Source organism: Miscanthus floridulus, chromosome 1 (genome assembly GCF_019320115.1).
Source record: "Miscanthus floridulus cultivar M001 chromosome 1, ASM1932011v1, whole genome shotgun sequence".
Lineage (NCBI taxonomy): Eukaryota > Viridiplantae > Streptophyta > Magnoliopsida > Poales > Poaceae > Miscanthus > Miscanthus floridulus.
This window is the reverse complement of record NC_089580.1, coordinates 48,387,934-48,448,905: the sequence shown is the minus strand read 5'-3', so window position 1 is coordinate 48,448,905 and position 60,972 is coordinate 48,387,934. Positions and strand designations below refer to the sequence as shown.

The 60,972-nt window shown below is 46.2% G+C and overlaps 4 protein-coding genes and 1 pseudogene across 22 annotated transcripts; 1 reads left to right on the top strand and 4 right to left on the bottom strand.

The window, feature by feature from the left end:
• Positions 1–766: 766 nt before the first annotated feature.
• Positions 767–1,084, bottom strand: LOC136456371 (uncharacterized). The gene has a single exon (XM_066456209.1). It carries the CDS (start codon positions 1,082–1,084, stop codon positions 767–769), a length of 318 nt encoding a protein of 105 aa, XP_066312306.1.
• Positions 1,085–2,322: 1,238 nt separating this feature from the next.
• On the bottom strand, positions 2,323–8,509 carry LOC136456361 (lysine-specific demethylase JMJ29-like; annotated as a pseudogene).
• Positions 8,510–11,886: 3,377 nt separating this feature from the next.
• Positions 11,887–33,819, bottom strand: LOC136483008 (uncharacterized). The gene is made up of 2 exons (XM_066480141.1): positions 33,644–33,819; positions 11,887–11,962 (listed from the first exon to the last, which is right to left on the bottom strand). The coding sequence occupies exons 1-2, from the start codon at positions 33,817–33,819 to the stop codon at positions 11,887–11,889; spliced, it is 252 nt and encodes an 83-aa protein (XP_066336238.1).
• Positions 33,820–35,449: 1,630 nt separating this feature from the next.
• On the top strand, positions 35,450–41,173 carry LOC136513210 (uncharacterized). 19 transcript variants are annotated; one of them, XM_066507235.1, is made up of 5 exons: positions 35,450–36,502; positions 36,896–39,154; positions 40,322–40,503; positions 40,767–40,984; positions 41,115–41,173. In XM_066507235.1, the coding sequence occupies exons 2-5, from the start codon at positions 39,059–39,061 to the stop codon at positions 41,129–41,131; spliced, it is 513 nt and encodes a 170-aa protein (XP_066363332.1). In that variant the 5' UTR covers positions 35,450–36,502; positions 36,896–39,058; the 3' UTR covers positions 41,132–41,173. The 19 variants fall into 19 exon arrangements, 1 of the variants encoding a protein (XP_066363332.1); XR_010773439.1 differs by having other exon boundaries at positions 35,450–35,806; positions 35,903–35,972; positions 36,270–36,502; positions 36,896–41,173; XR_010773433.1 differs by having other exon boundaries at positions 35,450–35,972; positions 36,270–36,331; positions 36,426–36,502; positions 36,896–41,173.
• Positions 41,174–43,785: 2,612 nt separating this feature from the next.
• LOC136482997 (uncharacterized) lies at positions 43,786–48,388 on the bottom strand. The gene is made up of 2 exons (XM_066480135.1): positions 48,213–48,388; positions 43,786–43,889 (listed from the first exon to the last, which is right to left on the bottom strand). Exons 1-2 carry the CDS (start codon positions 48,386–48,388, stop codon positions 43,814–43,816), a joined length of 252 nt encoding a protein of 83 aa, XP_066336232.1. The 3' UTR covers positions 43,786–43,813.
• Between the last annotated feature and the right edge of the window lie 12,584 nt (positions 48,389–60,972).

The following is a 60,972-nucleotide window of genomic DNA, read 5'->3' as shown; positions in this document are numbered from 1 at the left end:
CGCAGAAAGCTCATAACGGATAGTTTTTCAGGCTGCCTTATAAATAGAAGCTCCACTCGTGAGTGGAGTAACTTTTGCTCATTCCAACAGCTGAGAAACACGTTTGTGAGTGCCAAGAAGAGCAAGTTCCTAGTGAGGTGTTTGTGATTTGAGAATCCAAGAGAGTAGCCTCACTAGCAAATCAAGAGTAGCAAAGTGTGCATCCATCGTCTCATTAGGCTTCGCGTGGTCAAGTGAGAGTTCGTGCTTGTTACTCTTGGTGATCGCCATCACCTAGACGGCTTGGTGGTGATTGGGAGTTTGGTGTTCACCCGGCGGAGCTTGTGGGTGACCCAACTCAAAGTTGTGAGCGGCTTTGGGTGATTCGCCGCGACGGAGTGTCGAAGAATCAACCCGTAAAGAGCACTTGATCCTTGCGCGGATCAAGGGGGAGCTACACCCTTGCGCGGGTGCTCCAACGAGGACTAGTGGAGAGTGGCGACTCTTCGATACCTCGGCAAAACATCGCCGCGTTCCTTTCTCTCCCTATTTACTTTGAGCACTTACCTTGAGTATTTACTTTAAGCAATTCAATACTTGTTTTACATCCATAGAATTGCTTGCTTGAGTAAGGTTGGAACATAGGTGGTGAGTTCGTTGTGCATTAGTTTGATAGAAATACTTTTCTAGGCACAAGGGGTTAATTGGGCTATCCGTAGGATTTGTTTATTGCAAGAGAATTTCGAATTAGCCCAATTCACCCCCCCTCTTGGGCATCTTGATCCTTTCAGCTGCCACCGCCGCGCTTGCTACGATGGTTGTTAGGCGGCTTGGAGTGCCCACCAGCGCCCGTGTCGAAGGACACAGGGGCAGGGCTAGGAGTGGTGGAGGCAGCGAGCGCAGTGGCAGGTGCGTCCTTGCGGGTCTCCATGGTGAGTTCCTCGAGGATGAGGTCATCACAAGACTCCAGGAAGGTGGGGAATGGTCGAGCTCGACGAAGGAGCATCCCAACATGGCTGAAGCGCACGTTGAGGCCGCGGATCACGTTGAGGACGAGCGTGCGGTCGGTGACGACCTCGCTAAGGGCCGTGAGATCATCGGCCATCTTTTTCAGCTTGCGGCAGTAGTCGATGACAGAGAGGTCGCCCTGGATGAGGTTGCGAAACCGTGTCTCGAGGTGGATGGAGCGAGCCTCACGGTTGCCAAGGAACTACGACTCGACGACGAGCCAAGCATGGCGAGCGGTGGAGCCCTGGGCGGAGATGATCTCGCCAAGGTCGTCGGTGAGCGTGGCGACGATCCAGGACTTGACGACGCAGTCCATCCGGGCCCAATCAGGAGGAATTGGGGCTGGAGGTTCCTCTCGAATGTGATCCTGGAGGGAGAACTTGCCGAGGATGAGAAGGAACTGATCACGCCAGCGGTTGAAGTTACCGGAATCGACGTCGAGGATGGTGGTGACGTGGTTCCGGATGTTGCTGACTGCAACAGCCTGAGCATGGAGCTGCAGAAGGGCAACGGCCTCGTGATGCAGCATGGCAGCCCGAAGATCGGGTGGCGGCGCTGAAGGGCCTCCAGGTGCGGCGCCAGAGGGTTCCGGAGCAACGGCAGCAGCAGCGGCCGCCCGCTCCTTGGCAGCGCGCGCCAGTGCCTCGCTAGCGCGCTGGGCGGTGGCGTCGCGATCCTTAGCAGCGGCGGCAGCGTTGTTGGCCTTCTCCGCGGCGAGGCGTTGGGCGACGACGTCTTCCTGGATGGTGGCAGAGGAGGTGGCCAGATCATCCCCAACCCTGGGGGTTGCTGGAGGGGTGGAGGGCATGGTGGCGCAGCACGGTGTGTACCGGCACGCGGAGGGGCGCAGCACGACGAGGGGCCGGCGCGCGTGGAGTGGGCAGCAGAAGAGGAGACCTAAACCTAGGCGGCTGATACCATGAGAGCGAATAGGTCTCGGGAATTGATTGATAGATTAGCAGCAGTACAGGGTACAATATATAGGCAAGGATCAATAGGATTTATAGAAACACCCAATCAACGGTGATCCTTGCCTTATCAATGTAATCTATCTATCTTAACCCCTAAGGTAGCCAGCCTAACAGGCTAAGCGCCAGGCCCAAGGCTAGCCCATTAGGGCGCCTATTCTAACACATCCTGCTGGGACAAACACTGCATCACCAAGCTGCTGTTCGAATATCCAAGGCTCAATTCCTGCATAGGCAGTGATAAGAGCCAGGAAGTGAGCCAAATAATTTAAGTTAAAAACGCATCAACATTAACTGACCATATTCTTCCTTAAGCTTTTGCTTGTGCTCTTGTGTTAGATAAAAGCACTGATCATGTATAGCATGAGTAACCTGCCAACATACAAGGTTATGCAACACGAAAATCATATGTCAAATGATGTGCCATGGACAAATAGTGAGTACAACAAGGCACCTGCTTCACCAGTTCATAATTGCAATGCATAAACTCCTCTGCATGTTTCATCAGATAATCATGCAGCTTGCCAACATCTTCCCGTCGGAAAATATCCCACAGTGCACCACCTTCTGGTTTGCTTCCCTCTACAAATGGGAGATCTTCATCTTCTGACTCAAGAGATATAGCAATATGTTTTGTATCATTCCCCTTGCATGTCTTCTTATTTCTTTTTCCTATTGCATTGGAAGAATTACAGGCACAACGTTTACTGCATTTTCGGCCACTAAGTTGGGCACATATTCCTTCTGCAGAATTAGTAGGTGTTCCACCAGCTAAATCTGCATGCGAAGCTTGTCTTAATTTATTCGCTTCCTCGGTGGACAAGATCTCCTTTATTTTCTTTACTGCAGCAATCCTTTTTTATTTGAGCTTTATTTCATCAGTATGTGTGAGGATATGGACCTGATAAAGGCAGTAGAAATCAGCGAGTGGAAGACCATTAAAAAAAGGCAAAAAGCTTAGCAAAAAGGAAAGGATAAGTAAAGAAAGGTTCACCTATGGGGAAAAAAGAACAGGTAAATGAGATCCTTAGATCATTTGGGGATAGCCATTGACAGGAAGATGACCGGACAAAGTCGGCATGGAGGAAGACTAGAGTAGTTTGGGGGAATTGGATTCTTCTTCTTCATTGCTTGATTGAAAGGAGACACCATCCCATCCTTATATATATGAGAGGAGACTTGACCCCTAAGAAACTAATCCTAGAAATAAGTGACCTGATCTAATCTAATCTTTTTCCTAATCCTTATCCCTTGCCATGAGAGGTATGTGGGCTGGCCCTCCGGCCACCCATAACATGAAGCGATGGCAGCATTGTAGCAAATCGGTCCTGATAATTAAGATTAATGATTACTACATCTGACTTATAGTCCAAGCCATGGTCAACCACATGAGGAAATGATATTATAACTAGTGTTAAGCCATTGGCAATAAGAGGTCTAGTTTCTCGTACAAAACCTAAAACCATGATGAGATATTTGTAACTCAAACTAGCATTGCTGATCTATAAGACTATTACTACAGCGGTGTTAAATCCTTGACGATAAATGTGTTTTTTGTAGTACTTTAAGACAACTGAAAAAATCAAACCTATAGATAAGCTAGTCAGAACAGGCAATGGCATATAGAAATACATAGGCAGTTTTTGATAACTACTCCTATGTCGAGAACTGAGCTGGTGCTCAGTTGGTCAGCTGAGCGTGCACTCAGGCTGCCCACCCGGGTTCTAGTGCTGATACTCGCCCGGTTGCCTCACCTAGGGGATTTATTCCCCGTTAATAATTCCAGTTGTCTCGCATGGATGAACTCTCACTCATGTACTCTTAGCCCTAGATATAGGTTGTAGACCTAGCTTAGGTACTAGGGGTGTGAGTGTGTTAGCGTGTGTGGTGTGTGTTGGTGCGTTCCAGTTGTCTCGCATGGATGAACTCTCACTCATGTACTCTTAGCCTTAGATATAGGTTGTAGACCTAGCTTAGGTACTAGGGGTGTGAGTGTGTTAGCGTGTGTGGTGTGTGTTGGTGCGTGAGTTCAGATACAACAACTTGTACTCGAAGGTTGAGTCAATAAAAAACTACTCCTATATCAGTTCAATGTGGGTGTATATACGATGGCCATACCAAATTTTAAAGACCATGTAAGGATAATCATACCTATTACTTTGGATTATAATTTCTAATGGAAACATGGCATCAGAATAATCATCGTAGGAACATGATGAAGCACAATAATAACTATTTAGTTACCGCATCAGACATGTTGCAATGAATCTTCGTAACAGAATCACCAATTTCCAACTCTTGGCCAATTCCATAAGTAATATGAATCTTTGGACTAAGATCTGGTCTTTTAACATCTTTGGGCAGCTTCACTGCCAGATTAAGAGGACCACATTTTGGATCTGCATATTCACGAAATGGCAACGCAGATATAAACTCGGTACAATGTCGTGGCAACCGCTCCTCAATATAGCTATGTGATGGCCAATCTTTAAGCTTAAGAAGCAGAGGCAAACCCATTGGGCCAACCAGCCGACGGGAATACCCCTTAAAAAACATGTGAATATTTACATCAACCTGCATTTTGAGTACATAAAAGTGACAATGATGTTATAAACTTTGTTTCAAAAAAAATGATTAGGTAAGAAATGTTGCAATATAGGACATATATTTTTAAGAAATGGCAACCAAACATCTTATGGGTCTACAAGGCCATAAAGTTAAATATGGTAAAACCAGAAAAACGATACATATATGTACATAAAAAAGCGAACTGGTATTAATAGAAACTATAGGCTAACTGCATTTGAAGTTTTAATAAGGGATATTAAATGAACAATATTAGGAAGATTACAAGACATAATACTAGTTGTTAAAAAATATATTTCATAATTTGGATAGAGATTAACAGTCAATGATTTTATAAGTCACTTTATGCATGTGGTAGTCACCATTCCTCGGCACCAGTTCCAGTTTAGAACAATGATTAAACGTTAAGGACAGTCCCAATGAAAGGAACTGATGCAGTTTCCATAGCACAAGAAATTATCTATAGAAACTACCTTCTACAGTGGAGGTGTTTTTGTGTAATAATTATTTTCTCTTTCTCTCTCCCAACTCTATCTTTTTTCTCCAATGGGAGTGTGGCACGAGCCCCCTGAAAACTGGTGGTTTCTCCCCAATGGCGATTTCATGGTTTCTTGGTACATTGGGTCAAGAGAAGACCTGATTTCTTCGCGATGAAACCATTTCTAGGATTTTTGCTCTCTTTCTTCATAAATTACGTTGCCATATCAGCATTTTACCTACGTGGCAAGTCATTTAATGAGAATAGAAACCATCATCAATACACTATTGGGACTGCCCTAATAACAAACAATGAGGATATCACAGACCTCACGCCATGTCAGGCATTCAAGAGCGATAAATGAGAGTCTTTCGTCTTTATTTTTGTTTCTCTTTTCTCGTAACGCACGCCACATAACCATTGGTTCCCAGCTCAACCCAGGAGTCAAAGCAAGTGAATCACGAACAATAACAGGCTGACCCTTCAACCAGTGCTCCTGGAAATGATCTAGACTTCCATTTTGAACATCTCTAGCAGTTGGACAATATATGTAGTTATCACAGGAATTCTGTCTACAAGATGATTTCCTAGATGTTATGTCATTCATGTCACTAGATTCAGTGAAACAGGAACATTTTGAACTGTCCAACTCCAGCTTTGTTCCATTGTTGATCACGGAATTGGATTTCTCTAGTAACTCAGCAGTAAACTTCTCTTCAAACAAGCACTTAAGTTCAAGAAGAGAACTACCACAACCACCAAATGCATTTGGTGGGCAAGGTATGCTTCCATTGCTATTTGCCCTCCACCCTCTCAATCTAGGATTGTTGTCCTCAGCAGAAACTGCGCTACCTATCAGCATGCCACTCTGTCCATCAGATTGTTCTTGACTTGCAACTTTACCATGACTACTTCCCTGCTGCGAATCTTCCTTGCCTCCATGATCAGTTAGACTAGTAGCTTTGTCACTATTAACACCACCACCAGGAGCATGCCCTCCACGAAGCTCCTGGCTGCAGCTGAGGCAGAGATCATAGGAACAATTGTTACAGCTTCTGTGGAAGTCAGCAATAGAAGTCCTGCAGTTGTTGCTGTTACAAAGATAGCAATGAATTAGACACCTCAAGAAACAAATAATTTGCACGCAGCAATGTACTTAAACCCAAACCAACCAGCATATCCGTGCATCGCGTCTAATTGTAGCTAGAGGAACCTTCACTTTGTTAGCCCACAGGATACCACTTGTTAGCCCACAGGATCACCGGCTCAGGTGAGTTGACCACTCACCAGTCTTGCCGAGCACCCACTAGTGTTGCCGAGCACCCACTAGCTAAGCCAACCACGAACAAGCGTTGTCCGAATACACACACTATGCCTAGAGGTAGAAGAAGAGGGAGAACAGAGCATACACACAGTACAAGCACCAGCGTTGACCGGAGCCCTATATAGGAGATGGCAAATCTGAACTCTCTTTGTTGAGTTGCAGTGGCAAACTATATATACAACTCTATCCATCTAGTCATAGTACAACTGCCCTACTGCAACAGTGACTAGGTAACACAACAGGACTGACTTCTGCGCCTGTCCCTGCATGTGGCTACAGTCCGGCAGGTGAGCCGTTCGGCGCCTGCCTCTACAGCGGCTATAGTACCACAGCAGGGAGCATTTTCGGCGCCGCCTTCCCTTACTGTGTGTTCATACAAGGAAGCAGTAGATTATCTAACAATTCTTCCCCTAATCCTACTGCTATCCCCTGTACCCTCTCCATACCGATCATCTCCTTCAGCTCAGTGAGTCGAAGACGTCCGAGCGGCTTGGTGAGGACGTCCGCGAGTTGCCAACCAATTTCGACGAACTCGATGGCGATCTGCCCTCCATCGACACAGTCCCTGAGGAAGTGGAACTTTACGTCGCTGTGTTTGCTCCGGTCGTGCAGAATCGGATTCTTCGCGAGGGCGATGGGGGCTGGTTGTCCACCATCAGTGCTGGTGGGTGAGCTTCCGCACCGGTCAGCTCGCCCAGCAACCGGTGCAGCCACACAACTTGGCACGTCGCTGTGGCCGCTGCTACGTACTCTGCCTCGCACATAGATAGCGCCACCACCTTCTGTTTCAACGACAGCCATGAAATTAGAGCCAACCCGAGGAAGACGAGCACTCCAGAGGTGCTCCGTCGTCCGTCGATGTCCCCCGCCATGTCTGCATCGCTGAACATAGTGAGTTGTAGCCTACTTCCGACTGTCTTGGGAAGATGATCCCCTGATCCACCGTACCCTTGACGTAGCGCAGTAGCCTCTTCACCGCAGCTCAGTGATCCTCTCTAGGATCCTCTATGAAGCGACTGACGTAGCCCACGGCGAACGCAATGTCCGGCCTCTTGTGGACTAGGTAGCGTAGACCGCCGACGATGCTCCGGTAGAGTGTTACATCCACCTTCACCATGGTGCTGGCCTTCGTCAGCTTCAGCCGCTCCTCCATCGGAGTCACGCATGGCTTGCACTCAGCCATGCTGCTCCGTTCCAACAGCTTCGAGGCATATGCGCTCTGACCGGGCATGAGTTCCTCCTTCCCCTGTCTTATGATGCCGAGGTAGTAGGAGAGTGCGCCAAGACCGCTCATTCGAAAACGAGCCGCCATCTCACGCTTGAAGCTGTTGATGTCCTCCGTGCACGCGCCGGTGATGATCAAGTCATCCACGTACACGCCAACGACGAGTTCCTCCTTCCCCCGTCGCCACGTGTAGAGCGCATGCTCGGTTGCGCACCGCTGGAACCCAAGCTCGCCTAGTGTGGCGTCAAGCTTGGCGTTCCATGCTCATGGGGCTTGTCGCAGCCCGTAGAGCGCCTTGCGCAGTCGACGCACCCTGTGCTCCTCTCCCTTGATGGTGAAACCTAGAGGTTGCCTGATGAAGACCGTCTCCGCCAGCTCGCCGTTGAGGAAGGCTGATTTAACGTCCAAGTGATGGACACGCCAATCCTTTGCTGCTGCCAAGGTAGTAGCAAATGGACTGACTCCATGCACGCTACTAGCGCAAAGGCTTCCTCAAAGTCGATGCCCTCACACTGAACAAAGCTTCGGGCGACGAGGAGCACCTTGTGCTTGACAATGGCGCTGAGCTCGTCTCGCTTGACCTTATACACCCACTTCAGGTTGATCGAACGGCATCCTAGAGGTGGATCGACGAGCTGCCTTGTCTCTTTTTCTTCGATTGATTTCATCTCCTCCAGCATCGCCCATCACCAGTTTCCATCGCGCTCGGCCAGCGTGAATGTGTGTGGTTCCTCTACGCTGACAAGCAATAACTCTTGATCATTGAGCAGCCGACCAGCCAGGCCTGAGGGCCCTGTGTCACCGACGATGTTGTCTAGCCTACGGAACCGCACCTCCTCACCTTCGTGGAAGGCATCCACGAACTCAGTGATGTCACTTGGAGGTGAGGCGAACTCAAACAGTGTTGACAGAGTTTCCTGTTCCGCCAGAGTGCTCGACATAGCACCTGGAGTGCTCGGCACTCTAGTTGCAGTGCTCGACACTTCTTCTGGATAGCTCGTCACTACTCCTACAGTGCTCGGCCCACTGTAGGAGTGCTCAGCCTCAGTCTAGTAATGGTAGGCACCACTGCAAGACCTCTTGGCTCCGCTATGGGATTACTCGACACCCATCCTGGAGTGGTCGCCACCACTGCAGAACCTCCCAGCACCACTCCTGGCGTGCTCAGCATCCCTCCCGAAGTGCTCAGCACTACCCTAGGAGTGCTTGGCTCTGCCGCTGGAGTGCTCGGCACTTGTTCTCTAGCGTCTCCACCACCGTGGATGACCAGGTCCTCGACGATGAAGGTGCTGGTGAAGCCGCCAGCTTCCCCCGTGCTCAGACTATTCCAGTCCCAAGCCGCCTTCTCGTCGAACATGACATCACGCGAGACAAGTACCTTGTCTCCACATGAGCCGTAGAGCCGGTACGCCTTGGTACCCTCCGTGTAGCCTAGGAACACCTATGCTCCAGCTTGGTGAGGATCAGCTTCGTCTTCCTAACGTGGCCAATGCAGCCGAATGTCTGGAGGAAGGACACGCTCGGCTTACGTCCATACTAAGCTTCGAACGAGTCTTGCCTGTTAGGGCCTTAGTCGGAGCACGGTTGAGGATGAACACCACAGTGGTCACCGCTTCACCCCAGAACCTTGTCGGTATGCCTTTGGCCTTCATCATGGATCGAGCCATGCCAACCACCGTCTGGTTCTACTTCTCCATCATGCCATTCTGTTGTGGCGAGTATGGCGCGGTGTGGTGTCGCACCACACCCTGATCCGCGTAGTACGCAACGAACTCCACCAAAGTGAATTCACCATCGCGATCAGTCCTCAGCACGTGGAGCTTCTTGCTGCTCTCGGCCTCCGCGTGCATCTTGAACTTCTTGATCGCCGCCATCGCTTCGTCCTTGCTCGTTAGGAGTTGCAGCCACATGTAGCGACTGCAATCATCCACGAGCAGGAGGAAGTACCACCGACCACCGTTTGTGGCTGGTGTGATCAGCCCACAGAGGTCGCTGTGGACGAGCTCGAGAGCGTCCTTCACGCGATACTTGGCCACCTTTGGGAATGGTAGCCTCCTCTACTTCCTGGTCAGGCAGCTGTCACATAGCTCGCCTCTGTGCTTGATGTGGGGTAGCCCTCAGACCATATTCTCCAGCCAACCAAGCGCGTCGAAGCTGAGATGTCTAAACTGGGCATGCCACAGCCACGGCTTCTCGGTGTGCCTTGTCGCTAGGCACACTGGCTGCTCTACCTTCAGGTTGAGCAGGTACAACCAGTTCTAGGACCTCTTCACCTTGGTGAGAAGTCGCTGCTCTTGATCCCTGATCCTAAGGACTCCGTCCTTGATCAGTACCTTGCTACCGCGCTCATCTAGCTGACCAATGCTGATGATGCTAGAACGCAGCTATGGGATGTAATATACATCCGTTAGCGCGCAGTGCTCCCCGTTCTAGCATGTGAAGATGATGGTGCCGCGCCCTTAGATTGCCACCCTTGAGCTGTCACTAAACTTCATCGTATCAGTAACATCATCGTCGAGCTCAGAGAAGGCTGCCTTGGAGCCTGTCATGTGGTTGCTGGCAATAGAGTCCAGATACCACCGCTGCTCCTGGTCGGCGCCCACACGTCTGAGGTGGACTTAGGCGCGTGGTTCGTCGAGGTTGACAGCCTTCAGGGCCTTCCTAGGTCCTTCCACCATCGTCACATCTTCCTTCCCCTCGGCCTCGATGTCATGCAGTGCACAGAATGTCGCCATCAGGATAGTGGCCTCATCATCATTATCAGCTTGCGTTAGATGAGCCTCAGCCTTCTTCTCCTGCTTGCGATTTGGGCACTCCCGTGCCTAATGGCCCGTCTTCCCGCAGCGCCGACAGGTGTTGGGGTCGACCTGCTTCTTCTTCTCTAAAGAAGCCTTGCCACGGCGCTTGCCATCGCCACTGTGGTTGGAGGAGGCTACCTTCCCGGAGTTCCTCCGAGCAGCCCACTCCTCTTCTGTCAGCAGTAGTTTGCCGCTGTCCTTCGTTGCTGTCGCCTGCTCCAGGCGCTCGTCCACCGCCCGTAGACGGTCTATCACATCCTCAATGGTAAGGGTGGACAAGTCCAGCATCATCTCTATAGAGAGAGCGATCTGGATGTACTTTGCCGGCTCGGAGTGGAGGTACTTGGAGACCGCCTCCTCTTTGTCGATGGTGACGCCGTGGCTCTTCAGCTTGCCGATGAGCGTCTGCAGGCAGAGGGAGAAGTCCTCCATCGTTTTACCATCCTTGAACTTGAGGTTGGCGTACTCCTACTTCAGAAGCTGGGCCGTCGCCTTCTTTGCGCGGTCGAAACCGACGCGCATCGCCGCAATAGCCACCCATGCCTCCTTAGCCGAGCTCTTCACCCCCAATGGCTCCCTGTACTCCATCGGTACAGCAACAATGATAGCCTCCAACGCTGACATATCATCTTCCTCATTGTCGGTGCCCTTGTCAATAACATTCCAGAGCCGTCGGGCTCTGAGCTTGACCTTCATGGTCACCGACCACTCTTCATAGTTATTGCGAGTCAGCGTCGGCCAACTGGTGCCGCTAACCTCCCGCACCGTGAGAACAACGACCTCCGGTCGTGGCTGGGCAGCCACAGTAGTACCACTGCTGTCGCCCATCTCCGAACCGTTCGTTATCGCCAGCGGTTAGTCCGGCGATGGCGCTTGTACGGCTCCGATACCACTTGTTAGTCTACATGATACCACTTGTTAGCCCACAGGATCACCAGCTCAGGTGAGTTGACCACTCACCAGTGTTGCCGAGCACCCGCTAGTGTTGCCGAGCACCTACTAGCTAAGCCGACCACGAACAAGCGTTGTCCGAACACACACACTATGGCTAGAGGTAGAAGAAGAAGGAGAACAGAGCATACACACACAGTACAAGCACCAGCGTTGGCCGGAGCCCTGTATAGGAGATGGCAAATCTAAACAGAGCATACACACACAGTACAAGCACACCGTTTCACCATCTCCTATATATAGTTTGCCACAACAACTCAACAAAGAGAGTTCAGATTTGCCATCTCCTATACAGAGCTCCGGCCAACGCTGGTGCTTCAACCGTGTGTGTTCTATTCTCCCTTTTTCTTCTACCTCTGACCATAGTGTGTGGTCGGACAACGTCTGTCGTGCTCGGCAAGACTGGTGAGTGGTCGACTCACCTGAGCCGGTGATCCAGTGGGCTAACAGACATGACATGATTGGTATCGACTGTCATCATATGATAAAAAGTGTACCACATTGACTTAAACATAAGTGTGAGCATGTGCATCAACTTACCCTAATATGACAGGAGAAATCGGCCCACCTTAAGCTTTCTGTTGCTTCTTCTCAAGAATTTTCTTCCAGCGCTTTTGATCAAGCACCAATGTCATGTCTTGCCAGCTGAGATAAATGGTTTCATATGTCAATCAACTTGTATTGGGCAAGGAGAAACACGGAATGCTAATAAATGGGATTCCATAAATACAGTCATACAGCCATAACATCGAGACAGATTTTATAAAAAAAATACCATTCGTTCACAATGAGGAAAAGGACAATAGTTCATGCATCTCAAATGCTAAGGATAACACTAGAACAGTTGAAAATAAAGAATGACAAACGACTCATTCAATAAGAAAGTAAGAATGAAAAGGATGGATGACCCCAAAATCTTAGCAAATTCAGATTGATGAAAATAACATTTGAATCCCAACACATAAGACTCAGAGCATATGCCTAAATTTGATGGGTGCCATAAAACTTGCGAGCGTTAGATTGAAATCCAGAACAGATTATCCAAACAATCTATAAACATGGCAGCTCCGTGGCAGAAGATTATGTAAAACCATGCAAAATTTATAGATATGCTACTGGTGAAAAATAATTTATAGTGAAATCGTGAGAACCATTTTTTCTAATTTCTCCATTTAAACATTAAAAAGTTAATACGGTAGTTCTATTGGTTAATCTACTAATATTCTGGTTTTCATTTTAACAATAACAGTTAAGTTAGGAGGAATACAGGTGTTCGGCATATTGGAGTATCAGTATGCAAGCTTCCTAAACGTCCGTGCACCGCAGCAAACATTTATATATTTGATTGAACAGTGTCAAGAGTCCAATGATACCAAACTCCAGTAATGCAGCCAGCACTGCAAGAAAGACTCATGGTCAAGTTTGCCATTGACCTATACTAACAACAGTTCTGGGTGGTTTTGCATAACTGGCCATGTGATTTTCGAATCAATGTGCAAATGAGTGACTGATTGCAGGCTTGTAGATTTTGTGAAAACAAACGTAATGAGTTCCTCCTCTGTATAGATTCCCTCTCATAGTTTCGCAGGTCTCCTTGCGTGTTTTGGCTTGGGTAAAGCCTCCCTTTTGTACAGTGCCTCCTTTTTTTCTAATAAATCTCTACAGTGGGCGCCTCCCCTACTGTATTTTACGCTAAAAAAACAAGACAAAATATCTATTCTCTTCCGTTCCAATTGAAAGTCATTTTTTGCTTCAGCTGCATTAATAAAGGAGGAAACTAAAAACGGCCTTGGTTTGTTCATTTCTTCCTAAACTTTAAGCTCATTTTTAAGAGCCTACACAACATTTAATATTTAGTAGTCAAATATGCCACTGTAATTGTTGACAGATCATAATGAACAAGTTTTTCAGTGTGCGCCTCAATGCAACACATAATGAACAAGTTTTTCAGTGTGCGCCTCAATGCAACACATAATGAACAAGTTTTGTTAGATACTGATAAATATAATTGGTGGTCGGCAGTCATCATAAAGCAAAGCCTGATCGTACTTCTTCCATCCATAAATGTAACCATTTATAGGATTTTTAGGACAGATTAAGGAGAGGAAATGACCATGATACCCCAGGCCTCAATCAAGTGATCAACACCTTCCTCTTCAGGTAACCAATGCTGGTTGGTAAGTACACAGAGCGCCAACAAATACATACTGGAAAATGTCGTCATAGTTCACTTACAACGATTAATCACCTTTGCCACTTACTTCACTGTCTGTCGCACTGACAATAAATGGCCAGTACACAATGTGGAAGAGATCTGCTTGTTTCTATTTGTGGGACAAACACTATGGTTCGGCAGAACATAAATGGTCTGCACAACCTGTGGGGATATCAATCTAGAGCAGGCTGGCAATGTGGACAAACATGACGCATAGTAGACCGCAAATTACCAAAGCTCTCACTGAACATCGTTAACTTGGAATTAAGCCCATCTCTGTTGCCTCCCTCAACATATAGGCAAAAATTGTTGGACACCACCCAATCGCGAAATTTGCTGAAGGACATGGCCAAAACCTAGTCTAGCTGGTGGACAATATTCCTCTTTGGCAATTTGCATGAGCATGCAAGAGGCAATGAATATGCATTTAGATAATCCTGGTGAATAGACCCTCAGTTTAGTGGGGTCCACGAGCTAGACTTGGTCTTTTTTGCTTGATTCCCACCCTTAGGCCTAAGCACACTGTGATTCTACTATCATGATTGGAATCCGACAAATTTGATGACTGATCTGGCAATCCCAAGGCTGATTGCAGTAGTGACTGGGCTGGTCTAGTGTTCGGCCCAACAGAGATCATCAGCCAGCACATCCTCGCCAAGGATGTCACATACTTCATGCAATTATATACCTTTCTACAGACTGTGGAGGTGTACTATCAACCCAAGCAGAAAGATTCAGCCCACCGCTGCTTCCACAGTCCACAAAAGCGTCAAATGAGAGCATTTGCTATAGAAGTGGTGTCCCACAAAGTAGTGCGCCTCGTAAAGTGTAATACGCACACACATCAACAGAATCAATTTTCAAATTCCACAGAAGTGGACATCGTACAGACTTCACACTATAAAAGGAGGGGGAACGTGTGCCTACCAGCTGGTGCTTTAACGAAGAGGAGGGGCAGGAGGGAGAGGTGGCACCCCACCCATAAATTTCTATCTTGCATCCACCACTGACTTTCGGGCAGTCAAGTGAGGTCATGGAAGGAGACACAGCCAGAGCTGGTGAAACTAGTATTGCATAAACCGCATAAAACACATTGGTAGCTCCCCTTCGACAATTAATGACTAGGATTGGTGGGTTTGTGGCCATTTTTCGCTATGCATTGCAGGGAGGGCAAGTTCTGATTGCCCTTTCTTTGAGTTTCCAGGGCATGGTGACCCTGAGGGGACCACCGGCACGAGCTGCTAACAGACCCCTATGGGATGCAGGCTTGAAAAGCCAAAAGGAGCTTCATATGGCAGTACTTGGTAACAAAGAGGTGCAAGGAAAGACAGCCAAGAAGAGATATATTGGAAGACACATAGGCTACTCGATCTGGCCATGCCTGATGCTTCATAACCAACTAGATGACGGTTCTCACCATCTCCATTCATATTTGTCAAGATAAAAGATGTACAAAACCAATTTACCTTAGAAAAAAAAAATTAGATTTTAACCAAACCTCCATAATTTGTTTAAGAAAAAATAAATGTACAAACAAAATGGTGATGTACAATTTCAGTGTGTTGTTGTGCACATCTGAGATGGAATTACATGTTGGGGAGTACACCGTACATCTATCATGTCAAGATTTTTTTGAACTTTGGGAGGGTGCTGCACTACATAGACCACCATATTCATATTGTCAATTGGAGCCTTGCAGGGATCATTGATCAAAAGCCAAAAAAAAGTGATTTGGATTGGCAACTGTTGATTATATTTATCTAGCAGCTTACTCACGGAAAAAAGTATGAAGCAGATCTTCATAATTTCTCTATCCCTCAAGGGCCACAGAATGAGACATCTTGTGCTTAATAGGCATAAATATCTAAAGCACTTGACCATGTCTTAATCCTTTACAAGCACTGTGTTGCTCTGCCACATCGACTTTGTTACTTTCTTTTTTCACACATATTTAATTTAGCTCAAATTAACAATAGGGCCCCACCCCACTGTAGCACCCGGTTTTAAGAACAAAACCAGATACACGCCATATGTGAGTCCAGAAAGTCAAATCTCACATATAGTTACAAATAAGGGTAATATCAATAAACAATGCTCAAAATATAACATACTTAGTATAAAGAATATAACCTTAGATAGCAAACGGCGGAAAGACAACTTCGATCTTCGAGTGAAGACTCCAATTCCACAGGGACAACTGACTGGTTGATCACAAGGCTAATTCCTCCAAACTCTAGCAATCTGGTACCCATCCGGGATTTTTTTCAAATATGTGAAAAATAAAGCAAGCGTAAGTACATGTCGTACTCAACAAATATATCATGGAGTTCATTAGGCTCAAAAGGCTAACACTGGTTTAACTGCGATTAGCTTTTAATAAGTCATCTTTTAGCAATTGGGTGGCAACAAGTTTATTCACAAGTCCATATAAACACATGATTAGATAAACATGAATAATGAATAGCATAAACAGTAATCATTAGTGAGCATCTTTATCATCAGTATCATCAGTGTTCATCATCTATTCCGTAAGGGTTCCAAGGCCGCTCGTGACTGTGAGCACGGCTGATATACCAGTTTTACACTCTGCAGAGGTTGTACACTTTCACTGTGAGTTGTGATTCACCCTTTCGCCCGAGGTGATCAGCCTCTTGACCCACTACCAAGGAAGGTCGGCAGGGTTCACTATGAAGCCTTTCAAAGGTTCGTCTAATAAGTTAGGGCCATTAGATTCACTCGGTAAACAGATGTAGGAACTCCTGTCGAATGGCACAATTCCATCACGGCTATACACATAAGAGTAGATGTTGTCCTATACCCGATTCGTCAAGCCATTCTTACGCCAATAAAGATAACCTCTAACAAGCTAGAAAAGGTCCTCATACTAAGCTAAAACCAGAGCCATGTAGCCCTCATAGTTGTACTGTAAGTCCCGGATGATCACTTACAGATAAGTCTTTAGGGAGAGAAATCTAGAGCACCATAAAAACACCTCAATGCTCTAGCCCCCTTTTTCCATGTTGCTAAAAATCATCTTTTAGTGTTTATTGCATATACCATTAGCCAAGATACAAGATCATGGTTGTAGTTGAGCACTAACATAATACTACCCAATGCAATACCCCATAGGTATCAAGGCACAAGGTACAAAGTACTAGGGAATCCTTATTGGAAATCAAGGTAGCATATGCATATAATTAAAATGATATTAAGGTGAATAGGACAACAAGAAAGATCCTATGCTATATTTGCCTTAAACACCGATCCTTCAATAAGCTTTAATCTTCAATGTTCTTCTTCTTCTTGATCACCACGTATATCTCATCAACTAGACATAATCGTAGAACACTACACAAACATCCATAAACATGCATGCATAGCATATAATTACATCTATATTAGAACAATACACCAATCATAGAAAAATAAGTAAAAGAGTTTAAACACGATTCTACGCATCGCTACGAGCACACAGCCGCGAGGGGCACACTAATCGGAGCTATAACGAAAAAGATACAACTACCAAAAGATTTACTTTATACGTGGGGAAAAACTATAGTCTTTATTTATTTTAACTATATAAATTCATATATATAAGATACTTTATAAATAATATAAATTGAATTAAGTCAAATTTAGATTTGAATTATAAAACTAAAGTAAAACAAATCATATTTTATTTATGAAATCCAGTTGCATAATTATTATTCAGGTTAGGATTTAAACCATGAAATTCTAGAAATAGTGTCATGATAAACATTGTTACTAAGCATAGATCTCGTTGCAATAAATCTAACGCAACTCGAATAGATCAAATTAGAGCTAAAACGTAGAAGATATGAATTAAACAAGATTTTCTTTAATAAAATAATAGATTAAACCTAACCTCGAATTTTAAAAGTTGAAAACATATCTAATAGTAGTTTGAACACTTAGATTATGGAATCACAGACCTAATTGAACGGGTCAAATCGGAGTTAAAACTGAGAAACTACGCATAAAATAAGATCAATGGCAATTCTGTAAATATTTTGAAATCAATTTCATATTAAAAATAATTAAAACCGAATTGAGACAGTCCTGTGGACTGGGCGTCATTTTTGGAAAAACACAGGGGTCAAAACATAAAAACTAGAGGCATTGATTGAATTATTTTCAACAGAGGGTGGACTGCGGGTTGATTTCATAAAAACTCGGGGTATCTTTAGCAAAAAGGCCAGCGAAGGGGTATCTTCTAATCTAGGCCGTTGATCTCAGATTGGACGGCTAGAAACGGTTGGATGGGATACGCCGGCCAAAATAGGAAGGCGACGCGGTGGAGGCCATGGCCGACGATGAGCACCTCATCGGCGCACACGGCTAGGGCCCTAGAGACCACGAAACAGCTCGGGAAAAACACCGGGGTGCATAGCTCGAGCTTGCGACCTCATTGGGGGTATTGGTTGAAGCAGGGGATGGATGGTGATGGCGGCACGCGCTATCTTGCGGCTCGAGAACTCTGGCAATGGCGCGCGGATAGAGAAGGAAAAATAGAGGGCAAAAACAAAGCACAAGGGCTTCCTTACCAAGATGTGAAGGCCGCAGAGCAGTTCGATGCAACGGCGACGCACGACATCGATGAGATGCGCTCGGCGGCGATGGGCTAGGGTTGCGACGCGCGGCAAAGCTTGAGCGAGGCGGCGGCTGCGGCGATTAGGGTTCAGGATAGGTCTAGGCGAGGGCGGAGCAGCACAGGCCGCTATTTATGGGGGCTCGGCAGCTTGAGGCGCATGACAAACGGCGAAGACGGGGCGACGATGGAGTCCGGGTAGAGTCTGGGTCGGGGAAGAGCCTGAGGTAGATGATGGCGCTGACAGGTGGGGCCAAGCTATTAGCGTAAGAGGGAGCGAAAGAAAAGCACGCACGATGGCTTCTGCTGCTGTGGGCTGGAAGCCAGAGACGGGAAAACGCTTGGGCCAGTGTAACACCCCTGGTGTTAGGCTTGCCTAATTGCACTTACATTCCATGAACATGAGCATCATTCATCCATTCATGAGCATATATCACTTGAAACATGTGAAACATGACTATGAAACAAAAGTATCATTTCAATTGTTTTTCATCATTTCATACCTTTAGTGCTTGATTTCTATATGACCAATGTGTGGTATGGCTAAATACATTGTTAAACATCTTAGCTATGCTTAGAAAGTCATTAGGAGCAATGTTCATGTTGATCATTTTGCCTAATTAAGTTTCCAGGTCATGGGTTTACTTGTTTTGACCCTAGGACTCTTTGGTTTGACTGTTCAAAAAGTACCACTTAGAATGTTTGCATGTCTGAGCAACCTAAAACAAAGTTGTAGCAAATTACATAAGGAACAAAAAGTATTTTGTGACCAAATTATGAAAATATGCACAACATGCTCAAAATGGTCCCACAAGTCAGAAATTGGGTTGAGTTCAACACTTAGAAATTTCTAAGTATAAACTCCAGTTTTCAGTTTCTTGAACATGACTTTGGCATGATTTTACTCTTTGTCCTTTGCGAATTAGACATTGATCTCTAAATGAGTTTTGTAGCTGACATGTAGGTGTACAACTTTTGTTTTGAATTATTTCGCTAACGATTGATGGATTAGGAGATAGAGCACCATCATTTCGTGCTGTCAGTCAGTTCCTTACTCTCTGAATCGAGCTACAGTGTTCTGGCTTCAGTCAGTTCATGGCTGACCGAGATCAGATGGTGGCCACCGTGTGTCCACCATGCGCTTGGCTCGCCCTGACCACGCAGCGCGCTGGCTGGCTTGAAGAGGAGCGCGCCCTGCTGTCCTCCGCACACGCTCTGCCCTCATTCCCCCCTCCTTGCCTTCCCCATTCGCAGCCGCAGCGCACCGCCAACGCCATCAGCTCCGCCAAGCTCGCTCGAGCTCGCCGTGGCGCCACAGCCACCACCATCCAAACCGTAGCTCCGCCATCGCCTCACGGACCTCGTCAGCGCCCTCACGGAGCCAGCCAAGCTATAGGTGAGCGACATTGCCGAGCCGTGCACCACCGCGGCATGGCCACCATGGTCGCCGCCGGTGATCGCACGCGGTCCCGCCTGACCGCTTCACCGTAGCCACTAGCCGTAGCATAGGAAGGTCCGTCTTGTTTACCAAGAGCTTACGCGCGCCTTGTATGGCCACCCACCGTCGGGGTTCGCCGGAGCACCACCGTGCGCCATGGCCGAGCCACCGTGGACCATGGCCGGCATCCCGGGAGTCCACTAGAGTCTAGCTTTAGGGGTGCTATGGATGCGGGAGGCCTAGGTGAGCACGCCGGTGCCGTCGGGTTCGCCGGAGAACTCGCCGTCGGCGAATTTCGTGGCTGCCACGCCGTCGTCTCCCTCCGTCCCCTATTTTCTCTCGCTAACACGTGGGTCCCATTTGCCAGTCGTCGCTGCTGAGAGGAAGCCAGAGCTGGGTTGCGCCGTTCTGGGCCGTGTGTGCGCACAGTCGTGGGCCGCCTAAGCTGTTCGGGCTGGCCCAGTAGCGTTTGAATAAATGGTTTCAATTTATTCTTTATTATTTGAAATTTGAAATGGTTTAAAAAATATTTGGGTACTCAAATTTGCTCCAAATTTGTTGAAACAAATTTTGCTAGGTTCCTTATCACCAGATCTACTTGGGAAAATTATTGCATGTCATTTTTGGGATACTTTTCTGTAGGATTTTATTTAATCATGGATATTGCTGATAACTTGAAAAATATGTAGAAAAATCTATAGTCTACAAAAAAATATGATTTCAAGTTTGTTAATCTTCTTATGTCATGTACTTCCTAGGAAAAATATGTTTCATGCATTTGCTGTGGAAAACTTTGGAGGTGTAGTTCAAGTACCTTTAATGGCTGATTTTTGTTATTTTGCTAGAGAGCAAACTTTGTATAAAACATGCATGTGATAATTTTTATACAGTCATTGTATGCTATGAAGAACCTAGGAAAAATATTAATTCTATTGTTTGACACTTTTCATAGTACAAAGTATTTTCATGTACAAAATCATGTCATAGCTTGTTATTTTTGTGTAGGCTAATCCACTCATTCAAACACCATGAAAATCTGATGGTAGTCTAATTAGAGTAGTACCATGCTACTGTAATTTTCTTAGATTTTTATAAGCACCAGAAATATAGATTGTTGTTGTAGCCCCAATTTAAAAGGAAATAAAATAATCCTCTTTAATACAAGATTAGTTAATAATAATAGCTTTGGTGTATCTTTGAAGCGTTTGATAAGGTGTGTTGACTTAAACATATTGGTAGTAGAAGAGAATGCAGTAGATGACATGTGCTTGTAGTATATTTTCTTGGATGATGTTGACAACCTTGTATTTAAACATATCCATTGTATTCATCTCCTTCGATGCATCGATTGCATAAGCACTTACGCACATTGCATCATACAGGATCGCAAACCGAGAACCCAGTCATCATACTCGAGGAGCCTGAGGAGCAATTCGAGGTGCAGCCGCAGGAAGTGCCAGAAGCCGACGAGGAGGACGTTGAGGAACTTCCAGAGTGCCCCGATCACCGTCCGAGCTCCTTCGAGAGAGGCAAGCCCCGGAGCATTTTCTCCCGGTTTGCAATTATTTAATTAAATGCTTTACTTTAATTGATGCATTACGTTCAGGAGTTGTTTGAAACTGTTGCTGCATTATACCTTGTCTACCTTTGTTATACTATATCCTTGTTACCCGAGTATCCGCAGTCGAGTCAATGCTTAGCTGGCTTAGACCGGTAGAAGTTGGGTGATTTCCTATCACCTGTGAGCTATAGGTGGTTACCTGGATCTGCTTGGATGACTATGAAGTCATGGTATAACTAAGTGTTAAATGAAGTTGAGACCGGACGGAGACTTGCAGAGTTTTGGACTATAGTGCTTTCCGTCTGTGTCGATTAAGGAACGACCATTGTTGGGCCTCGAGTCATGTTGAACGCATGCCTTACATTTAGCTGGCCGGATAAAGTACCTTCCGACCGCGAAGCTAGAAGATTTTTCGGGCCGAGTAGATTGCCCGCAATGCACTGTGCCAGAGCAGGTGTGGTAGGACACGGGGGCGGGATGATAAGACCAAAGTGCAGTCGGTCGGCCCCCGGGTACATGTGGTTCCTGGCAAACTCGAGATTCCTGGAAAGTTGACTCGGTGATCAATATCTCACTTTAGCGGGTGAGTGAGGTTTGTGTAAGGAATAAATCACCAGCTGGTTAGGAATCGATTCGAATCACCATCGCTCCTGGATAGTGAGCACTTGACTTGAGTTACTTCATCGTAGTAAATGTTATGGAACACTTGGACAGTTATAATGAATATGACAGTATGAAAGTTGTTTAATGATCATTGGTTATCATTATCTGATTAATCACATATTTACTCTAGTATAGGTGCAAATCTAGTCGATGGGTTAATAATAATTAACTTGGCAATAATGCTTTTCGAAAAGTTCTTGAAATATTAAAAATGCTTCTTTTTTTGCAAATGAGTCAGCTACCCTACTATAAAGCCCTTCATAATCCTTGGTGTCATTTATTTTCGGTTATGTCGGGTAAGTCTAGCTGAGTACCTTCTCGTACTCAGGGTTTTATTCCCACTTGTTGCAGATGGGCAGATGTATTACGGCTACTGTATCAACTGCCTTTATCCTGCGATGGATGATGCTTAGGACCATGGGCATAGTCATTCCTTACGTCTCATCTGATGCTTTTGTTGGAGATGATCATTCGTTGGCACTATATTTAAACTCCGCGTGAGTGTGTGTGTGGTTTGAACAAATGACTTCCGCTACTTTTATTCAAACTGGTTTGTAATAACTATGTTGAAACTCTGATGTATCTGAGATTGTGAACTTTTATGTAATATATGATGGTGACTGCTAAACTTATTACGATCTTGGCTGGAATGGAAGTTGGTTTGAAATCCCTCGTGATTTCACGGACTACCAGGTTATACGGGCTTAAGTTTGCTAAATCGTCTGCCCTGGCGGATGATTTTCTTACTTAATTTCGTATAATTGGTCGGTTCTGTTACAGCTGGTATCAGAGCATGGTTTAGCATGTTACTGTTCACAAGTGTATTTAAAACAAAAAGACATTTGGAAAACGTGATTTTAAAACTATAAAGTGTGCCAGTGATCATATCCTTTATGCCTAGTTAAGGACTTTAGGTGGCTTAATTAAGTACTGACTTGGGGTTCTTGCATCATATTTCTCTTTCGTCGCTCATACGGCGTGCTATTGTATGAGTGCCACTTGTTTGAGTGGTAATGAATGGATCATTTGCCTCTACGCGTCGGTAAGTGTGAGTTGTGAGAGCATGATCGGATACACCACCGATCTAGGGTGAATGCTTATATGATGCTGGAGTAATTACATGTTCTACGCATGTTTTACCAAGGTATCTCATGTATGGGTCTTCCGTCTGTTGAGGCGATGCCATCAATAGGACGATGATTCGGGTAGTTACTACCGTTGTACACGTATCTGGGGATTCGTGTAGAGCATGTAGATAAAACTTTACTGCTTTTATGCATTCATTGGGGAATTGGGCTGAAATGAATCTTCTGTAGGTACATAACAATGCTATCGTATAGAACGTATTAGCTACGCATTGAGAGATCGTTGTATGCCACCGAATTCGTCGTTAGAAATTATTTATTTCCTAAGTTTGTGAGAACATACGGCACGTACATACATCATGTTACTTGTGCATTTCATTCATGTCATGCATTCCTCCCCTTATAAATGGATTATCTCATTTGATAAAAGTTGTATCACCTAAAATATGTTTTCCCTGAGATAATAAAAGAACTTTTGCTACAGATGGCCCACACGAAGCAGACCGCCCGTAATTCCACCGGAGGAAGAGCACCTCGACGTCCGTTGGCCCTGAGGGAGCACCGCACCACGGACACCTTCTTGAGTGAGTTTGGCATGCCAACTTTGCTTTGGAGAGTGCTCCATGATGTGGGGTACCCAGAGGGTCAAGAGCCAGTGTACTCTTGGAATGAGAGCCAGTTAGCAGAGGATGGACTTGCAGTGGTGGAGATCACGGTTCCTGCTCTCGGTGATGCTCCAGATTGGGATGGTTGGCATTTGGAGTTTGAGGGTCGCACTCCAGCTGAGGGTGCAGAGGGAGCAGCCTTCCGTGTCATCAGGGACATTATGAGCAGATTTCCTAGTGAGCTTGCAGCAGCTCTAGCTAGTACTTTTCCTATGGATGATCCTCGTGATGCCATTTGGGTTCAGCCTCAAGGAAGTGCATTGGTCAGAGGTCCAGCTGAAGGACAGGCTAGCGACAACTAGGCAATGAGTGCTATGTTCGTCGCCATCAGAGCATATGAAGGTCTTGAGAGTACCTACTGGACTTTGACTGGCTTGCGTAGTGAGGATAAGCTAAAAGGAAAGAAGCAGAAGAAGAGACAGGCACATGCTATAGCTAGCTTGCAGGAGCAGTTGGTTGATATGAACTTACAGCGAGATCAGGCGGTTGAGAGAGGTGATAGAGCTATGCAGCGAGTGCATACGTTGACTCAAGCCAACAACAATGCAGACCGCATGATTGGACAGTTGGTTTAGGAAAGGAATGAAGCCTGGAACGCAAGAAACCTTCTGCTGCAGAGGGTCGATGAGCTAGAGGAATACAATGGCTACCTGCACGAGAAGTTTCACACACTCTACAATGGGGTTGGCCCATATGCTCCACCAGACGCCGCTGGCATGGACATCGATGACGACAACCAGGACGAGCCTGCAGTTTCACCTAGAGGCGATGGTGACGTCTCCGATCCCGATGATGGACCTAAGGAGTAGGCTAGTTGCCTTGCGCTAGTGTCTAGGCCCTGTCACGATGACCTTTCCAAAAATGATGAAGCATGTTGGTACCAACAACCACGTCAGATTCAATGACTTCATCAGCGACTATCTGAAGCAGGAGAAGAATAACAACGCCAGCACCGCAGCTAAGACACGTAAGAGAGCCTTTGAAGGTAGGCCGTCTCAAGCTAGAGCCCCTATGGGAGGTCGTCCCCCATATCGCCCCTGGGCTCCTGGCGCTAGGTTCAGGCCACCTCAGCCAAGAAGTCAGAATTTCTGTGGACCTCAAAAGCCGTACAAGATGGCAGTACAGCCCAACAAAGCAGCCGCAACCACGGTACAAGGCAGTTCCAAGGGAGCTGTGGGATCTGCCGGGACAGTGAGAGGACCTTGCTATAACTGTGATCAACCTGGCCATTTCTCAAGGTTTTGTCCGTACTCGCCTAAGAAGAAGCAGCAGACTTATAATGCTAGAGTGCATAGTACAACAGTGGATGAAATTCCTGAGGGAGAGCCCGTCACTGCTGGTAAGTTTCCTATCAACGAAAACCCTACGGTTGTTCTATTTGATTCTGGATCATCGCATTCTTTTATGAGTCAATCATTTGCACAGAAACATGGACAACTATGCACCGAATTGGGTTATGGGTACCGTATAAGTTCAGCAGGGGCTGATGTTTTGACCAACTGGATGGTTCGAGGGGCAACCCTTGAATTAGGTAGCAGGAAGTTCCGAGTGAACTTGATAGTTATGCCTGGGTTAGTCTTGGATGTCATTATAGGGATGAATTAGATGAAGGATTGGGGAGCAGTCATAGATACTGAAAGTTGAGTACTTACCCTTAAGGATCCCCTAGGTGAGGGTACTTTTCAAGTACCATTGCCTCGGAGAACAGACCTGATAAGTGTTATATGTGCTACGGCAGTCATTCCTATTCATCAGATTCTGGTAGTGTGTGAATTCCTGGATGTATTCCCGGATGAGCTACCTGGTCTTCCACCAAATAGGGAGATTGAGTTTGGAATTGAGCTAGTCCCCGGAACAGCTCCGATTTCAAGGAGACCCTATCGGATGCCTCCAGATGAGTTAGCTGAGCTAAAGAAGCAATTAGAAGAATTATCAAAAAAAGGGTTTATTCGGTCAAGCAAGTCTGAATGGGGATGTCCCGCTTTGTTTGTGAAGAAGAAGAAAGAGGGCACATTGAGAATGTGCGTAGATTATAGGCCACTCAATGCTGTGACCATCAAGAATAAATATCCCTTGCCACATATTAATGTTCTGTTTGACCAATTATCCAAGGCCAAGGTGTTCTCAAAAATAGATTTGAGATCCGGTTATCATCAGATCAAGATTTGGCCACAGGATATACCAAAAACTGCATTTTCCACCAGATACGGATTGTATGAGTATCTTGTCATGTCTTTTGGCTTGACAAATGCTCCTGCATACTTTATGTTTTTGCTGAATACAGTTTTCATGCCAGAATTGGATAAATTTGTGGTAGTGTTCATCGATGACATTCTGGTGTACTCCGAGAACGAGAAAGATTATGAAGAGCATCTGAGAACTGTCTTGACCAGACTTAGAGATCATCAATTGTATGCTAAGTTTAGCAAATGCGAATTCTGGTTGAAGGAAGTTCCTTTTCTTGGTCACATTCTGTCAGAGAATGGAGTTTCAGTCGATCCAAGTAAGGTGCGAGAAGTTATGAATTGGAAAGCACCGACCACAGTTCCTGAGATTAGAAGTTTCTTAGGACTAGTCGGTTATTACCGTCGCTTTATACTAGATTTCTCGAAGATCGCCAAACCAATGACAAGCCTCCTATAGAAGGATCACAAATTTGTGTGGACAGAGGAGTGTGAAGCAGCTTTCCACACGTTGCGGAAACTGTTGACCACTGCTCCTGTTCTAGCGCAACCAGATATCGAGAAACCATTTGATGTGTTTTGCGACGCATCGAAGACTGGATTGGGCTATGTTCTTATGCAAGAAAGGAGAGTCATTGCTTATGCATCACGTAAATTGAGAAAGCACGAGGTCAACTATCCAACACATGATCTTGAACTTGCTATAGTTGTGCACGCCCTAAAAATTTGGAGACATTATCTACTTGGTAATGTGTGCAATATTTTTACGGATCACAAGAGTCTTAAGTATATCTTTACCCAACCAGAGCTAAACATGAGACAGCGTAGATGGTTGGAATTGATAAAGGATTACAACTTGAATGTGCAATATCATCCTGGTAAAGCCAATGTAGTGGCAGATGCTTTGAGCAGAAAGTCACATTTCTTGAATATGCAGCCATTACTTGAAGATGGGTTCGATCTAATGCATCCTGCTGTGTTACATAGTATTCAGATTAGTTGCTCCTTAGAAAGTAAGATAATAGAAGGCCAGAAAACCAATAAGGGGATATTCCACATCAAAAAGAAAATAAAAGAAAAGTCATCTCAATACTTTAAAGTGGATGAACAGGGCGTGTTGTGGTTTGACAACCGTCTTGTGGTTCCCAAGGATCGAGAGCTTAGGAATAAACTCATGGATGAAGCTCACCTTTCTAAGCTATCTATCCATCCCGGAAGTAGTAAGATGTATCAAGAACTAAGATCTCGCTATTGGTGGACCAAAATAAAGAAAGAAATTACAGCTTATGTTGTCAGATGTGACACATGTTGTCGAGTGAAAGCCATTCACATGAAACCTGCTGGTATGTTGCAACCCTTATCAGTCCCTAGTTGGAAGTGGGACGATATCAGTATGGATTTTATCATGGGTTTGCCCACTACTCAAAAAGGACATGATTCGATTTGGGTAATTGTGGACCGTCTTACCAAGTCCGCTCATTTCTTGCCGGTCAAAATAGATTATCGACCACCTCAATATGCCGAGAAGTATATCACAAAAATTGTGAGGTTGCATGGTATACCAAAGACCATAGTATCTGATAGAGGCTCACAGTTCACGGCTCACTTTTGAGAACATTTACACAAAGGCTTAGGAACTAGTTTGATTCATAGTACTGCTTATCATCCTCAGACAGATGGTCAGACTGAACGAGTAAACGCTGTTTTAGAGGATATGTTAAGAGCCTATGTATTGTCTTCTAAGGGATCATGGGAGTCATGGTTACCATTAGCTGAGTTTTCTTATAATAATAGTTACCAAGAAAGCATCAAGATGGCCCCATTCAAAACTTTATATGGTAGAAAATGTAGAACACCATTGAATTGGGTCGAGCCTGGTGATAGAAGGTATTATGGCATTGACTTTGTAGAAGAAGCCGAGAAGAAAGTTTATATTATTCAGCAGAATATGAAAGCTACTCAATCACATTAGAAAAGCTATGCAGACAAAAGAAGGAGACCCCTTATGTTTGAAGTTGGTGACTATGTTTATCTGAAAGTCACGCCAATGAAGAAGAAAAGGTTTGGAATTCGAAGAAAGCTTGCCGTGAGATTCGTAGGACCATACAAGATCTTAGAATGAAGAGGTCCAGTAGCCTACAAGTTAGAGTTACCTAAGACAATGAGCATCGTTTTCCTAGTTTTCCATGTATCATATCTTAAGAAATGTTTGCGTGTTCCAGAGGAAAGAATAGAACCTCGAGGTATCCAACTCAAATCAGATTTGGTGTATCATGAACAACCAGTCTGAGTGTTAGACACTAAGGAGCGTGCTACTCGGAATAGTGTGGTGAAAACATACAAGATACAGTGGGATCATCATGATGAGGGAGATGCAACTTGGGAAATAGGAGAGTATCTACAAAAAGCTTATGAAGATTTTTATAACAAATGGTTCGTAACCCAAATCTCGGGACGAGATTTTTATAAGGGGGGAGGGCTGTAACACCCCTGGTGTTAGGCTTGCCTAATTGCACTTACATTCCATGAACATGAGCATCATTCATCCATTCATGAGCATATATCACTTGAAACATGTGAAACATGACTATGAAACAAAAGTATCATTTCAATTGTTTTTCATCGTTTCATACCTTTAGTGCTTGATTTCTGTATGACCAATGTGTGGTATGGCTAAATACATTGTTAAACATCTTAGCTATGCTTAGAAAGTCATTAGGAGCAATGTTCATGTTGATCATTTTGCCTAATTAAGTTTCCAGGTCATGGGTTGACTTGTTTTGACCCTAGGACTCTTTGGTTTGACTGTTCAAAAAGTACCACTTAGAATGTTTGCATGTCTAAGCAACCTAAAACAAAGTTGTAGCAAATTACATAAGGAACAAAAAGTATTTTGTGACCAAGTCATGAAAATGTGCACAACATGCTCAAAATGGTCCCACAAGTCAGAAATTGGGTTGAGTTCAACACTTAGAAATTTCTAAGTATAAACTCCAGTTTTCAGTTTCTTGAACATGACTTTGGCATGATTTTACTCTCTATCCTTTGTGAATTAGACATTGATCTCTAAATGAGTTTTGTAGCTGACATGTAGGTGTACAACTTTTGTTTTGAATTATTTCGCTAACGATCGACGGATTAGGAGATAGAGCACCATCATTTCACGCTGTCAGTCAGTTCCTTGCTCTCTGAATCGAGCTACAGTGTTCTGGCTTCAGTCAGTTCATGGGCGACCGAGATCAGATGGTGGCCGCCGCGTGTCCGCCACGCGCTCGGCTCGCCCTGACCACGCAGCGCGCTGGCTGGCTTGAAGAGGAGCGCGCCCTACTGCCCTCCGCACGCGCTCTGCCCTCATTCCCCCCCTCCTTGCCTTCCCCATTCGCAGCCGCAACGCACCGCCAACGCCATCAGCTCCGCCGAGCTCGCTCGAGCTCGCCGCGGTGCCACAGCCACCACCATCCAAACCGTAGCTCCGCCATCGCCTCACGGACCTCGTCAGCGCCCTCACGGAGCCAGCCAAGCTGTAGGTGAGCGACATTGCCGAGCCATGCACCACCGTGGCATGGCCACCATGGTCGCCGCCGGTGATCACACGCGGTCCCGCCTGACTGCTTCACCGTAGCCGCTAGCCGTAGAATAGGAAGGTCCGTCTTGTTTACCAAGAGCTTACGCGCGCCTTGTATGGCCACCCACCGTCGAGGTTCGCCGGAGCACCACCGTGCGCCATGGCCGAGCCGCCGTGGACCATGGCCGGCATCCCGGGAGTCCACTAGAGTCTAGCTTTAGGGGTGCTATGGATGCGGGAGGCCTAGGTGAGCACGCCGGTGCCGTCGGGTTCGCCGGAGAACTCGCCGTCGGTGAATTTCGCGGCTGCCGCGCCGTCGTCTCCCTCCGTCCCCTGTTTTCTCTCGCTGACGCGTGGGTCCCATTTGCCAGTCGTCGCTGCTGAGAGGAAGCCGGAGCTGGGCTGCGCCGTTCTGGGCCATGTGTGCGCACAGTCGTGGGCCGCCTAAGCCGTTCGGGCTGGCCCAGTAGCGTTTGAATAAATGGTTTCAATTTATTCTTTATTATTTGAAATTTGAAATGGTTTGAAAAATGTTTGGGTACTCAAATTTGCTCCAAATTTGTTAAAACAAATTTTGCTAGGTTCCTTATCACCAGATCTACTTGGGAAAATTATTGCATGTCATTTTTGGGATACTTTTCTGTAGGATTTTATTTAATCATGGATATTGTTGATAACTTGAAAAATATGTAGAAAAATCTATAGTCTGTAGAAAAATATGATTTCAAGTTTGTTAATCTTCTTATGTCATGTACTTCCTAGGAAAAATATGTTTCATGCATTTGCTATGGAAAACTTTGGAGGTGTAGTTCAAGTACCTTTAATGGCTGATTTTTGTTATTTTGCTAGAGAGCAAACTTTGTATAAAACATGCATGTGATAATTTTTGTACAGTCATTGTATGCTATGAAGAACCTAGGAAAAATATTAATTCTGTTGTTTGACACTTTTCACAGTACAAAGTATTTTCATGTACGAAATCATGTCATAGCTTGTTATTTTTGTGTAGGCTAATCCACTCATTCAAACACCATGAAAATCTGATGGTAGTCTAATTAGAGTAGTACCATGCTACTGTAATTTTCTCAGATTTTTATAAGCACCAGAAATATAGATTGCTGTTGTAGCCCCAATTTAAAAGGAAATAAAATAATCCTCTTTAATACAAGATTAGTTAATAATAATAGCTTTGGTGTATCTTTGAAGTATTTGATAAGGTGTGTTGACTTAAACATATTGGTAGTAGAAGAGAATACAATAGATGACATATGCTTGTAGTATATTTTCTTGGATGATGTTGACTACCTTGCATTTAAACATATCCATTACATTCATCTCTTTCGATGCATCGATTGCATAAGCACTTACGCACATTGCATCATACAGGATCGCAAACCGAGAACCCAGTCATCATACCCGAGGAGCCCGAGGAGCAGTTCGAGGTGCAGCCACAGGAAGTGCTAGAAGCCGGCGAGGAGGACGTTGAGAAACTTCCGGAGTGCCCCGATCACCGTCCGAGCTCCTTTGAGAGAGGCAAGCCCCGGAGCATTTTTCTCTTAGTTTGTAATTATTTAATTAAATGCTTTACTTTAATTGATGCATTACGTTCAGGAGTTGTTTGAAACCGTTGCTGCATTATACCTTGTCTACCTTTGTTATACTATATCCTTGTTACCCAGGTATCCGCAGTCGAGTCAATGCTTAGCTGGCTTAGACTGGTAGAAGTCGGGTAATTTCCTGTCACCTGCGAGCTATAGGTGGTTACCTGGATCTGCTTGGATGACTATGAAGTCATGGTATAACTAAGTGTTAAATGAAGTTGAGACCGGACGGAGACTTGCAGAGTTTTAGACTATAGTGCTTTCCGTCTGTGTCGATTAAGGACCGACCGTTGTTGGGCCTCGAGTCATATTGAACGCATGCCTTACATTTAGCTGGCCGGATAAAGTACCTTCCAACCGCGAAGCTGGGAGATTTTTCGGGCCAAGTAGATTGCCCGCAACGCACTGTGCCGGAGCAGGTGTGGTAGGACACAGGGGCGGGATGATAAGACCAAAGTGCAGTCGGTCGGCCCCTAGGTACATGTGGTTCCTGGCAAACTCGAGATTCCTGGAAAGTTGACTCGGTGATCAATATCTCACTTTAGCGGGTGAGTAAGGTTTGTGTAAGGAATAAATCACCAGCTGGTTAGGAATCGATTCGAATCGCCATCGCTCCTGGATAGTGAGCACTTGACTTGAGTTACTTCATCGTAGTAAATGTTATGGAACACTTGGACAATTATAATGAATATGACAGTATGAAAGTTGTTTAATGATCATTGGTTATCATTATCTGATTAATCACATGTTTACTCTAGTATAGGTGCAAATCTAGTCGACATGTTAATAATAATTAACTTGGCAATAATGCTTTTCGAAAAGTTCTTGAAATGTTAAAAATGCTTCTTTTTTTGCAAATGAGTCAGATATCCTACTATAAAGCCCTTCATAATCCTTGGTGTCATTTATTTTTGGTTATGTCGGGTAAGTCTAGCTGAGTACCTTTTCGTACTCAGGGTTTTATTCCCACTTGTTGCAGATGGGCAGATGTATTACGGCTACTGTATCAACTGCCTTTATCCTGCGATGGGTGATGCTTAGGACCATGGGCATGGTCATTCCTTACGTCTCATCTGATGCTTTTGTTGGAGATGATCATTCGCTGGCACTATATTTAAACTCCGCGTGAGTGTGTCTGTGGTTTGAACAAATGACTTCCGCTACTTTTATTCGAACTGGTTTGTAATAACTATGTTGAAACTCTGATGTATCTGAGATTGTGAACTTTTATGTAATATGTGATGGTGACTGCTAAACTTATTACGATCTTGGCTGGAATGGAAGTTGGTTTGAAATCCCTCGTGATTTCACGGACTACCGGGTTATACGGGCTTAAGTTTGCTAAATCGTCTGCCCTGGCGGATGATTTTCTTACTTAATTTCGTATAATTGGTCGGTTCTATTACAGCCGGCTCGAGAACGGGAGCGGGCGACACGGCGCTCCTGGGCTTCGCGAGAGAAGAGGAGATGGGCCGCTGGGGAAACAAGGCCGAACGGGCCAAATGCCATGTAAGGAGAGGGAAAAATAAGGAATTCCTTTTCTATTTTTCTTAAACATATTTTCAAATCCAAATTCAAGTATAGTTTCAAATATACTTTTCAATTCAAATCAAAATGGACAATTTTGGTAGGCTTTCAAAAATAAACTTTACAACTTTTAAATTCTTTTATCTTCTAATTTTTTTCTTTTACTTCAAAGTCAATTTCAAAAGCATTTTAAATTCATTTTGAATTTTGGATTCAACCACTCATTACAATAGATCAAATGCACCGGCATGTATGCACATCCATGTTTCTACTCCTTATGATGAATTTTAATTTAATGAAAAATTCTTATTTCCTATATTTCATGAGCACAAAAATACCAAAGTAATTTTTTAACCCTATTTCAAAAAAAGCAAATTTTATGGTGTTACACCCATCGTCTTCCCATCCGAAAATAGAATTTAAGTAGCATAGACGAAGCACAATAAACCCATTAGAAATATTATGCACCCTCAAAACAAATCTGCATGTTTGGTATCAGAAAGGGATTAAGGATCGATGCTGAACTTTCTAGGTCTGATTAAATTTGGCCACGCACGCACATAGTATATTTATTTGATATTCACACAAAAGTGTGATTATGCATAAACAACAATTCACTGACAAACCAAAATGGTTAGGGGAAGTGTATCATGACAATATACCATGGTGTTGCCTTATCTTTGGATGATCACAAAGTAGTGGATTGGTGGTAGTTACACAAGATCAGGATATGAATATTTTGTTGTTTTGCATATAAAGTCTGGTTTTAAAAGTTTTCAGCAATGTCAAGTTTACAGAAACGGAAAGGTCCATAATGTACCATGGGCCAGCCCCTCAAGATATCTCCAATGGATAAGTCTCTTGATCCATTGTAGACTAAAAGCAGTTTTAGACACAGAGTATGCCCAACAAAGAAATTTTCTGGTCCAAACATAACGGGTTTAAGAGGTATTTAGTCTAGTTGCCTGGTCAATATACTAAATTCACATAACCTTTACAATGGCAATTGCATTGCTGGTTTAAGAACACACACATCTCATCCATAACTAGCTCAACATATCACATTAATCGCACGTACATGCAGGACTAGGCCCAATCATATGTATCTAGTGATAAATTGCAATCCCTGGTATCAACATGGTCTGAACCGCAAGCAAGATCAGGAGAATTGGAACAAACTCTAAGCGCACGCGTGCGTGGATGCGAAAGCTCACCTGGTGGGTAGGGACTTGAGGTGAGAGGCGAGCGGGGAGGCGTGGTGATGGACGCAGGCCGCGCCGCCGAGGGCGAAGGCGCCCGTCCAGGTGGAAACGAGGCGCTGTGGGTCGGAGTGCGGGACCCCGGAGTCGCCTCTGTACGCCCGCGCCAAGTAGTCGTCGAACTCACCCATTCTCCTGCTCTTTCCCCGAATCGAACCTTCTCATCGGTGCCGGCGGCGAGGCTCCGGGAAGAAATAGATGGATGGTGCGGCCTAGGGTTTTGGGGAGCACGGACAATGGGAAGAATGGATAATATATGGTATGGAGTGGGTTGACGAACCGCGGTTGTTTGAGACACTCTGGTTATGCCAACAGTGCCTAATTTTTTTTTGACAGTCCATAATTATAACCAGCACGATAGGACGACGCTGCACCGGTCTTTCGAGAGGTAAAAAATCCACGCGAAGGAATAAAAAGAGAGAGAAAAGAAATAAAAATAAAAATAAAAAAAGAAAAAAGAAAATAAATAGTACCAAAAGTGCGGAGAGGCCATGGATTCCTGGGTGCTTAAAGAAGGGAGTTATAGTTATATATTGTTTTCTTGTATATGTCTTGCTTGTATTGCTAAGCTATTTGCATTAAGTAGGACAACCAATTATGTCCCAGACGATGTTATTCTATGAATTAACGTAAGAAACCACCTGAATACATACACTAGAAAGGTCTATGTACGTTATATTTATTTTCTAACTTCAACAAGTGAGGATAGGTTGTGGAATGATTCATAAAATAAGTAAGGAGCAACTCTTACAATGGTCTATGTGGCATATTGTCCATTAATTAAGGAGTTGTTCAGTATAAATGTGAAGATTTAAATGCAAAGTCGACTGTACATGGTTGTGGGCAAGCAGATACGCACAACCAGAGGCATAGGTAGGCTAGCACGCTCAAGCTAGCAACGAGGACGATGCATGGGTCAACTATGAGTAGGGTGAGAAATGTGTAGGCCCAATAAGCCATATGAGCAGGTAGAGTGAGGCGATAAAGTCGGCATGGGTTAACTATGAGTAGGATGAGAAATACGTAGGTCACCAATAAGCCATGTGAGAAGGTAAAGTGAGACGATGAAGTCTATAGTGTTAAGATCCTTCGTACCATCATAAATGCCAATGGAGGACTACCCACACTCCTTGACACCGTGATTCGAACATGGTCCTGGCCAGCCTTCTCATGCGCCAATTGCAACCAGTGTAATTAACATTATAGGCGGCGAGCGAGAGTGAAATTTATGTCTGGCAACTTTAGATTCATCTAAAACTTATTTGCCCTCACGAGTCACACGAAGTGCGTTGCTAAAATTCTGCAGGAAGTGCTTGCAAATGCGCTCTAACGGAGTCTAGGCAACTCTTATTTATTCAGATGTGGTGGCGCCGGGACATGCGCATGGCGTCGAGAAGCTTTCTGAGGAACCTTATGTCTAGAGAGAAACTCATTGTAGATGTGCATGTGGTCCATATGTATGAAATCCAATTGGTGCCTGTGGGAGACATCGATCAGCCATAAAGCAAACATGTTCTAAATGCTTTCGCGTGCTTCATGAGCAAACTATTCGGAAATATAAATCTCAGTAGCTGGTTATATGTATCAGTAAAATGAACTAGAAGCTGAATAACACGGTTTTTTTTCAATTTTTTTTTGGCTGCGCATAGAAAAAAAAATTCTAAAGTTCTAAAGCAGGCATTTTAGTGTGGCAAAAATAAAACAATTTAAATATCCGGCAAATTTCTGAATCTCATTCACCGTGACCCTAGTCCTCTCCCGATTAACCTGTTCCAATGTCCACCGACTTGCAGGCCGAAACAGCAGCGCAATTGACTGTTCCCCTCGAACCCTAAGCTCTGGATCTGAGCAGCAGCCGGGGCATGGGGTCATGGGCGCGAGGTGTCGAGTGCGGCGGTGGCTCAGACGCTGGAGGCGGCGGCGGGGTTCGCCTGCGCGCACCTCTTGGCGTTGGGCGCGTTCATCACCTCTGCTGCCCGCCGCGTTCCGCACCGTCCTCCCGGCCGCGCAATCTCCAGCTTGTGCCATGTCTTGCGGTCCCAGAGTCTCTCGAGGAGGTTTCCTGGGGCCTGGGGGCGTCTCCCCTGGCCACTGACTCCTCGTCTCCGGCGTTCTGAGGTATATTGCCATGTTTAATGGGACCTAGTTGCCTCGGTGGTTCTAGTGTCTCATAACACACTTTGCTTAGCTATGCCAAAGTTTCTGTTGCAGCAGCCAGCTTTAGCAATGTGGGCAATGCAAGGATGTACACATGGATGGGGGACTGCGGTGCACAAGTTGTAAGGTTTTGCAGCCGACATAGATGCGATGCCATTTTATCCGACATAGCATGGATAACATAAAATTGAGATGTCTATTTACTCTTGTTACAATCAAAGTTATTAACCACGGTTGTTGAGGTTTCACATTAAGGTTTCATTAAAGCTAGAAGTTTTCACCAATGTATACTGGTGTTTTAGTTTGGAGCTTTGCTAATCGGTTGTATTATTTGGACCTTCCAAGATTAGTAGAGATATTAGTTGGGTGTTTATAGCAAGTGAGGCAGTCGACAAAGTTTGAAGAGTCACTGCTTGGCTTGCAGCTGAAGCTTGCCGTGGCGTGTTCTTGTTGGGTTATGTCGGTTGCTGGTGGACAACGGTGCTGGTAAGATGGAGGCAGTGTTGTTTCTTTAGCCGCAATTGTGGCATTAGAGATAATTAATGATGTGTCAAAGGACACAATTGCCTTGAAGTAGCAGGGGAAGGAGGATGCTTAGAAGAGGGAGAGTTGACACCAAGGGAAGTAATGTAGAAACTGCAACTCAGCCACTCAGAGGTAGTGTAGTCACTGTAGTGTTGCTTCTGTTTGTGTCCAATACCATAACGAGTTATATGGTAAACTTGTGACACAAAAAGTACCGTTTATTGTTTGCCTGTCATGCGCCAAAAGCTCGAGTTTTGTTATTGTTGGGTTGGCAACCTTATATGCTTACCATGTCAGATGTATCTATTAGTTGTAGTATTTTTAAGTCTGAACTAGCATAACTGAACAAGAGTATTCATTTTGTCGTGAACGAAATTCTTTTAGATTTACATGCTGAACATACAATATGCCATAAATCAAGACTACAATTTTTTAGCTAGCTTGTATGTGTTAAGCTTTTCTGTGCCGATCACATCATTTGGACAAACTTCGAAATAATTGAGATTTTTTTTCTCGAACGCACAGGAGAGCAGTGTATGGTTATCTTGAGGAGAAACAATGGAAAGAGCCCTAAATGACAAAAACATCGCACTACTCTGGCAGAAGGGCCACGAGGTAAGAAATACTTCAAGCCCTGGCCAAACTCCAAAACTGCAGCTCTTTGCTGGTGAAGCTCTAGCCAAGCAGAGTGGGACCCATCAAAGACACAAATATTTTGATGATTCCATAATGTCCAAGTGCCAAGGATGACAAGGGAGTTAAAGTCCCTTTTGCAGCTCCTTACTGATACCTAAATTGAGAAATATCGCACCACCATACATACATTTTTTTAATGTTCAAATACACGTCTCACTTTTAGCTCTATTTATTTTTTATTAGGATATTACCTTTACGCAGATATTCGATTGAGCTATTACCACTAATCCCTTATCAGAAATAATGGGCTTATGGTAGAAAGAGGATGGAAATTGTTTTGAATGCATGTGATCCCCTATTCAAGCATAGATGCATTAAGGTCAGTAAGCAGCAAGTGCTATGTTTTTTTTGATAAGTTAGCTTTTGAAGAAGTAAAAGCCGGCAAAAGTTTACCTGCTCTTTGATGCCGCCGCACGTTGATGTGCCATCATATTCCTTTGCCATTGCCATAGATGCGCCAGCAGGGAGGCGCATGGCAGGGTGGGTCTCCTGCACAGGGAGTCGCCCGGAGGTGCTCTGGTGGTGGAGGTAGATTTTAAGCAAAGCAGCCCAATAAGCTGTTCCAAACAGGGCCATAGTAGTGCAACTTTAGGTGTTGCAGTTTCTCTTGTTCAAATATTGCACAAACTTGTCGCTTACGGTGTTTGAGTAACTGCTCCTATGGGTTGTTCTTTTTATTGACTGTTGGGTTCTAGTCTTTACAATGGGAACTATGCTAGCAACCAATCACCTAGATAACAGCATTGTTTTTCCTATACTTAAACCATACTGGTAACACAAATACACCTGGTAACCTTGTGAACGAGCCGTTAAACTATACCCTTTGCCTAATATACAGACCCATTTGGAGAGTGAACAATTGGTTCTTGTGTCAGGGAAGCTTTGCTAGCGAGAATAGTAGTGATTTTTTAGTTTCAACCTGTAATCATTAGTGCATGTTGGTGTCATATCCATTTTCTCATTAGATGGTATTAACTACTGCAAAAATAAGATTACTTTATTTAGCTTGTTATCTACTTAAAGGAACTAAACAAACGTGTGCTTTGAATTAAACAAGCTGATATATTAGTAAGTATGTAGCACATTAAACTTTGGTTTTGACCTGCTACATGTGTCTCACTGCTTGTATAGGAATTATCTTGGTACAAATATTGGTGTCTCTATACAATATATCAACTTATATTATATATTTTTTTATACATGTGGTACAAGTCATATTGCCTTTTTTTGGCATTAGCACAATTCCCTCCTTTACACATTGCTCTTTCATTGAAGCTCTAAGAATTTTGCCACGGAATATTTGAGACCCTATAATATCCACTCCAGAATAAAAGCCTGGGAGTTTTAGATCGGCTGTGGTTGTGAATTTGTGGATAATTAACAAGTTCATCAGTTGGCCAATGCCTCCTGGTTTTACTTTTCTAGACCTTTACTTTTGTTTGTTGTATATTAGCGATAGAAACATGTCCGTATATGTCTTTTTTCTGAAACACTCGTCTTTAGATACAAGCATGGTGAGTCCATTATCTTCAACGCCGTCCTTATTCGTAGTTATCAAAGTTTGGACTTGGGAAGGTCTTCTCACATTGACCTTCCCATAAGGCCATAAAGTGGGAGTTACTTGTCGCACATGAAACATAGACTTCACCTGGAACTGAAGTCTCGTGACACGTTCACGCTTCCTGGGTTTCTATTACAGTGCATGCCGCTTTAGCCAGCCTTGAGTCTACTTGCATTTGGGAGATATGATGCTTCTGCTAGAGTGGCTGCTGGACTTTGAAATGCCTAACACATGTGTCAGGACTCAGGACCCAGATATGGATCAAGAAGGTTGATAAGGCTTTGTGAACATGGTAATGGAGCAAGGTAATGGATGACTGAATCACTGAAAAGACGCTGCTCAGCTTGCAGCCGGAGCTGTGTGCTTGATGGTTTTTGTTTATCTCTGGTGGTCAATGGTGCTGGAAAGATGGAGCCAATGCTTCTTTAGCCATGCTTGCTCAATCGCCTTATAGAGGAGGCGTTAGAGGCCGCAATTGCCTGGGAAGGATTATCCTTCGAGCTAGGAGTGCAAAGTTGATGCCAAAGGTACATGCTAACAGCTCTTGGGAATTCGTTAAAATTGTCTGGGATGAAATGTTTCACAATTATTGTGCTTTTCTTAGTTGATCACTTGTGGGGCTAGACCCTAAACGAGGTTGAGTGTTTACTTAAAGTAGAACACACCGCTGGTGTGCGTGTCTACTGTCTAGTGCTATTTATAGCCAAAGATTGCTTTGAACATGTTGACTTTTGTGAAATAATGATGAAGGTTAAATCATGTGGGTTATACTATACCTTGAGTGTGAATGTGTGATGTTCTGAGTGGAATGTTTCACCACTTACTAAATATCTCAGAACATCTAGAAATGTTTCTGACACTTTTTATCTAGAAGTGTTTCTGACACTTCTCTAGATGTCTAGGATAGGAAATGTTGTCACAAAAAAAGGCGTGCTGGAGCGTCGGGTTGGGATGATATATGTGTTCTCTGATGCAGCTGGAGCGTCAGGTCAATGGCTTGCCCCCCAACAATTAAACCAGATGGTGGAGTGGAGCTTCATGTTGGGATGATGCATGCACCTTCCAAGTCTCGGAACATTCTGAATGAGGCTCCTCAGTTGGCTTCTGGGAAGTCTGTAATAGCTTAGCAGCAGGATTAGTGTTGACACCACCGTAGCAGTAGTCATCGTCGTTGTCTTTATGTCACTGGAGTAGTCGTCGTAAGTGTCCGTGCTGGGGGATGGATCTCCTGCAAGCAGTTGCTGGTGGTCCGTTTACTCTGAGTAGTCGCTCTCAATAATCTATCTCTTAGGAGTCTGCTGGTGGAACCTGGTGGTGTAACAAAATAAAATGCTATGGCTATTGGTTAATAATAATAGGCAGCTGTGTTTGGTAAATGTGCGTGCTGTGTGATGTGCTGTATAAGATGAAAATGAATTCCTCCAATATACCACATATGGTGTGCGTGTCTAGTGCTATTTATAGCCAAAGATTGCGTTGAACATGTTGACTTTTGTGAAATCATGATAAAGGTTAAATCATGTGGGTTGTACTATACCTTGGGTGTGAATGTGTGATGTTCTGAGTGGAATGTTTCACCACTTATTAAATGTCTCAGAACCCCTAGAAGTGTTTCTGACACTTTTATCCAGAAGTGTGTCAAACACTTCTCTAGATGTCTAGGATATGAAATGTCATAAAAAAAAGGTGTGCAGCGGCTGCACATCCTTCCTGCAGGGGGCGAGCGATCAAGTTCAGATCTAGGATGCAAAGGCGGCGGCGGCATCGTCGAGCTCGCGAGGAAGGCAGCGGCCTCGGTGAGGACCGAGTGGGCGGTGCGGGTGGCGGCCACGCGGCCGGTGCGGAACTACCGCGGCATGCAGCAGCGCAAGAACAGGTACTACGCTGTGATTTGGAACATAATTTGTGAAATTTGTGAACAATTTGATCATTTTTGAACAATTTGACATATTTCTCTGATGTTTGGAATCCACAGTAATAATTTGAATTTTTTTTGAAAAAATTGTCATATATTTGTGTTATTCCCAAATTACACACTCCGTCTTATAAATTATACTGCCAGAAACAAGAAATGACACTTGTGCAGAACTGCAAGTTGTGATATAGGCATTGTAACAACTCCATGTGGAAGATTTTCAGCTTGAAGAGGTGGAGGAGCTCTGGCTCAAGTTTACTCACACGAATCTCAATATTCAACAGTGCATTCAAACCATCTTCTAGTGTGCCCAACAAACATGCATCCAGGGTGCATGGTACTCCACAGACAAGAAATTTCATGTTCACATCTTCATCATATATTCTTGTAGCTGGAAAACCTTCAGAACAGCCTTCTTCCTTGTTCACTTCATTCCCAGCAGGTATGACATTTGTTTTTGGAGCATCCCCAAGGCGGGGGCCAAGCTTAACACTTTGTACGTAATTATATCTTACACAGTATAGTCGAAAGGAAACATGTGCAAGTTGAATGCATCCCATGTATGGCTGCAGGAACTCTGAATGACTGACATTAGCGCATGACGAAAATGAGATGTTGTATAAGATGAAAATGAATTCCTCCAATATACCACATATGGTGTGTGTGTGTGTGTGTGTGTGTGTGTGTGTGTGTGTGTGTGTGTGTGTGTGTGTGTGTGTGTGTAGTACTATTTATAGCCAAAGAGTGCTTTGAACATGTTGACTTTTGTGAAATCATGTGGGTTATACTATAGCCTGCTGGACAATTTGGAAAGCCAGGAATGGAATCATTTTTTATAACAAAGCAGCATCCCTGGTGGACTGGAAGGCTGCCCTCAAAGATGATCTTAGCTTGGTGTGTATCAAGGCTAAGAAGAGCACTGCTGACCCCCTTTCTGTGGCGAGATAGTAGTTTATGATGTATACTTTTCTTTTTATTTGGGCTTTACAAGCCTTGTACCCTGTACATATGTACTTTATATCTCTGTTCATATTAATAGAAAAAGAAAAAAATAGGTAGGGGGCTTCCCTGCCGTCTCCCCTAAAAAAATGTGATGTTCTGAGTGGAATGTTTTACCACTTATTAAATGTCTCAAAACATCTAGAAGTGTTACACTTATATCCAGAAGTGTGTCCGACACTTCTCTAGATGTCTAGGATAGGAAATGTCGTAAAAAAAGGTGCAGCCACTGCACATCCATCTGACAGGGGGCGAGCGATCTAGTGCAGTCAGGCCGTGTATCCCATCGAAGGCGGCAGGCGGCGACGGGAGCATGCAGGTGGTCAGCTTCAGGTCGGCCAGCACAGCGGGGTCGTAGGCGAAGGACGGGAGAGTGGAGACCTGAATTTTTGGTTATCAGTGGATCCGCTACGAGCAGGGACGTGAAGTGTTTCTGACACTTCTCTAGATGCCTAGGATAGGAAATGTTGTGACAAAAAAGGTGTGCTGTACATAAAGGGCTTGTTCACTTCTGAGGGCCTGGCCTGTTTGGATCCATTAGCTGCTCTACCTATTAGCTGGAAGTGTTTGGATACCCAGCTAATTAACGGAATCATTTGTTAGACGCGGTCCGCTTGCGAGCTGATATGGAAATAACAGTATTGCTAATGGACAACCGGTTGATTTGGGCGAACCTAGCAACCGTTTTTCTAGCCGTTGATTTCACATGTGTCGCGTGTTGGACGGTGGATTTGGCTCTCTGTCGCTCACGCTCCCTCTACCGCCGCCGCTCGCGCTCCCTCCGCTCACTCCCTCCCGTTTCTTCCGCCGCTGACCCCCGGCACTGGCTCCCTCTGCCACCGGCCCCTAGGTCGTTCGTCCGTCCGTCGTCGCCCAAGTCGAACCCTGGCACATTCACAACGGCTGCAGCCACTGCACATCCATCCAGCAAGGGGCGAGCAATTGAGTTCAGATCCAGGATGCAAGGCGCGACGTCACCGTCGAGCTGGCGAGGAAGGCGGCAGCCTTGGCGAGGACCGAGTGGGTGGCACAGGCGGCGGCCACGCGGCCGGTGCGGAACTATCGCGGTGTGCAGCAGCGCAAGAGAACATGTACTACGCCGTGATCTAGAACATAATTTGTGGCGCTCCCTCCGCTTGCTCCCAACCGTGTCTTCCACCGCCGCCCCCGGCACCGGCTCCCGCAGCCACTGGCCCCAGGCCGTCCATAGTCGCCCAAGTCAAACCCTTGCACATTCACTTCGGTTGAAGCCGATGCACATCCATCCGATAGGGGGCGAGCGATCAAGTTTAGATCCAGGATGCAAGGCACGGCGGCATCATCAAGCTCGGGAGGATGGCGGTGGCTCGGCGAGGACCAAGTGGGTGGCGTGGGCCACGGCCACGTGACCGGTGTGGAACTACCGCAGCGTGCAACAGTGCAAGAACAGGTACTACGCTATGATCTGGAACATAATTTGTGGCGCTCCCTCCCGTGTCTTCCGTCGCCAGCCCCCGGCACTGCCTCCCTCAGCCACCGGCCCCAGGCCATCCGTCCTTCGTCACCCAAGTCAAACCCTGGCACATTCACATTGGCTGCAGCCGCTAAACATGCATCCGGCAGGGGACGAGTGATCGAGTTTAGATCCAGGATGCAAGGCGCGCCGGCATCGTCAAGCTCGGGAGTATGGCGGCGGCCTCGGTGAGGATCGAGTGGGTGGCGCGGGCCGTGGCCACACGACCGGTGTGGAACTACCGGCCGCGGCGTGCAGCAGCGCAAGAACAACAGGTACTAAGCCGTGATCTAGAACATAATTTGTGAACAATTTGATCATTTGACATATTTGTTGAAAAAATCATAGAGATTCTACCAATGAACAGATCATTCTGAAATCTGAACGCCATCTAAGGATTTGAGCTGGAGCAAACACGACATTTTTTTTGGTGGTGGTGGGGTGGGTGTGTGTGTGTGTGGGTGGGGGGGGGTGTTTAAACACAATCCATTTGTTTTCACAGGGTTTCAACACTACACAGGGAACCAAAAAGTAGAGCCTCAACGAAAGAGAGAACTCTTAAACTTTCTGCACCACAATTGATGACTTGACACAACCTCAGTCAACTGTCTCATGTAGTTGGAAAGTACGATGACACAAGGGGAAACTGAAACATGTTAAAACATGACATGATTGGTATCGACTGTCATCATCTGATACAAAGTGTACCACATTGACTTAAACATAAGTGTGAGCATGTGCATCAGCTAACCCTAATATGGCAGGAGAAATCGGCTCACCTTAAGCTTTCTGTTGCTTCTTCTCAAGAATTTTCTTCCAGCGCTTTTGATCAAGCACCAATGTCATGTCTTGCCAGCTGAGATAAATGTCAATCAACTTGTATTGGGCAAGGAAAAACACGGAATGTTAATAAATGGGATTCCATAAATACAGTCATACAGCCATAACATCGAGACAGATTTTATAAAAAAAATATACCATTCGTTCACAATGAGGAAAAGGACAATAATTCATGCATCTCAAATGCTAAGGATAACACTAGAACAGTTGAAAATAAAGAATGACAAACGACTCATTCAATAAGAAAGTAAGAATGAAAAGGATGGACGACCCCAAAATCTTAGCAAATTCAGATTGATGAAAATAACATTTGAATCCCAACACATAAGACTCAGAGCATATGCCTAAATTTGATGGGTGCCATAAAACTTGCGAGCGTTAGATTGAAATCCAGAACAGATTATCCAAACAATCTATAAACATGGCAGCTCCGTGGCAGAAGATTCTGTAAAACCATGCAAAATTTATAGATATGCTACTGGTGAAAAATAATTTATACTGAAATCGCGAGAACCATTTTTTCTAATTTCTCCATTTAAACATTAAAAAGTTAATACGGTAGTTCTATTGGTTAATCTACTAATATTCTGGTTTTCATTTTAACAATAACAGTTAAGTTAGGAGGAATACAGGTGTTCGGCATATTGGAGTATCAGTATGCAAGCTTCCTAAACGTCCGTGCACCGCAGCAAACATTTATATGTTTGATTGAACAGTATCAAGAGTCCAATGATACCAAACTCCAGTAATGCAGCCAGCACTGCAAGAAAGACTCATGGTCAAGTTTGCCATTGACCTATACTAACAACAGTTCTGGGTGGTTTTGCATTACTGGCCATGTGATTTTCGAATCAATGTGCAAATGAGTGACTGATTGCAGGCTTGTAGATTTTGTGAAAACAAACATAATGAGTTCCTCCTCTGTATAGATTCCCTCTCCTAGTTTCGCAGGTCTCCTTGCGTGTTTTGGCTTGGGTAAAGCCTCCCTTTTGTACAGTGCCTCCTTTTTTTTTTGTAATAAATCTCTACAGTGAGCGCCTCCACTGCTGTATTTTACGCTAAAAAAACAAGACAAAATATCTATTCTCTTCCGTTCCAATTGAAAGTCATTTTTTGCTTCAGCTGCATTAATAAAGGAGGAAACTAAAAACGGCCTTGGTTTGTTCATTTCTTCCTAAACTTTAAGCTCATTTTTAAGAGCCTACACAACATTTAATATTTAGTAGTCAAATATGCCACTGTAATTGTTGACAGATCATAATGAACAAGTTTTTCAGTGTGTGCCTCAATGCAACACATAATGAACAAGTTTTGTTAGATACTGATAAATATAATTGGTGGTCGGCAGTCATCATAAAGCAAAGCCTGATCATACTTCTTCCATCCATAAATGTAACCATTTATAGGATTTTTAGGACAGATTAAGGACAGGAAATGACCATGATACCCCAGGCCTCAATCAAGTGATCAACACCTTCCTCTTCAGGTAACCAATGCTGGTTGGTAAGTACACAGAGCGCCAACAAATACATACTGGAAAATGTCGTCATAGTTCACTTACAACGATTAATCACCTTTGCCACTTACTTCACTGTCTGTTGCACTGACAATAAATGGCCAGTACACAATGTGGAAGAGATCTGCTTGTTTCTATTTGTGGGATAAACACTATGGTTCGGCAGAACATAAATGGTCTGCACAACCTGTGGGGATATCAATCTAGAGCAGGCTGGCAATGTGGACAAACATGACGCATAGTAGACCGCAAATTACCAAAGCTCTCACTGAACATCGTTAACTTGGAATTAAGCCCATCTCTGTTGCCTCCCTCAACATATAGGCAAAAATTGTTGGACACCACCCAATCGCGAAATTTGCTGAAGGACATGGCCAAAACCTAGTCTAGCTGGTGGACAATATTCCTCTTTGGCAATTTGCATGAGCATGCAAGAGGCAATGAATATGCATTTAGATAATCCTGGTGAATAGACCCTCAGTTTAGTGGGGTCCACGAGCTAGACTTGGTCTTTTTTGCTTGATTCCCACCCTTAGGCCTAAGCACACTGTGATTCTACTATCATGATTGGAATCCGACAAATTTGATGACTGATCTGGCAATCCCAAGGCTGATTGCAGTAGTGACTGGGCTGGTCTAGTGTTCGGCCCAACAGAGATCATCAGCCAGCACATCCTCGCCAAGGATGTCACATACTTCATGCAATTATATACCTTTCTACAGACTGCGGAGGTGTACTATCAACCCAAGCAGAAAGATTCAGCCCACCGCTGCTTCCACAGTCCACAAAAGCGTCAAATGAGAGCATTTGCTATAGAAGTGGTGTCCCACAAAGTAGTGCGCCTCGTAAAGTGTAATACGCACACACATCAACAGAATCAATTTTCAAATTCCACAGAAGTGGACATCGTACAGACTTCACACTATAAAAGGAGGGGGAACGTGTGCCTACCAGCTGGTGCTTTAACGAAGAGGAGGGGCAGGAGGGAGAGGTGGCACCCCACCCATAAATTTCTATCTTGCATCCACCACTGACTTTCGGGCAGTCAAGTGAGGTCATGGAAGGAGACACAGCCAGAGCTGGTGAAACTAGTATTGCATAAACCGCATAAAACACATTGGTAGCTCCCCTTCGACAATTAATGACTAGGATTGGTGGGTTTGTGGCCATTTTTCGCTATGCATTGCAGGGAGGGCAAGTTCTGATTGCCCTTTCTTTGAGTTTCCAGGGCATGGTGACCCTGAGGGGACCACCGGCACGAGCTGCTAACAGACCCCTATGGGATGCAGGCTTGAAAAGCCAAAAGGAGCTTCATATGGCAGTACTTGGTAACAAAGAGGTGCAAGGAAAGACAGCCAAGAAGAGATATATTGGAAGACACATAGGCTACTCGATCTGGCCATGCCTGATGCTTCATAACCAACTAGATGACGGTTCTCACCATCTCCATTCATATTTGTCAAGATAAAAGATGTACAAAACCAATTTACCTTAGAAAAAAAAACAGATTTCAACCAAACCTCCATAATTTGTTTAAGAAAAAATAAATGTACAAACAAAATGGTGATGTACAATTTCAGTGTGTTGTTGTGCACATCTGAGATGGAATTACATGTTGGGGAGTACACCGTACATCTATCATGTCAAGATTTTTTTGAACTTTGGGAGGGTGCTGCACTACATAGACCACCATATTCATATTGTCAATTGGAGCCTTGCCGGGATCATTGATCAAAAGCCAAAATAAAAAGTGATTTGGAATGGTAACTGTTGATTATTGTTTATCTAGCAGCTTACTCACAGAAAAAAGTATGAAGCAGATCTTCATAATTTCTCTATCCCTCAAGGGCCACAGAATGAGACATCTTGTGCTTAATAGGCGTAAATATCTAAAGCACTTGACCATGTCTTAATCCTTTACAAGCACTGTGTTGCTCTGCCACATCGACTTTGTTACTTTCTTTTTTCACACATATTTAATTTAGCGCAAAATTAACAATAGGGCCCCACCCCATCGTCTTCCCATCCAAAAATAGAATTTAAGTAGCATAGACGAAGCACAATAAACCCATCAGAAATATTATGCACCCTCAAAACAAATCTGCATGTTTGGTATCAGAAAGGGATTAAGGATCGATGCTGAACTTTCTAGGTCTGATTAAATTTGGCCACGCACGCACATAGTATATTTATTTGATATTCACACAAAAGTGTGATTATGCATAAACAACAATTCACTGACAAACCAAAATGGTTAGGGGAAGTGTATCATGACAACAGCCTTATCTTTGGATGATCACAAAGTAGTGGACTGGTGGTAGTTACACAAGATCAGGATATGAATATTTTGTTGTTTTGCATATAAAGTCTGGTTTTAAAAGTTTGCAGCAATGTCAAGTTTACAGAAACGGAAAGGTCCATAATGTACCATGGGCCAGCCCCTCAAGATATCTCCAATGGATAAGTCTCTTGATCCATTGTAGACTAAAAGCAGTTTTAGACACAGAGTATGTCCAACAAAGAAATTTTCTGGTCCAAACATAACGGGTTTAAGAGGTATTTAGTCTAGTTGCCTGGTCAATATACTAAATTCACAGAACCTTTACAATGGCAATTGCATTGCTGGTTTAAGAACACACACATCTCATCCATAACTAGCTCAACATATCACATTAATCGCATGTACATGCAGGACTAGGCCCAATCATATGTATCTAGTGATAAATTGCGATCCCTGGTATCAACATGGTCTGAACCGCAAGCAAGATCAGGAGAATTGGAACAAACTCTAAACGCACGCGTGCGTGGATGCGGAAGCTCACCTGGTGGGTAGGGACTTGAGGTGAGAGGCGAGCGCGGAGGCGTGGTGATGGACGCAGGCCGCGGCGCCGACGGCGAAGGCGCCCGTCCAGGTGGAAACGAGGCGCTGCGGGTCGGAGTGCGGGACCCCGGAGTCGCCTCTGTACGCCCGCGCCCAGTAGTCGTCGAACTCACCCATTATCCTGCTCTTTCCCCTAATCGAACCTTCTCGTCGGTGCCGGCGGCGAGGCTCCGGGAAGAAATAGATGGAGGCGCGGCCTAGGGTTTTTGGGAGCACGGACGACGGGAAGAATGGATAATGGGTCTGTTCGCTGGTTGGTTTTTGGGCTGGTTTGGGCTGGCTGATGCTGGTTTATTATGAGAGGAAAATACTGTTGGCTGGCTGAAACCAACAAGCGAACATGCTGAATATATGGTACGGAGTGGATTGACGAACCGCGGTTGTTTGAGACACTCTGGTTATGCCAACCGTGCCTAATTTTTTTTTCGACAATCCATAATTAGAACCAGCATGATAGGACGACGCTGCGCCGGTCTTTCAAGAGGTAAAAAATCCGCAAGAAGAAAAAAAAGAAAAAAAAAGAAATAAATAGTACCAGAAGTGCGGAGAAGCCATGGATTCCTGGGTGCTTAAAGAAGGGAGTTATAGTTATATATTGTTTTTTTATATATCTTGCTTGTATTGCTGAGCTATTTGTATTAACTAGGACAACCAATTATGTCTCAGATGATGTCATTCTATAAATTAACGTAAGAAACCACCTGAATACATACACTAGAAAGGTCTATGTACATTATATTTATTTTCTAACTTCAACGAGTAAGGATAGACTGTGGAATGATTCATAAAATAAGTAAGGAGCAACTCTTACAATGGTCTATGTGGCATATTGTCCATTAATTAAGGAGTTGTTCAGTATAAATATGGAGATTCAAATGCAAAGTCGACCGTGCATGGTTGTGGGCAAGCAGATACGCACAACCAGAGGCATAGGTAGGCTAGCACACTAAAGCTAGCAACGAGGACGAGGCATGGGTCAACTATGAGTAGGGTGAGAAATACGTAGGCCACCAATAAATCATATGAGCAGGCAGAGTGAGGCGATAAAATCGGCATGGTTAACTATGAGTAGGATGAGAAATACGTAGGCCGTCAATAAGCCATGTGAGCAGCTAAAGTGAGACGATGAAGTCCATAGTGTTAAGATCCTTCGTACCATCATAAATGCCAATAGAGGACCACACACACTCCTTGACACCGTGATTCGAACATGGTCTTCGTCAGCCTTCTCATGCACCAATTGCAACCAGTGTAGTTAACATTATAGGCGGCGAGCGAGAGTGACATTTATGTCTAGCAACTTTAGATTCATCTAAAACTTATTTGCCCTCATGAGTCACATGAAGTGCGTTGCTAAAATTCCGTAGGAAGTGCTTGCAAATGCAAAAGGCTCTAACGGAGTCTAGGCAACTCTTATTTATCCAGACGTGGTGACGCTTGGACATGCGCATGGCGTCGAGAAGCTTTCTGAGGAACCTTATATCTAGAAACTCATTGTTGGTGTGCATGTGATCCATATGTATGAAATCCAATGCCTAATCTTGGTGCCTGTGGGAGACATCGATCAACCATAAAGCAAACACGTTCTAAATGCTTTCGCGTGCCTCATGAGCAAACTATTCAGAAATATAAATCTCAGATCAGTAAAATAAACTAGAAGCTGAATAACATGTTTTTTTTTTCAATTTTTTTTTGGCTGCGCACAGAAAAAAAAAATCTAAAGTTCTAAAGCTGGCATTTTAGTGTGGCAAAAATAAAACAATTTAAATATCCGGCAAATTTCTGAATCTCATTCACCGTGACCCTAGTCCTCTCCCGATTAACCTGTTCCAATGTCCACCGACTTGCAGGCCGAAACAGCAGCGCAATTGACTGTTCCCCTCGAACCCTAAGCTCTGGATCTGAGCAGCAGCCGGGGCATGGGGTCATGGGCGCGAGGTGTCGAGTGCGGCGGTGGCTCAGACGCTGGAGGCGGCGGCGGGGTTCGCCTGCGCGCACCTCTTGGCGTTGGGCGCGTTCATCACCTCTGCTGCCCGCCGCGTTCCGCACCGTCCTCCCGGCCGCGCAATCTCCAGCTTGTGCCATGTCTTGCGGTCCCAGAGTCTCTCGAGGAGGTTTCCTGGGGCCTGGGGGCGTCTCCCCTGGCCACTGACTCCTCGTCTCCGGCGTTCTGAGGTATATTGCCATGTTTAATGGGACCTAGTTGCCTCGGTGGTTCTAGTGTCTCATAACACACTTTGCTTAGCTATGCCAAAGTTTCTGTTGCAGCAGCCAGCTTTAGCAATGTGGGCAATGCAAGGATGTACACATGGATGGGGGACTGCGGTGCACAAGTTGTAAGGTTTTGCAGCCGACATAGATGCGATGCCATTTTATCCGACATAGCATGGATAACATAAAATTGAGATGTCTATTTACTCTTGTTACAATCAAAGTTATTAACCACGGTTGTTGAGGTTTCACATTAAGGTTTCATTAAAGCTAGAAGTTTTCACCAATGTATACTGGTGTTTTAGTTTGGAGCTTTGCTAATCGGTTGTATTATTTGGACCTTCCAAGATTAGTAGAGATATTAGTTGGGTGTTTATAGCAAGTGAGGCAGTCGACAAAGTTTGAAGAGTCACTGCTTGGCTTGCAGCTGAAGCTTGCCGTGGCGTGTTCTTGTTGGGTTATGTCGGTTGCTGGTGGACAACGGTGCTGGTAAGATGGAGGCAGTGTTGTTTCTTTAGCCGCAATTGTGGCATTAGAGATAATTAATGATGTGTCAAAGGACACAATTGCCTTGAAGTAGCAGGGGAAGGAGGATGCTTAGAAGAGGGAGAGTTGACACCAAGGGAAGTAATGTAGAAACTGCAACTCAGCCACTCAGAGGTAGTGTAGTCACTGTAGTGTTGCTTCTGTTTGTGTCCAATACCATAACGAGTTATATGGTAAACTTGTGACACAAAAAGTACCGTTTATTGTTTGCCTGTCATGCGCCAAAAGCTCGAGTTTTGTTATTGTTGGGTTGGCAACCTTATATGCTTACCATGTCAGATGTATCTATTAGTTGTAGTATTTTTAAGTCTGAACTAGCATAACTGAACAAGAGTATTCATTTTGTCGTGAACGAAATTCTTTTAGATTTACATGCTGAACATACAATATGCCATAAATCAAGACTACAATTTTTTAGCTAGCTTGTATGTGTTAAGCTTTTCTGTGCCGATCACATCATTTGGACAAACTTCGAAATAATTGAGATTTTTTTTCTCGAACGCACAGGAGAGCAGTGTATGGTTATCTTGAGGAGAAACAATGGAAAGAGCCCTAAATGACAAAAACATCGCACTACTCTGGCAGAAGGGCCACGAGGTAAGAAATACTTCAAGCCCTGGCCAAACTCCAAAACTGCAGCTCTTTGCTGGTGAAGCTCTAGCCAAGCAGAGTGGGACCCATCAAAGACACAAATATTTTGATGATTCCATAATGTCCAAGTGCCAAGGATGACAAGGGAGTTAAAGTCCCTTTTGCAGCTCCTTACTGATACCTAAATTGAGAAATATCGCACCACCATACATACATTTTTTTTAATGTTCAAATACACGTCTCACTTTTAGCTCTATTTATTTTTTATTAGGATATTACCTTTACACAGATATTTGATTGAGCTATTACCACTAATCCCTTATCAGTGATGGATAAGTCTCATGTGTGGCTGGTCTTTGTGGGGCTGTGCTGCTCACATGGTCCTTGTGGCTGTTTTTCTGTTTTTAGGACAGCATCTTAGACTAGAGGACAGCATCTTAGAGGACAGCATCTTAGATTAGAGGACAGCATCTTAGCTAGGACAGCATATTAGCATCTTAGACTAGCATCTTGGTATATGCTTGGCTGGCTAGCAGCCTATAAATATGTAACCCCAACCCCTCAGGTTGGTATGGCATTTGTGTGAGTTTGTGTGAGAAATAGACAAGAAAATTGCCCCAACTCCTAGTGTCATCCTCTTTCGATGAGAGTAAGAATTCTCTTACTACCAAGAGTGAGAATTCAGCGACTAACAACTGGCATCGGAGCCGTATTATCCTGTAGCCTGAGCATCTCCTGCTCATCTCCTCTCCTAGCCACACAACAGCCCCAGCTGCGAGTAGCAGCTCCGGCTGCTCCTGCTCACTCCTCCCCCGCGCAGACGAGCAGTCTGAAGCAGCCCTCTCCCCACGCAGCAGCCCCCCGGTAGCGCGTCATGTCCGCAGGGCAGTCTCAGCGCTCGGTCGCCTCGAGCACGCGGCGTCGGCAGGAGGCCGAACTTGCCGCGGCAGAGGAACGCGAGCGAGCGGCGGCAGAGACCGCTGCAGCGGCGGCAAGGGCGTCGAGGCTGGCAGCGGCCAGAGCGGAGGCGGAAGCAGCGGCGGCGGCGAATGCAGCGCGTGCGGCGGCAGCGGAGGTCGAGGCTCTGCGCGGCAGCTCCATTTCCGCTGACGACACTGCCAACGCGGACCTCGAGCTGCTAGAGAGGGAGGCAGCGCGAGCGCGGGCGGCACAGTGGGCAGCCGCGCACGCCCACGAGCGTGGCGGTAGCCCAGACAGGCGCGGACGCGCTGGCGGCGCTCCTGGAGGAGGCGCACACGGCGGTGGCGCTCCTGGGGCAGCCGCGCACGCCCACGAGCGCGACGGCAGCCCAGACAGGCGCGGACGCGCTGGCGGCGCTCCTGGAGGAGGCGCGCACGGCGGCGGTGCTCCTGGAGGAGGCGCGCACGGCAACGGTGGCCGACGGGTCGATGGAGAGCGCGGCCTTCACAGGCAGCGTGGCTCTCTCTCCCCGGATCGGTACCGACGGGTCGATGGAGAGCGCGGCCTTCACAGGCAGCGTGGCTCTCTCTCCCCGGATCGGTACCGTGGTTACCACGGGCTCTAGGCTGTTGTCAGGGACGTCGGTCCCGGCGGTGGGTGGCCTACCCTCACCAAGACCAACTACGTCGAGTGGGCTACGGTGATGAGGGTAAAGCTCCAGGTGCGGCACATGTGGGAGGCAGTCCGGTACGACGACGTCGACTACGACCTAGATCGACGGGCGCTGGATGCTCTCATCGCTGCAGTCCCGCCTGAGATGCAGTTCTCGCTTATTAGCAAGAGGACTGCCAAGGAGGCTTGGGACGCCATCGCTGCGGCACGCATCGGCAGCGACCGCGCCCGCAAGTCCACACTGTAGGCACTTCGCAAGGAGTGGGAGAACCTGGCCTTCAAGCCAGGTGAGGACGTTGATGACTTTGCTCTCCGTCTCAACACTGTTGCAGAAGATGGTGCAGTTCGGCGACGACACCTACGGCGAGGAGAGAGCTGTCAAAAAGCTCTTCCGCTGCGTCCCCGAGAAGTACAAGTAGATGGCTCGCTCGATCGAGTCTCTGCTGGATCTCTCCACGATGTCGATCGAGGAGGCGATAGGTCGCCTCAAGGTCCTTGACGGCGATGAGCCACAGTCCCTCTCGGGGCCCATTACCACTGGCGGGAAGCTCCTTCTCACTCGAGAGCAGTGGCTTGTCAGCCAAGGTGACCGGAGGAAGGGGGAGCCTTCTTCCGCGACAGGCGGCCGCAAGCGTGGCAAGCCGCGCAAGGCGCGCAGAGACGCCCAGGTCGGGGCGCGAGGACGTGCCGAGGGTGATGCCCGCGGAGGCGCCCAGGGCGGCGCCGCCGGCAGGCACAAGCCGGCACGAGACGACACCTGCCGCAACTGCGGCCAGCTTGGCCATTGGGCCAAGGACTGTCGACAGCCACGACGCGGCCAGGCCCACGTTGCACAGGCGGAGGAGGAGCTGGCTCTGTTCATGGCACATGCCAGCATCGAGCTACCTCCAGCGGCACCGGCCGCAGCGGCTCTCCTCCACCTTGACAAGCCAAAAGCACACGCCCTCCTCGGCGACAGCTCCGGCAACGACAAGACTGACGGGTGGTGCCTTGACACCGGCGCCACCCATCACATGACCGGTCGACGGGAGTTCTTCACCGAGCTTGACTCTAGCGTCCGAGGCTCCGTCAAGTTTGGGGATGCCTCCGGCGTGGAGATCAAGGGCGTCGGCTCCATCATCTTCACCGCCGTGTCTGGTGAGCACAGGCTGCTCACCGGAGTCTACTACATCCCCGCGTTGAGGAACTCCATCATCAGCTTGGGACAGCTGGATGAGAACGGTTCGCGCGTGGTGGTTGAGGACGGAGCCATGAGGATTTGGGATCGTCGTCGTCGCCTTCTTGCCAAGGTATCTAGAAGCGCAAATCGACTCTACGTCCTTAACGTGCAGGTGGCACAACCCCTCTGTCTCGCTGCTCGTCTGGACGACGAGGCGTGGCAGTGGCACGAGCGTTTCGGGCACCTTCACTTTGAGGCCCTGAAGCGGCTCAGTGCCACGGAGATGGTGCGAGGCCTGCCGTGCCTCGACCATGTGGAGCAGCTCTGCGACGTCTACGTGTTGACGAAGCAGAGGCGACTCCCCTTTCCACAGCGAGCTAGCTTTCGAGCCAAGGAGAGGCTCGAGCTTGTGCACGGGGACTTGTGTGGCCCGGTGACACCGGCCACACCGGAAGGACGACGCTACTTCCTGCTGCTCGTCGACGACCTCTCCCGCTACATGTGGGTGATGGTCCTCGGCAGCAAGGGAGAGGCTGCGGACGCCATCAGGCGCGCGCAGGCTGCTGCGGAGGCGGAGTGCGGCCGCAAGCTACGCGTGCTGCGCACCGACAACGGCGGCGAATTCACGGCGGCTGAATTCGCGTCGTACTGCGCTGACGAGGGCATTCAGCGCCACTACTCCGCGCCGTACAGCCCGCAGCAGAACGGCGTCGTCGAGCGGCGCAACCAGACGGTTGTGGGGATGGCTCGGGCCCTCCTCAAGCAAAGGGGGATGCCGGCTGTCTTCTGGGGAGAGGCGGTGGTGACGGCCGTCTACATCCTCAACCGCTCGCCTACCAAGGCGCTCGACGGCAGGACGCCCTACGAGGCTTGGCATGGGCGCAAGCCGGCGGTCTCCCACTTGCGGGTCTTCGGCTGCCTTGCGTTCGCCAAGGAGCTTGGCCACATCAGCAAGCTCGACGACAGGAGCACTCCGGGAGTGTTCATTCGCTACGCGGAGGGCTCGAAGGCCTACCGCATCCTCGACCCGAAGACACAGCGTGTGCGCACGGCGCGCGACGTTGTGTTCGACGAAGGGCGAGGATGGGCGTGGGACAAGGCGGTGGACGACGGCTCGGCTCCGACGTACGACGACTTCTCTGTCGAGTACGTCCACTTCGAGGGAGCTGGGGGAGTAGGCGGCTCTTCTTCGGCGAGCGCGTCTACCCCAGTCCCCGAGCCTCCATCGACCCCAGCGCCTGCTACTCCGACAGCACCACGCTCTCCATCCAGGACCTCGGCTTCGATGAGTTCTTCGTCGGCTCCACCACAGCCGGCAACGCCACGCACTCCAGCACCGACAGGCACCACTCCGGGCACGTCTACTCCACCACCAGCTCGTGTCGAGCACGGCCCGGTTGAGCTCGCTACTCCGCTCTCTCACGACGAGGAGCGCGTCGACGCGTACCACGACGGCGAGCCGTTGCGGTACCGTACAATGGAGAACCTTCTCGGCGACCAGCCGGTGCCGGGACCGGTGCCTCACGACCTGGAGGCGCAGTTGCACCTTGCGTGTGACGACGGCGAGCCTCGGTCGTTTGTAGAGGCCCAGAGACACGCGGCATGGCGTGCCGCGATGCAGTTGGAGATGGATGCGGTTGAGAAGAACCGCACCTGGGAGCTTGCTGACCTTCCTCGTGGTCATCGCGCGATCACCCTTAAGTGGGTGTACAAGCTGAAGAGGGATGAAGCCGGTGCCATCGTCAAGCACAAGGCTCGCTTGGTGGCACGAGGTTTCGTGCAGCAGGAGGGGGTCGACGACGCCTTTGCTCCCGTGGCACGGATGGAGTCCGTGCGACTCCTCCTTGCGCTAGCTACCCAGGAGGGCTGGCGTGTTCATCACATGGACGTCAAGTCGGCGTTCCTTAACGGCAACTTGAAGGAGGAGGTCTACGTGCACCAGCCGCCGGGATTTGCGATCCCCGGCAAGGAGGGCAAGGTGCTCCGCCTGTGCAAGGCCCTCTATAGCTTGCGGCAGGCACCGAGGGCGTGGAATGCCAAGCTGGATTCCACGCTAAAGGGGATGGGCTTCGAGCAAAGCCCGCACGAGGCGGCCATCTACCGACGGGGCAGTGGAGGTAATGCTCTGCTGGTGGGTGTCTACGTCGACGACTTGGTGATCACCGACACCAAGGATGCGGAGGTGGCGGCATTCAAGGAGGAGATGAAGGTCACCTTCCAGATGAGTGACCTGGGACCTCTCTCCTTCTACCTGGGAATCGAGGTGCACCAGGACGACTCTGGGATCACGCTTCGACAGACCGCCTACGCCAAGCGCGTCGTTGAGCTAGCTGGGCTCATCGACTGCAACCCAGCTCTCACTCCGATGGAGGAGAGGCTGAAGCTGAGCCGCGACAGCACGACGGAGGAGGTGGACGCTACGCAGTACCGGCGTCTTGTGGGGAGCCTTCGCTACCTCGCCCACACACGGCCGGACTTGGCATTCTCCGTCGGCTACGTTAGTCGGTTCATGTAGCGACCGACGACGGAGCACCAGCAGGCTGTGAAGAGGGTCATCCGCTACGTTGCGGGGACTCTCGACCACGGCCTCTACTACCCGAGGTGCCCTGGGGCGGCACACTTCGTTGGGTACAGCGACAGCGACCACGCCGGCGACATCGACACCAGCAAGAGCACGAGCGGGATCCTCTTCTTCCTCGGCAAGTGCCTCGTTAGCTGGCAGTCGGTCAAGCAGCAGGTGGTGGCCCTGTCCAGCTGCGAGGCCGAGTACATAGCGGCCTCCACCGCTTCGACTCAGGCGCTCTGGCTCGCTCGACTGCTTGGTGATCTCCTCGGCAGAGACACTAGAGCGGTGGAGCTCAGGGTGGACAGCAAGTCTGCTCTGGCCCTGGCAAAGAACCCCGTGTTCCACGAACGCAGCAAACACATCCGGGTGAGGTACCACTTCATCCGAGGCTGTTTGGAGGAAGGGAGCATCAAGGCGAGTTACATCAACACCAAGGACCAGCTTGCGGACCTGCTCACCAAGCCCCTTGGGAGGATCAAGTTCCTTGAGCTCTGCTCCAGGACCGGGATGGTTCAACTCTCCCACAAGACGACGCACAAGACTTAGGGGGAGAATGATGGATAAGTCTCATGTGTGGCTGGTCTTTGTGGGGCTGTGCTGCTCACATGGTCCTTGTGGCTGTTTTTCTGTTTTTAGGACAGCATCTTAGACTAGAGGACAGCATATTAGCATCTTAGACTAGCATCTTATACTAGCATCTTGGCATATGCTTGGCTGGCTAGCAGCCCATAAATATGTAACCCCAACCTCTCAGGTTGGTATGGCATTTGTGTGAGTTTGTGTGAGAAATAGACAAGAAAATTGCCCAAACTCCTAGTGTCATCCTCTCTCGATGAGAGTAAGAATTCTCCTACTACCAAGAGTGAGAATTCAGCGACTAACAATCAGAAATAATGGGCTTATGGTAGAAAGAGGATGGAAATTGTTTTGAATGCATGTGATCCCCTATTCAAGCATAGATGCATTAAGGTCGGTAAGCAGCAAGTGCTATGTTTTTTTTGATAAGTTAGCTTTTGAAGAAGTAAAAGCCGGCAAAAGTTTACCTGCTCTTTGATGCCGCCGCACGTTGATGTGCCATCATATTCCTTTGCCATTGCCATAGATGCGCCAGCAGGGAGGCGCATGGCAGGGTGGGTCTCCTGCACAGGGAGTCGCCCTTTGAGGGAGGTGCTCTGGTGGTGGTGGTGGTGGGGGGGGGGCGGCTATCAGTACTCAGGCAGGATACAGGCTCCGGCGGGTGGGTGCTTTGGTGTGGGACGGTGGCCTCTCGGGCGAGAAACGGTAGTCAGAATCGCGCGAGTAAAGGTGGAGACAGAACTCAATGCTTGGAAAGGGGAAAAAGCTCCTCCCTGTGGCCTTCTTGGAAAAGCCGAGTCCTAGATCATTTGCAAAAAAAAAAAAAAAAAAAAAAAAAAAAAAAAAAAAAAAAAAAAAAAAAAAAAAACACTGAAAAAATTATGTCTGTATTTAGATTTTAAGCAAAGCAGCCCAATAAGCTGTTCCAAACAGGGCCATAGTAGTGCAACTTTAGGTGTTGCAGTTTCTCTTGTACAAATATTGCACAAACTTGTCGCTTACGGTGTTTGAGTAACTGCTCCTATGGGTTGTTCTTTTTATTGACTGTTGGGTTCTAGTCTTTACAATGGGAACTATGCTAGCAACCAATCACCTAGATAACAGCATTGTTTTTCCTATACTTAAACCATACTGGTAACACAAATACACCTAGTAACCTTGTGAACGAGCTGTTAAACTATACCCTTTGCCTAATACACAGACCCATTTGGAGAGTGAACAATTGGTTCTTGTGTCAGGGAAGCTTTGCTAGCGAGAATAGTAGTGATTTTTTAGTTTCAACCTGTAATCATTAGTGCATGTTGGTGTCATATCCATTTTTTCATTAGATGGTATTAACTACTGCAAAAATAAGATTACTTTATTTAGCTTGTTATCTACTTAAAGGAACTAAACAAACGTGTGCTTTGAATTAAACAAGCTGATATATTAGTAAGTATGTAGCACATTAAACTTTGGTTTTGACCTGCTACATGTGTCTCACTGCATGTATAGGAATTATCTTGGTACAAATATTGGTGTCTCTATACAATATATCAACTTATATTATATATTTTTTTTATACATGTGGTACAAGTCATATTGCCTTTTTTTGGCATTAGCACAATTCCCTCCTTTACACATTGCTCTTTCATTGAAGCTCTAAGAATTTTGCCGCGGAATATTTGAGACCCTATAATATCCACTCCAGAATAAAAGCCTGGGAGTTTTAGATCGGCTGTGGTTGTGAATTTGTGGATAATTAACAAGTTCATCAGTTGGCCAATGCCTCCTGGTTTTACTTTTCTAGACCTTTACTTTTGTTTGTTGTATATTAGAGATAGAAACATGTCCGTATATGTCTTTTTCTGAACACTCATCTTTAGATACAAGCATGGTGAGTCCATTATCTTCAACGCCGTCCTTATTCGTAGTTATCAAAGTTTGGACTTGGGAAGGTCTTCTCACATTGACCTTCCCATAAGGCCATAAAGTGGGAGTCACTTGTGGCACATGAAACATAGACTTCACCTGGAACTGAAGTCTCATGACACGTTCACGCTTCCTGGGTTTCTATTACAGTGCATGCCGCTTTAGCCAGCCTTGAGTCTACTGGCATTTGGGAGATATGATGCTTCTGCTAGAGTGGCTGCTGGACTTTGAAATGCCTAACACATGTGTCAGGACTCAGGACCCAGATATGGATCAAGAAGGTTGATAAGGCTTTGTGAACATGGTAATGGAGCAAGGTAATGGATGACTGAATCACTGAAAAGACGCTGCTCAGCTTGCAGCCGGAGCTGTGTGCTTGATGGTTTTTGTTTATCTCTGGTGGTCAATGGTGCTGGAAAGATGGAGCCAATGCTTCTTTAGCCATGCTTGCTCAATCGCCTTATAGAGGAGGCGTCAGAGGCCGCAATTGCCTGGGAAGGATTATCCTTCGAGCTAGGAGTGCAAAGTTGATGCCAAAGGTACATGCTAACAGCTCTTGGGAATTCGTTAAAATTGTCTGGGATGAAATGATTCACAATTATTGTGCTTTTCTTAGTTGATCACTTGTGGGGCTAGACCCTAAACGAGGTTGAGTGTTTACTTAAAGTAGAACACACCGCTGGTGTGCGTGTCTCGTGCTATTTATAGCCTAAGATTGCTTTGAACATGTTGACTTTTGTGAAATAATGATGAAGGTTAAATCATGTGGGTTATACTATACCTTGAGTGTGAATGTGTGATGTTCTGAGTGGAATGTTTCACCACTTACTAAATATCTCAGAACATCTAGAAATGTTTCTGACACTTTTTATCTAGAAGTGTTTCTGACACTTCTCTAGATGTCTAGGATAGGAAATGTTGTCACAAAAAAAGGCCTGCTGGAGCGTCAGGTTGGGATCATATATGTGTTCTCTGATGCAGCTGGAGCGTCAGGTCAATGGCTTCCCCCCCAACAATTAAACCAGATGGTGGAGTGGAGCTTCATGTTGGGATGATGCATGCACCTTCCAAGTCTCAGAACATTCTGAATGAGGCTCCTCAGTTGGCTTCTGGGAAGTCTGTAATAGCTTAGCAGCAGGATTAGTGTTGACACCACCGTAGCAGTAGTCATCGTCGTTGTCTTTGTGTCACTGGAGTAGTCGTCGTAAGTGTCCGTGCTGGGGGATGGATCTCCTGCAAGCAGTTGCTGGTGGTCCGTTTACTCTGAGTAGTCACTCTCAATAATCTATCTCTTAGGAGTCTGCTGGTGGAATCTGGTGGTGTAACAAAATAAAATGCTATGGCTATTGGTTAATAATAATAGGCAGCTGCGTTTGGTAAATGTGCGTGCTGTGTGATGTGCTGTATAACATGAAAATGAATTCCTCCAATATACCACATATGGTGTGCGTGTCTAGTGCTATTTATAGCCAAAGATTGCGTTGAACATGTTGACATTTGTGAAATCATGATAAAGGTTAAATCATGTGGGTTGTACTATACCTTGGG

Coding starts and splice junctions, on each gene's coding strand:
- LOC136513210 (XM_066507235.1), top strand. CDS start 39,059: ATGCTTGCTCAATCGCCTTATAGAGGAGGCGTTAGAGGCCGCAATTGC. Junction 39,155..40,321: donor GTGCAAAGTTGATGCCAAAG/GTACATGCTAAC, acceptor AAAGGTGTGCAG/CGGCTGCACATCCTTCCTGC. Junction 40,504..40,766: donor ATGCAGCAGCGCAAGAACAG/GTACTACGCTGT, acceptor GAAGATTTTCAG/CTTGAAGAGGTGGAGGAGCT.
- LOC136456371 (XM_066456209.1), bottom strand. CDS start 1,084: ATGGCCGATGATCTCACGGCCCTTAGCGAGGTCGTCACCGACCGCACG.
- LOC136483008 (XM_066480141.1), bottom strand. CDS start 33,819: ATGGGTGAGTTCGACGACTACTTGGCGCGGGCGTACAGAGGCGACTCC. Junction 11,963..33,643: donor CTCAAGTCCCTACCCACCAG/GTGAGCTTTCGC, acceptor CATTTATCTCAG/CTGGCAAGACATGACATTGG.
- LOC136482997 (XM_066480135.1), bottom strand. CDS start 48,388: ATGGGTGAGTTCGACGACTACTGGGCGCGGGCGTACAGAGGCGACTCC. Junction 43,890..48,212: donor CTCAAGTCCCTACCCACCAG/GTGAGCTTCCGC, acceptor CATTTATCTCAG/CTGGCAAGACATGACATTGG.